This window comes from Lissotriton vulgaris, chromosome 8 (genome assembly GCF_964263255.1).
Source record: "Lissotriton vulgaris chromosome 8, aLisVul1.2, whole genome shotgun sequence".
Classification (NCBI taxonomy): domain Eukaryota; kingdom Metazoa; phylum Chordata; class Amphibia; order Caudata; family Salamandridae; genus Lissotriton; species Lissotriton vulgaris.
Window position 1 is genome coordinate 1,310,416,850 of NC_141696.1, and position 72,089 is coordinate 1,310,488,938.

The following is a 72,089-nucleotide window of genomic DNA, read 5'->3' on the forward strand; positions in this document are numbered from 1 at the left end:
ACTATTTAAACAAGCAGATTCATTCAACTGCCGATAAGCATACATGTAACAAATTGCACTTACCCAATGCATTTCCTTTAAGTATGTAGCTGACTACTTTTACAGATACACCATTGTCTGAATTGCTATTAAACATATAGCCAACGGGTAGTGCACAGTACCAAGTTCTAGAATAAGGGCATCCAAGACGGTTTACATTGCAATGCAGTCTTTATTCCGCAGTGCAGGAAGTGTGCACAAATAGAGAACGCCCCGGACATCTCTGGTGAGAGGGACCATAGAAAATGTCTTGACTTGGACTTCGACTGAGCCTCTGACCATTTAAATATGTTGAAAAGTGTATTAATTTGTTTGTTGTTCACCCAGTGGAGCTCTGTTGAGAGCAGCGATTTGGATGCGATGACTAGAACTCTTTTGTGTTCTTTGCCATCATGATTTCGCAATTAATTACTACAAGTCATTATTAGATTGAATCATATTCTTCCTCCTCCAATCTGTGATGTGATCCACCTCTTGTGATAGGTACCTTGCTGCTCTTGTTCATAGACATATCAAATTAAAAACATGAGTTCTGCCCCACACCTGGGGAAGTGCACAATAGGGCCTCAACACCACCTGCACAAAACAAGCCCAACAGAAGCAACTACCACCATAAATTATGATTAGTCAAAACCCACCAAGAAGAGTGATAAAATCTCAAAGAATGAGACAAGAAAGAGTGGGGCTCAGTGTAAGGAAAATAGCGGTAAGTAGTCAAATCATTTCAATTTGCCTCTCTTCGTTGCTCTTCCTCTTACAGCATGAGGATGTAGAAAACAGTGGTCAAATTTACTCTGAACCACAGTAACACAGAAGACATGCTAATCCTATAGAGTGAATGAAAATGTAAATGTGGTATACTTGTAAAGCGCACAGCTGCCCATCACCGGGGCGTCCCGGCGCTGTATACCACTGGGGAACCCGTCCTGGCTTTCCCTGTGAGATGGTCCCTCCTGGGCACCCCCAAGGTGAGACCAGGCATCCCCGGCGTTGAAGGGGGCATTGTGAAGATTAAGCAAGCTATTGCCCAGAGTTGCAGAGTGGAGCCCAAAGTTAGAGTAGGCGCCGAGGCGAGAATTATCGAGTCCGCGGACATTGACCCAAGACCCTGCCGCGTTGGGAATTGAACCCTGGTGCCGGGCCGATCTCGGCTTCCGGGTCTACCGCCTCTAACCACTGAGCCACACTTCTCCACTTGATACGTTTCAATACAGATAAGCACAGCCTAATAAGAGGGTCCCCAACCTAGCACATCCAATTCAAGTGAGGCAGTCCACAGCGATAAGGTAATTCCTGATAAAGTTGTCAGCGTAGACTCTTGTGGCAGCCCTACACATTTGAGCCTTGGGAAGGCCTCAAATATCAGCCAATAAAGCAGTCACCCCAGCTTAAAACAACCCAGCAAACCAATGGAGTCTCTGTCAGATCTATTGGTTGAGAATAGCTGAGGAAGGTTTATGTCCTTTACCCACTAGCCCAAACTTAACAAAGAGTTGCTGTGAAGTCCAAAAACTAAAGATACAGTCCAGTTCAATCAAAACAGCTCTAGCAGCATCCAGTGAAACATCGGCGGAATAATCAACACATTCAGGAAATGTAGGAAACAAAGAAAGACCAATGTAGTGGTGCAAATGAACAATGAATCTGACAAGACTGTTGACAAAGTGAAGACTAAATCACCAGCCCTTTAGTGAGCTAATAAATGTATAGCTATAGTAGTGCTCCAACCTCCACAATGTGTCTGATGGATATGACCTCAACCAGGAAGAGAAGCTAGTTGGACAAAAACATCAGGACATTAGAGTATATGTGCTGAAATGGCAAACTTCTCAAAATTGTGGAAAAAACAAAGTCCTAAATGATAAGTGCCGAAATGGCAGCTAATTGGACGCATCTGAAAGAGACACAAAGATTCAGAAAAAATCTCTTGAAGGAAGCTGAGGACCCTCAGGAGAGTAGTAAGCAGCCATGCCACCATGCTTTGAATGAGAACCTATGGTGGACACAGACCATCTTAAGGTTTGTATGGAATAATCCATAGTATCATAGAACCCCCGTTTGCGAATTCCTATTCTGTCAACAGCCAAGGTGCCAGCTGTATCCTGATTAGGGTCAAACATATTTTCCTGCATTTTCAGGTTGTAGTAGACGGAAGTTAAATTCCTTTTCCTGATAGCCTAAAGTTAACTAAAGTTACCTAAAGGTCTGAATACTGGAGGTACACGTCAGATAAAGCTAAACAATCTTATCTTATCTTATCTTAATGTTTTGTTGAAGCGCTACAGCTGCCTCGGCAATGAGGCGTCCCGGCGCTGAAACCTAGATCCGATCCTGAGCAAGAAGGCCTAGGGGCAGAGGCGAGTTTAGAGACAAGGGAAAAGATAAGTTTTCACTGCCTTTCGGAAGGCAGAGAGGTTGTCCAGCGCGCGAATGTGATGTGGGAGTTCGTTCCACATCTTGGCTCCCAGGAACCTAAAGGAGCGTCCGCCCATGCGGGAGAGTTTTATGCGTGGGACGCAGAGGAGGTTTTGGTTGGAAGATCTTAGGTTCCGTGACGGCGCATAGGGAGTGAGAAGGGGTTGAAGCAGAGGGGGAGTGTCAAGTTTGAGAATTTTGAAGGTCATGATGAGGGTCTTAAACTTGATTCTGGAGTCAACCGGGAGCCAGTGCAATTTTCTGATGGTTGCTCTGGCTGAACATCTGCGGGGCAGGCCGATCAGAGTTCTAGCGGCCGAGTTCTGCACGCGTTGGAGTCGTGCTAGCTCACATTTGTTGGCGCCAAGAAGGAGTACATTGGCGTAGTCTAGACGCGAGAGTATGGTGGCTTGGATGATGAGCTGTCGGGTCTTTGCGTCAAAGAAGCCTAGTATATGGCTGAGGCTTCTCAGTAAGCCAATGCAGGTGCCGGCAACTTTCTTGGTGTGAGCTCGAAAGTTGAGTGAGTCGTCCATCCATACACCCAGGTTCTTCACAAGGGTTTTGGGGGGAGGGATGGACAATCTTACTCACATCAACGAAAAAGATACGCTTGAGAATCTAGTTGTTAAATGGAAGTGAGGCAAGGAGTAAGAACAATGTCGGAGTTCAATTGAAAATCGGACAAGGCCTTTAAAAAAGAAGAAAGGAAGGCCAAGGCACCATACTTTCTACAAGGGACTGAAACCATGGCTCATCGCAGATAATAAACCAGGCACCATAAGGGGTCTGGCAGAAATGATCATCAGCAGGAAGACAACCTAGTGGAACAGAAACCTCAAGGAAGGAAAGCCCAGGGACACAAATAGCTGCCTTTTAGAGTTATAAGAGTCAAATGGAAGTCCCATGGTGGGGCCATAGTGTGTTAGGCAATCACATGCTGTATAAAATCTAAAAATAAATGAATGGTTTACTACTGGAATATCATGGACGACACATTGTCATACAAAAATATTATGGTCTCACTATTGAGAAACAAAATACTGTGAAGTATGTATGGCTAAGTATAGCGTTACTATCCTTTTTTGAAAACTTTATTTTTCCATTTATTAGGACCAGTTAATCATATAAATCATAAATCGCCAGTTACAAGTGCTCCATGACACATCAGACGTTCCTGACATTAAGGGACAATAGAAGGTAGACAGTACAGCATAGCCCAAGTCTGCAAGCTTATTCAAACATATACTTAAAGGCGACATGACAAAACAGCCATTTAAAGCGAGTCTTGCATGGGAGACGGAATTGGGGAGGCTCCTCACAGATGTGGTTTGGGACAGTGCCAGTGAGCTGGTGCGGGCGGTCTCCTGTAACATCTCAACTACCTGCATCGCACGTATGTTTCACCTTTTCAACCGAAAAGGATTAATCCCACCGGGGAAGCAAAATGTGCGCGCTGTGGATAGGATAGGATAGCATTTGTAAAAAGCATATTTGTTTGGGCATCTATATTATTTCTGACACTATAATGCAAAAAACAAGTGAAATGAAATTTGATTGCTGGGCACAGAGGCAAATAGATTGCTGAAAATGGCTTCGGTGACAATTTGGTTGAGTCAGATGAGAAAGCAAAGAACTATTTGCCAGAAAAAAAATGACTTTCTGGAGCAAGAAATTAAAACAAGAAATAAAAAAGAGACAATAGAAGATTATAAGAAAGGACATCATATTTCCATGTCTGATTTTTGATAATTTAGGACTCTCTATCTTCTATGCCACTGCTAAATAGTGGTGAATCGTGTGTTGTTCTCCTAAAACGTACTGACATACTGAGCATTGGATTCTCCTAATTGGCTTATTGAGCCTTCCTGAAAGGCCCTTGTAAATGCTTCAAGCATTGCACCAAAGGTGTGAAAGTTAAATATCATATTTTGGCTGCTATGTCTATTCACAGTACTAAAAAGATGTTGTATCAGGAAGAACCATTGTTCTCAGACTGTGCTGCAGTTTAAAAACACTGCAGTGACACATGGCAAGAAAAAGTGCATTTCCCATGTAGAAAAAACTATTTTTATGTACCATATAAATCACCCTTTTGGGCCCTGTAAGTAGTATGCCATATAAAAATGTGCGTTAGAAGGTGGTTCTGACACTATGGGCCGGCCAGATTTTTCGCTTTTTGAACACCTAATTGTTGAGATTTTACTGTGGGGGAGCCTCATAAGTTGGGACTCACCCGCAGTGAACTCATAATGAAAGAGACTGCAGGGGTATTTTACAGGTGTCCCCCTGGCTTGACCAGGCCACTGCGCTTTAGCTGGAGCAAGGGACACCGGGCTAGTTACATGCAGACACATGTGTACATGCATGTGCACCTGTGTAAGGGCTGTGCTGCGGAGATTCCTAGCATGCGGAGTCCCGGAGCAGCTACTAAGTGAATGGTGTGGCAGGACTTATGCAGAATTGGGTGGTGACATGGAATAGGCTTTATACCCTGGGAAGGAACATGCCAGGGAAAGTCAGTGTGTTTTACTGCTTTTCACTTCAATATTTCCCTATGGGTGTGTGGATCCCATGGGCTAGAGTAACTTTCATAAGGCCTACAGATTCCAGACACACACTATAGTCCACTGTAATGGATGTGAGAAGGAGTATTCTGCAGAGTCCAAAGGCATATTTGTACTTCTTTTGGGTCATCCAGAAATGTCACATTTCTCTGAGTCAGTCATAACCAGGGCCTGGCTGAGGGCTGACCTCAGCAGGATGGCTTGATAACCTTTCTTACACAAGCTAAGGCCTCCTCTCCACGAAGAGAAGATGGGTGGGGCCACAGGCTCATCCATCAGCAGCTATCACTGGGTGCCGGGCACCAGGCTGCACCAAGGAAGGAAGGCAGAGAGGGGGCAAGGGACTTTTTCAGAGACCATGTGGCAAGAGACCCTGGATGACGCCATTTTAAACAAACCCAGAGGCTGGGCAGGAAGGAGTGAGCAGGGGCAGTGAAATGATGTGTCACTGTTCGATAGGACAGAGACTTCCTGCCAGCCTCCTACTCAACTTTTAAAAAGTGCTGGCACAGTAAGAGAAGCTCTCTCTGGGGTGTGATCTGGTGAGGCAGAAGGTGCTGGAGCCTGGCGCACTGGGCAGTTGGAAGGAGAAACCCCCTGACTGCCCCCAGAATCCTGAACAGCGCCAGGAGAAGAGTCCAGGACCAGTGCGCAGAAGCAGGGGCCTCTGCGCAGGAAAAAGAGAGGCCCAGGAGAAGAGCCAGGCGAAAGGCTGGTGCAGGGAGCCAGTTAAGACAGCTCCCTGATGAATCCCTCCACCACGTGACCAGGAGGGAGAAGGAGAGGGCTCCCAGTGGCTGAGGAGGGCCACCAGGAGCAAGAGGAGGCAAAAATGGCATAAATCAGCAGCCTTGGGGCCAAGATATGCCCCCAGAAGATAGGCAACCTTTGACCTCCAAGAAGACCGACGACGAAGCGCGTGGGGCTCCGCTGCTAGTCTTGAATGGGCCCCCGGGGTGGGTCAGGTCCTGGTGGCTGCCCCCACAAAGAGGCAAAGACGGGGAGTGTTATCGCGCTCCCTGTGAAGCTGGTAAAGTTGGGTGCCAGGAGCCCACCCTGGCCCGGAGAAGAATTGGAGTAGGGGAACGCCGTTGCATCCCCTGGGAAAAGTTCAGGGGTACGGGATTCCAACTCCAGGCCCGTGTGCAGTCCAAGGAGGGGTGGTGTGCCATTGCACTGCCCCCTGCGAAGAAAACCCTGGGGCCCGGGATCCCCACTCAAGGCCCAGTCGAAGCAAGGGAGTGCTGTTGTGCTCCCTGTGAAGAGAGGGAGGGGACCCGGGACCCCAAATCCGGGCCCAAGTGCAGGACGGAGGAGGGGCGTGTGTGTCGCACTCCCCCGTGGCCTCAAACGAGGCCGTCAGCAGTCTCCGTGTCCACCCACTGGAGGGGGCGGACCAGATGAGAAGTGCCGGCTCCCGCGGCAGCAAGCGAGGGTGCTGGCCGGGCAGGGAGCCGGCGGGGCAGCCGGGGTTGGGCTCCCCAGGCTGCCCTCCAACGTGGAGGTATGTGGGCGTCCCGGGTGGGGCCGGGACCCCGAGAACCGAGGAGGAGGTGCCAGGCGCCCGGGTGGGACCAGGCCCCGAGCACAGACAAGAGCAGCCAGGGGTGGGCTCCCCGAGCTGCAGGACTCCCCTGGGGGTCTGGGTTGGACGAGCCCCCCCAACGAAGCCTGAGGAGGTAGCGAATCCATGGCAGTGCGATCGCGGCTTTCCCCAACACAGCGGGGGAGCCGCTGCTACAAAATTCATGAAAACTGAGAAGCGCTCCATAATGCTCTGCAGGCCCGGACCGGCCTGCAGGGGAATTCAGCCTTTTTCTCGGTTTGTGGTGGCCACAGGAGAACGGGGTCACCAGCCAGTGAGTGCAGAGGTGGTGGGGAGCTGCAGGAACAACCCAGTCTCCCCCAGCATGAAGATGAAAAGTCCTACCCTCAGTCTCTGGGGGACTGAAAAGAATAACCCCTCAAGGGCTCATCCAGGCTATATCAGCATTTCCATGGCTGGAACTTTTGTTCTACAGCTGGGGGTGCCTCAAAGATTGCCTCACGGAGTGAAGGGCTGAGTTGGGTAAGCATGGGCAAAATTTGCGAATTCGTGTTCTGAGAAATCGCAAAAAGAATCCGCGAATTCCCAAATATCCCTGCGAAATCGCAGATTTTTTTGCGATTTGCCCTGGAGTACTTTCTACTGGCTAATCCAGTAAGTGCTCCCTCATTGGGTAAATGTATAGTGCTTTTACTACACTGCAGCTGCGTAAAGGGCCAGAAGATGTGTCTCCAGTGACCATGTGTGCCTGTAACACAGGCACAGGCACACGCACACATGGTCACTAGAGATACATCTTCTGGCCCTTTACGCAGCTACAGTGTAGTAAAAGCACTATGGGGCAGATTTGCAAGCAGCTTGCGCCTCTTTTGCGCCGCAGTTGCGTCACTTTTGTGAGGCAGTGGCAGCACAAAAGATGCGCCATGGTGCTGGGTATTAACAGCGTGACGCATCTGCTGTGAAGCCCTGCGCCATCAGGAGGCGTTCCGGCGCAGGGGAGGCTGTTCCTGCGCAGGAAAGCCTCCTAAAAGTGGCTGAGTGAAATCTACAAGATTTCACTCAGTCACTTTTAGGCCAATGCTGCGTCAAAAGCCTGCGCGTGCTTGAAGCAGACGCAAGGCTTGACGCAGCATTGGGGAGATAGGGCCTCCCAGAGCATTGCTGGAGCTGCGTCGCAAGTGCGACACAGCTCCAGCAATGCGCTGCTTTTATGGCACAGATGCGTGACTCATCTGTGCCGTTTTTGCCACATGGTGTGCCGCATTTTAAATGAAGCGGACCATGGGTGGCGGAACTGCAGTGCACAATAACTGGCGCATCCCTGGGGATGCGCCAGTTATTGTAAATCTGCCCCTATACATTTATTTACAACAAGGGGTGGTGAGGGACAGAGTCTCTGAATTAAGCAGAGAGCTCTCACCCAGTCAAGAGATCAGGGCTAGATCCAACACCGTTTTTTAGCTCACTGCACCATCCCAGTTTCAGAACCTGGCTGTATGCAAATTAGTCTGTTCCTGTCCCAGTGCATGATGGGAACAGGGCAAACCAAACTACAAAAGCCAATCCTTACACTGGGAAGGAAACAAGCTCCCGGGGACCGGTTTCTGGCATTACAGCCGTCTTCGGCCCGGTTTGCTTGAATCCTGATGGTGCAATGAGCAAGGGCCTCACATCTGAGAATACCCTTCCACGCTTAGGGTGGACAAAAATATTTACAACAAGGGGTGGTGAGGGACAGAGTCTCTGAATTAAGCAGAAAGCTCTCACCCAGTCAAGAGATCAGGGCTAGATCCAACACCGTTTTTTTAGCTCACTGCACCATCCCAGTTTCAGAACCTGGCTGTATGCAAATTAGTCTGTTCCTGTCCCAGTGCATGATGGGAACAGGGGAAACCAAACTACAAAAGCCAATTCTTACACTGGGAAGGAAACAAGCTCCCGGGGACCGGTTTCTGGCATTACAGCCGTCTTCGGCCCGGTTTGCTTGAATCCTGATGGTGCAATGAGCAAGGGTCTCACATCTGAGAATACCCTTCCACGCTTAGGGTGGACAAAAATATTTACAACAAGGGGTGCGCCTCTTTTGCGCCGCAGTTGCGTCACTTTTGTGAGGCAGTGGCAGCACAAAAGATGCGCCATGGTGCTGGGTATTAACAGCGTGACGCATCTGCTGTGAAGCCCTGCGCCATCAGGAGGCGTTCCGGCGCAGGGGAGGCTGTTCCTGCGCAGGAAAGCCTCCTAAAAGTGGCTGAGTGAAATCTACAAGATTTCACTCAGTCACTTTTAGGCCAATGCTGCGTCAAAAGCCTGCGCGTGCTTGAAGCAGACGCAAGGCTTGACGCAGCATTGGGGAGATAGGGCCTCCCAGAGCATTGCTGGAGCTGCGTCGCAAGCGCGACACAGCTCCAGCAATGCGCTGCTTTTATGGCACAGATGCGTGACTCATCTGTGCCGTTTTTGCCACATGGTGTGCCGCATTTTAAATGAAGCGGACCATGGGTGGCGGAACTGCAGTGCACAATAACTGGCGCATCCCTGGGGATGCGCCAGTTATTGTAAATCTGCCCCTATACATTTATTTACAACAAGGGGTGGTGAGGGACAGAGTCTCTGAATTAAGCAGAAAGCTCTCACCCAGTCAAGAGATCAGGGCTAGATCCAACACCGTTTTTTAGCTCACTGCACCATCCCAGTTTCAGAACCTGGCTGTATGCAAATTAGTCTGTTCCTGTCCCAATGCATGATGGGAACGGGGCAAACCAAACTACAAAAGCCAATTCTTACACTGGGAAGGAAACAAGCTCCCGGGGACCGGTTTCTGCCATTACAGCCGTCTTCGGCCCGGTTTGCTTGAATCCTGATGGTGCAATAAGCAAGGGTCTCACATCTGAGAATACCCTTCCACGCTTAGGGTGGACAAAAATATTTACAACAAGGGGTGGTGAGGGACAGAGTCTCTGAATTAAGCAGAAAGCTCTCACCCAGTCAAGAGATCAGGGCTAGATCCAACACCGTTTTTTAGCTCACTGCACCATCCCAGTTTCAGAACCTGGCTGTATGCAAATTAGTCTGTTCCTGTCCCAGTGCATGATGGGAACAGGGCAAACCAAACTACAAAAGCCAATCCTTACACTGGGAAGGAAACAAGCTCCCGGGGACCGGTTTCTGGCATTACAGCCGTCTTCGGCCCGGTTTGCTTGAATCCTGATGGTGCAATGAGCAAGGGTCTCACATCTGAGAATACCCTTCCACGCTTAGGGTGGACAAAAATATTTACAACAAGTGGTGGTGAGGGACAGAGTCTCTGAATTAAGCAGAAAGCTCTCACCCAGTCAAGAGATCAGGGCTAGATCCAACACAGTTTTTTAGCTCACTGCACCATCCCAGTTTCAGAACCTGGCTGTATGCAAATTAGTCTGTTCCTGTCCCAGTGCATGATGGGAACAGGGCAAACCAAACTACAAAAGCCAATTCTTACACTGGGAAGGAAATAAGCTCCCGGGGACCGGTTTCTGGCATTACAGCCGTCTTCGGCCCGGTTTGCTTGAATCCTGATGGTGCAATGAGCAAGGTTCTCACATCTGAGAATACCCTTCCACGCTTAGGGTGGACAAAAATATTTACAACAAGGGGTGGTGAGGGACAGAGTCTCTGAATTAAGCAGAAAGCTCTCACCCAGTCAAGAGATCAGGGCTAGATCCAACACCGTTTTTTTAGCTCACTGCACCATCCCAGTTTCAGAACCTGGCTGTATGCAAATTAGTCTGTTCCTGTCCCAGTGCATGATGGGAACAGGGCAAACCAAACTACAAAAGCCAATTCTTACACTGGGAAGGAAACAAGCTCCCGGGGACCGGTTTCTGGCATTACAGCCGTCTTCGGCCCGGTTTGCTTGAATCCTGATGGTGCAATGAGCAAGGGTCTCACATCTGAGAATACCCTTCCACGCTTAGGGTGGACAAAAATATTTACAACAAGGGGTGGTGAGGGACAGAGTCTCTGAATTAAGCAGAAAGCTCTCACCCAGTCAAGAGATCAGGGCTAGATCCAACACCGTTTTTTAGCTCACTGCACCATCCCAGTTTCAGAACCTGGCTGTATGCAAATTAGTCTGTTCCTGTCCCAGTGCATGATGGGAACAGGGCAAACCAAACTACAAAAGCCAATTCTTACACTGGGAAGGAAACAAGCTCCCGGGGACCGGTTTCTGGCATTACAGCCGTCTTCGGCCCGGTTTGCTTGAATCCTGATGGTGCAATGAGCAAGGGTCTCACATCTGAGAATACCCTTCCACGCTTAGGGTGGACAAAAATATTTACAACAAGGGGTGGTGAGGGACAGAGTCTCTGAATTAAGCAGAAAGCTCTCACCCAGTCAAGAGATCAGGGCTAGATCCAACACCGTTTTTTAGCTCACTGCACCATCCCAGTTTCAGAACCTGGCTGTATACAAATTAGTCTGTTCCTGTCCCAGTGCATGATGGGAACAGGGCAAACCAAACTACAAAAGCCAATTCTTACACTGGGAAGGAAACATGCTCCCGGGGACCGGTTTCTGGCATTACAGCCGTCTTCGGCCCGGTTTGCTTGAATCCTGATGGTGCAATGAGCAAGGGTCTCACATCTGAGAATACCCTTCCACGCTTAGGGTGGACAAAAATATTTACAACAAGGGGTGGTGAGGGACAGAGTCTCTGAATTAAGCAGAAAGCTCTCACCCAGTCAAGAGATCAGGGCTAGATCCAACACCGTTTTTTAGCTCACTGCACCATCCCAGTTTCAGAACCTGGCTGTATGCAAATTAGTCTGTTCCTGTCCCAGTGCATGATGGGAACAGGGCAAACCAAACTACAAAAGCCAATTCTTACACTGGGAAGGAAACAAGCTCCCGGGGACCGGTTTCTGGCATTACAGCCGTCTTCGGCCCGGTTTGCTTGAATCCTGATGGTGCAATGAGCAAGGGTCTCACATCTGAGTTTAGTCTGCCCTGTTCCCATGATGCACTGGGCCAGGGACAGACTGATTTGCATATAGCCAGGTTCTGAGCTGGGATGGGGCAGTGAGATAAATAACGGTGATGGATCTAGCCCTGATCTTTGGACTGGGTAAGAGTGGTCTGTTTAACTCAGACACTCTGTTCATCACCACCCCCTTTTTGTAAATCGTTTTTGGCCACTATAGGTGTGGCAGGGTATACTCAGACATGAGTCCCTTTCTCACTGCTCCATCAGGATTCAAGCAAGCTGGGCCGAAGAAGGCTGAAATGCCAGAAACCGGTCCCCGGTAGCTTGTCTCCTTTCTGGTGAAGAATTGGCTTGGTAGTTTAGTCTGCCCTGTTCCCGTGATGCACTGGGCCAGGGACAGACTGATTTGCATATAGCCAGGTTCTGAGCTGGGTTAGGGCAGTGAGATAAATAACGGTGATGGATCAAGCCCTGATCTTTGGACTGGGTAAGAGTGGTCTGTTTAACTCAGACACTCTGTTCATCACCACCCCCTTTTTGTAAATCGTTTTTGGCCACTATAGGTGTGGCAGGGTATACTCAGACATGAGTCCCTTTCTCACTGCTCCATCAGGATTCAAGCAAGCCGGGCCGAAGAAGGCTGAAATGCCAGAAACCGGTCCCCGGTAGCTTGTCTCCTTTCTGGTGAAGAATTGGCTTGGTAGTTTAGTCTGCCCTGTTCCCATGATGCACTGGGCCAGGGACAGACTGATTTGCATATAGCCAGGTTCTGAGCTGGGATGGGGCAGTGAGATAAATAACGGTGATGGATCAAGCCCTGATCTTTGGACTGGGTAAGAGTGGTCTGTTTAACTCAGACACTCTGTTCATCACCACCCCCTTTTTGTAAATCGTTTTTGGCCACTATAGGTGTGGCAGGGTATACTCAGACATGAGTCCCTTTCTCACTGCTCCATCAGGATTCAAGCAAGCCGGGCCGAAGAAGGCTGAAATGCCAGAAACCGGTCCCCGGTAGCTTGTCTCCTTTCTGGTGAAGAATTGGCTTGGTAGTTTAGTCTGCCCTGTTCCCATGATGCACTGGGCCAGGGACAGACTGATTTGCATATAGCCAGAATCTGAGCTGGGATGGGGCAGTGAGATAAATAACGGTGATGGATCAAGCCCTGATCTTTGGACTGGGTAAGAGTGGTCTGTTTAACTCAGAAACTCTGTTCATCACCACCCCCTTTTTGTAAATCGTTTTTGGCCACTATAGGTGTGGCATGGTATACTCAGACATGAGTCCCTTTCTCACTGCTCCATCAGGATTCAAGCAAGCCGGGCCGAAGAAGGCTGAAATGCCAGAAACCGGTCCCCGGTAGCTTGTCTCCTTTCTGGTGAAGAATTGGCTTGGTAGTTTAGTCTGCCCTGTTCCCATGATGCACTGGGCCAGGGACAGACTGATTTGCATATAGCCAGGTTCTGAGCTGGGATGGGGCAGTGAGATAAATAACGGTGATGGATCAAGCCCTGATCTTTGGACTGGGTAAGAGTGGTCTGTTTAACTCAGACACTCTGTTCATCACCACCCCCTTTTTGTAAATCGTTTTTGGCCACTATAGGTGTGGCAGGGTATACTCAGACATGAGTCCCTTTCTCACTGCTCCATCAGGATTCAAGCAAGCCGGGCCGAAGAAGGCTGAAATGCCAGAAACCGGTCCCCGGTAGCTTGTCTCCTTTCTGGTGAAGAATTGGCTTGGTAGTTTAGTCTGCCCTGTTCCCATGATGCACTGGGCCAGGGACAGACTGATTTGCATATAGCCAGGTTCTGAGCTGGGATGGGGCAGTGAGATAAATAACGGTGATGGATCAAGCCCTGATCTTTGGACTGGGTAAGAGTGGTCTGTTTAACTCAGACACTCTGTTCATCACCACCCCCTTTTTGTAAATCCTATACATTTAGCCAACGAGGGAGCACTTACTGATTAGACAGTAGAAAGTACGAGTAGTGGTATTGCACAAAACGGTGGCACCTCCGTGAACAAACACGCAGGGCGGGACTCATTCTGCCCTCTGTTAGACTCGTTTTTTGTGTCCTTCTGCCCTCTGTTAGACTCGTTTTTGTGCCTTTCTGCTCCCTGTTAGACTCGTTTTTTTGTGCCCTTCTGCCCTCTGTTAGACTCGTTTTTCCCTTGTTCTTCTGCCCTTCTGTCCTCTGTTAGACTGCTTTTTGTGCCTTTCTGCCCTCTGCATCACAACATCATCACTCAGCGCTACCCCAGCATCACTCAGCACCACCACATTATCACTCAGCACCACCACATTATCACTCAGCACCACCACAGCACCACTCAGCACCACCACAACATCATTCAGCACCACCACATTATCACTCAGCACCACCACAGCACCACTCAGCACCACCACAGCATCAGCATCACTCAGTACCACCACAGCATCACTCAGCACCGCCACAGCACCACTCAGCACCACCACAGCATCACTCAGCATCATCACAGCACCACTCAGTGCCACCACAGCATCACTCATCGCCACAACAGCATCACTCAGCGCCACCCCATTATCACTCAGCACCACCACAGCACCACTCAGCACCACCACAGCATCACTCAGCACCACCACAGCTTCACTCAGCACCATCACAGCACCACTCAGCGCCACCACAGCACCACTCAGACCCACCACAGCATCGCTCAGCACCACCACAGCATCACTCAGCACCACCACATAATCACTCAGCACCACCACAGCACCACTCAGCACCACCACAGCATCACTCAGCACCACCACAGCATCACTCAGCACCACCACAGCACCACTCAGCACCACCCCTGCATCACTCAGCACCATTCCAGTATCACTCAGTAAATCGTTTTTGGCCACTATAGGTGTGGCAGGGTACACTCAGACATGAGTCCCTTTCTCACTGCTCCATCAGGATTCAAGCAAGCCGGGCCGAAGAAGGCTGAAATGCCAGAAACCGGTCCCCGGTAGCTTGTCTCCTTTCTGGTGAAGAATTGGCTTGGTAGTTTAGTCTGCCCTGTTCCCATGATGCACTGGGCCAGGGACAGACTGATTTGCATATAGCCAGGTTCTGAGCTGGGATGGGGCAGTGAGATAAATAACGGTGATGGATCAAGCCCTGATCTTTGGACTGGGTAAGAGTGGTCTGTTTAACTCAGAAACTCTGTTCATCACCACCCCCTTTTTGTAAATCGTTTTTGGCCACTATAGGTGTGGCAGGGTATACTCAGACATGAGTCCCTTTCTCACTGCTCCATCAGGATTCAAGCAAGCCGGGCCGAAGAAGGCTGAAATGCCAGAAACCGGTCCCCGGTAGCTTGTCTCCTTTCTGGTGAAGAATTGGCTTGGTAGTTTAGTCTGCCCTGTTCCCATGATGCACTGGGCCAGGGACAGACTGATTTGCATATAGCCAGGTTCTGAGCTGGGATGGGGCAGTGAGATAAATAACGGTGATGGATCAAGCCCTGATCTTTGGACTGGGTAAGAGTGGTCTGTTTAACTCAGACACTCTGTTCATCACCACCCCCTTTTTGTAAATCGTTTTTGGCCACTATAGGTGTGGCAGGGTATACTCAGACATGAGTCCCTTTCTCACTGCTCCATCAGGATTCAAGCAAGCCGGGCCGAAGAAGGCTGAAATGCCAGAAACCGGTCCCCGGTAGCTTGTCTCCTTTCTGGTGAAGAATTGGCTTGGTAGTTTAGTCTGCCCTGTTCCCATGATGCACTGGGCCAGGGACAGACTGATTTGCATATAGCCAGGTTCTGAGCTGGGATGGGGCAGTGAGATAAATAACGGTGATGGATCAAGCCCTGATCTTTGGACTGGGTAAGAGTGGTCTGTTTAACTCAGACACTCTGTTCATCACCACCCCCTTTTTGTAAATCCTATACATTTAGCCAACGAGGGAGCACTTACTGATTAGACAGTAGAAAGTACGAGTAGTGGTATTGCACAAAACGGTGGCACCTCCGTGAACAAACACGCAGGGCGGGACTCATTCTGCCCTCTGTTAGACTCGTTTTTTGTGCCCTTCTGCCCTCTGTTAGACTCGTTTTTGTGCCTTTCTGCTCCCTGTTAGACTCGTTTTTTTGTGCCCTTCTGCCCTCTGTTAGACTCGTTTTTCCCTTGTTCTTCTGCCCTTCTGTCCTCTGTTAGACTGCTTTTTGTGCCTTTCTGCCCTCTGCATCACAACATCATCACTCAGCGCTACCCCAGCATCACTCAGCACCACCACATTATCACTCAGCACCACCACATTATCACTCAGCACCACCACAGCACCACTCAGCACCACCACAACATCATTCAGCACCACCACATTATCACTCAGCACCACCACAGCACCACTCAGCACCACCACAGCATCAGCATCACTCAGTACCACCACAGCATCACTCAGCACCGCCACAGCACCACTCAGCACCACCACAGCATCACTCAGCATCATCACAGCACCACTCAGTGCCACCACAGCATCACTCATCGCCACAACAGCATCACTCAGCGCCACCCCATTATCACTCAGCACCACCACAGCACCACTCAGCACCACCACAGCATCACTCAGCACCACCACAGCTTCACTCAGCACCATCACAGCATCACTCAGCACCACCACAGCATCACTCAGCACCACCACAGCACCACTCAGCACCACCCCTGCATCACTCAGCACCATTCCAGTATCACTCAGCACCACCACAGCACCACCACAGCACCACTCTGCATCACCACAGCACCACTCAGCACCACCACAGCACCACTCAGCACCACCCCAGCATCATTCAGCACCAGCCCAGTATCACTCAGCACCACCACAGCACCACTCAGCATCACCACAACAACTGGTTCAAATATGTTCTCTCAATGTTTCAAGCTTTATTACAAATGTCACAAAAAGATGTTAATATTTCACTTCTGTTCTTGGATTTTCGTCACAATAAAATACACTGAACATAATCTTCACAAAAGTTATTTACAAACGTTTAAGCTATTGCCATTATAAATTAAAATCACTTGTATTTAAGTATTAATTATTTAAAAAAATTAAAAGCCATTGTAATTTGTAATATCAATACATCTAAGTCACATAAATAAGAACATGTTGCATTGGAAATACTATAGGTGTCACATTTGCGAAAGTTATAACTATTGGCATTTTAAATGACAAAGCTATTAATTTAGCTATTTTCAAAACCAACACATAAATTAAAAAAATTGTCATTTACAAGACCAATAGCTCAAACTTTCCTAATGCGAGACCTATTGCATTGCAAATGCTTGTTTTTATATCTGTCAGTGCTTCCTGTTGAGGTTTAATTTTCGTAACAGGCGCTTCATTGCCTACTTGTAACTATTCTCTGACTCTGCTTCAAGGGTCAGAGCAGGGTCAGAGAATAGTTGCAAGTAGGCAACGAGGCGCCAGGAAGCCCTTACAGGCTTACAGCAGTAGGTGCCCAAGTTTAAGTTAATTTCTTTGTAACCCTTTTGTAAAAGGTTACAAAAAATTTGCTTCAACTTTTGCACCTGCTGCTGTAACCCTGTAAGTGCTTGGCTGAAAATTTGTCCCGCTGATTCGCGGATTTTACCGCAATTTCGTGAGATTCGCGGATCGCGGAAAATCCTCAAATTCCGCGAGCGGAACGAATTTTCAGCCCATGCTTAGGGTTGGGGATGTCTGGAGAAGGGCATCCCCTGGAGGTGAAGAAGTGTAATTGCACCCTTAGTGCATTTACTAATGTTATTGACGGAAGGTCACAGGTGTAATGTGAAGTACCTGTGAAGTACCTGTGAAAAGTGATGTCATACGCAAAGTGGGGCTATGTTGCCAGACATTCCTGCTAGGGTGTCTGGCTGTATATGCGTAATCCTGTGATTTCATCTGTGATGCCTTTACGGGCTTTAACTGCAATAAATTCTAATGATTCACAAATATGATGGGTACTATCATTCTAAAGTGATGCTTTAGCATTTATTCTTGCTGCTGCGCTTAGGTGAAGAATCCAGACTGCCAGCCCTTAAGATATAGAGGTGAATACTTCATGGTCAGTAGGAAATGCCCAGTCAGGGTATGTGTCACCAAGGCAGGGTTACCTATTTTAAATGCTTGTTGAGATAATGAGGTGAGTCGCCACTGGGCTGGTGCCAGTGCGCAGGGCCGCGCTCCAGGTGATGTTATCTAACTGCATTGGGGCAAGATGATGTGCATACAAGTGAGTGGTGGTACTAGACCCCACCACCCTGCGGGAGGGGGTGGAGATGTTATGCAATGTCACAAAGTAATTCCAACAGCTTATGCATATTTGTAAATTGGTGCATAGTATTGAGTAGTGTGTGTGTTTAATAAATGTACTCTTACTTTTATAAAGTAAAGTACAGACTGGACAATCAATTATTGAGTGTTATTTCTGCACACCTGCAAATGGCGATTACTAGCCCACACCACCTCCCTTGAGTACGCCTTAGACTACTCTGCAAAGCTACCCTCTGAGAGTCAGGCGCTACAATTGGGTGTTTGGTTCCCAGTGAAGGACAAGTGTAGTCATGTTATTTGTGCAGGCCTCACAGATGCTGCCTCGTTTTCCAACAGTGCCATACTACATATTAGGAATAAAATGCCCTTACAGTGAACATTTATCCAAAAGCTGTTTTCACTGTGAAAATTACAAAAACAACAGCTGATGGGCATTGTTTTTTGCTCGCCATGCTATTCCAGTTCCAACCCAGCCATATGCAAATCAGTCTTAACCCTGTGCACCATGGGAACAGTCCTGCCCGAACTGCCAAGTCAGGTCCTCCCTGGACTGGAAACAAGCATCCTAGGACCGGTTGCGGGCTTTCAGCCCTCATCAGCCAGGATAGCTTGACTCCAATGGCATGAAGAGTACGGGACTCATGTCTGAGCATAGCTGTCCCACTCGGGATGACAAATGCAAAAACAGCAGTTGATGGACATGCAGAACAATGTCATGTTCACCCCAGTACAGAGATCTGGGCTAAATCCTTCATTTTTTTGCTCACCATGCCATTCCAGTTTGAACCCAGCCTTATGCAAATCAGTCTTGACCCTGTGCACCATGGGAACAGTCCAGCCCGAACTGCCAAGTCAGGTCCTCCCTGGACTGGAAATAAGCCTCCTAGGACTGGTTTTGGGCTTTCAGCCCTCATCAGCCAGGATAGCTTGATTCCAGTGGCTTGGAGAGCACACGTCTGAGGATACCCGTCCCACACCCCATTCCCATGAGGCACAGGGTCAAGACTGATTTGCATATGGCCAAGTCTAAACTGGGGTGGTATGGTGAGCAAAAAAATGGTGGAATTAACCCAGATCTTTTGACTGGGGGTGAATGTTTTGATTTGTTCTGCATTCCGCCCATCAATTGTATGTCTTTTGCTTTCTCGCCCTAAGTGCGCCGGTATGCCCAGACGTGGGTCTTGGGCTCACTGTGCCACTAGAATCAAGCTACCCTGGCTGAAGAGGGGTGAAACCCCGAAACCGGTCCTAGGATGCTTGTTTCCGGTCCAGGAAGGACCTGGGTTGGCAGTTCGGGCGGGACTGTTCCCATGAGGCACAGGGTCAAGATGGCATATGGCCAGTTCTAAACTGGGGTGGCATGGTGAGCAAAAGAATGGTGGATTTAACCCAGATCTTTTGACTGGGGTTGAATGTTTTAATTTGTCTGCATTCCGACCATCAATTGAATGTCTTTTGCGTTTTCACTGTGTAGGCACAGTTGCATTTTCCATAATCAGTACTCGCTTAAAGTAAAATCTTTATTTTACATCCCCACCTGGGAAATAGTAAAATAATGCCTAAAGATACTTTTCACTTAGCTTCAAAAACCTAAATCAATGGTGAAAGTGTGCATTTTGCTGTCTGAGAGTAAGCCAGTTTAGAATTGGTTTGCCGTTTAGCCCTAATTCAGAGGCCCAATGGACATACTTGGATGGTTGTTAATAATTCTCCGTCCCCAGTGCATTGTCTTGGCTTTGGCCTCAGAAGGCAGGGGTACTGTCAACAAGATTTCAGTTAGAAAGAGCAGTTGACAGAACTAAGTACGTCCTTAACCCATTCCGTGCTTGCATCAGCCAATGCCTGACGCGAGCACTACCTCCCTGGTACTGTGCACAACCGTTGGCCGACGCAGCCCCGCCCACCTAATGGAACGTCCGCACCGCGGCGGATTTCGCGCCGCGGTAAACGGGTTAACGGTTCTTCCATTCACTTTGAAATGGGTGTCAGGAGGCAGGGGCTCACTGATAAACGTGAGATGAGCATGAGGTCCGACATACTTTAGACTGCTATGCTAAGTGTTTTTTTTAGGAGGGGGGAGTTTAACCTCATAGATGCTAGTAAACATCCCTCCCCAGTGCTGCGCTGTCCATTAGAACCAGTGCTGAATGGACGTCCAATGGTCGTGCGCAGCACTGGGGAGGTAGTGCTGCCGTCGGCCAACGCACCGACGCAGCACTTAAGGGGTTATTATAGCGCAAACTCAACCCGAGGGTATTAGAGTGCTTTACGTGAGTACTAGTTGCGTCACAGACAGACACATTTTTTTTTGTTAGGCATGGGGCGATTGAGTGATTTTCCCAGAATCACAGGATGTTGAGCGTATGGCTTCTCGCTGATGGAGCAACTGGCGGTATGCAGCGAATATATACACAGCCTAAAAAAAGCCAAGCCTCCATCCTCCACTCGATGCTGCCCAAAAACAGACTACAGGGGCTGAGCCCCCAAGCTCTCCCGAGGGTTAGAAATAGTTAGTCATCTTGTATAATTGACTATAATTTCCTTATTGTTAAACAGAATCCTTGCTAAGCAATCAAATATTGATGCTCCTGCAGACAGGACCCATGCTTCATGGATTGTGATTCAAGCATTTGGTTGAGATATTTCCACTTTAGAAATCGCTGGCACACAGTTGGAAGTTCAGAATAGTAGTCTGGCTATTAAGCCAAATGGAAAATTACATTTGAACAGTTATTTTAACTTACATGTAGTGGTCATAGATCTTGGAATAGTGTGTATTTTATTTTACATTTTAATCCTTTTGTAAAGTGACAGAAGAAGTCTATCATCAACCATTTATGATGATGATATGTGCATGTGATGCATATTGATGATGTAAGTGGTATTAGGAAAGTGACATACTTGTTTTGAGATTAGGAATTGCAGTGAATTAATAAATGTAAATTATCTTTCATTTGTGTTGCAGACAAATCAGAATTTGAGGCACAATCATATCAGGAAGCACACATATATGAAATTGAATGTAGCTATCCTACTCATAGGGAGGAAAGTTAATATATGCCCAAGTGATTACTTGTGCTGTATAACACTTTAGTTTTAGAAGACCCAGCTTCATATAAAGTCCACAGAGAGTACTTCAAGGAATACCACTGCGAGAGTTAAATGCTAAACATTCATGAAAAAACACAATGGATCTCATAATTACTTTTAGAAATAGATTTCCACCTGCTGACATTAGTGCCCAGCAGAGTAATGATGCAGGGAAGTGATGATCCGGTCTCTCTGTTATCTCTCTTACCTCATTCCCTTTCCTGCTTCTGCTGTTTGTCTCACAACTCATTCTGTGTGTAGTCAGTAGTGGTTGCAGTGAGAGGTTGAAAAAGTGCATTGCTCCTGATGGATTAGGAGTATGGCTGGGCGTAGTTTGCGAAGTAGCGCTTCGCGAAACTACGCGAAGTGCTCTTCGAACTACGCGAAATACGCGTAGCACTACGCGAACTGCGTAGAAGCATGTTCGCACTGTGCAAGATGCCATTTTCAATGATTGCACAGTGCGGACAAGGATCCGGCACTGTGCAATCATTGAAAACGGCATCTTTCACAGTGCGAGCTGTAGTTTTCTCCTCGAGCGGCAGCTTTCTCAACACAGACTGGTAGTTTCTCATCGCGAGCAGTCGCGAGCATACGCGACCACTCGGAATGAGAAAACAGACCTCCACGCGTTGAGAATCTCGCAGGGAGGTTTATTTTTCACGTTCGCAATCGGCAACTTGATGTTGCTGATTGCGAACGAGGAAAAAGTCTTGCCAAGATGTCATTTTGCTTGCTCGCGGTCGCCAACTTGTTATTGAGGACCGCGAGCAAGAAAAAAATGACTGCTGCACTACTCTACACTACGCGTGTTCGCACTGTGCTAAGTGCAGCTCGAGTGGTGCGAGGTTGCGCAAACTTCGCAAACTACGCGAGCGTAGCGTAGTGCTTCGCCCAGGCCTAATTCGGAGCACAGTTTTTTGTTGTTGAGTTTTATATAGCGCGAACTAGACCGCAGTGGCGGCTGGTGACATTTGAAAGTGGTGAGGCGTAAAATTTGTGTGGGAGTGCACCACAGCGGGCGAAGTGAGCGAGCCTGAATGACCTAAGGGGGATTCCGGGGGTTTCTCCCCCGAGAATGTACTTTTAAAAAGAGTGGGCAAACTGGGACATCTTAAGGGTTTTGGGGGCCCTGGGCCAAACATATTTAGGGGGCCCCTATTAGGAACAGCTTTGAATACATGGTCCAGTTTCAGCTGTTTCATCCCCTCTTTGACCAGGTCACTGACAGTGCACAGCCATTCCTCCAAAATTCGAAATGTGTTTACATCTGTAATATTCATGGATAGTGATGGCATGTGTTTTCAATATTGGAATGGATGTCAGTGTCATTACTGGGACCGGAGTCATCCCCATCACTGCCAGCAGAATCGCTGTCACTACTCTTGCTGCCAAAAGCGTCACTAGCAATACCATTGCCCTTACGATCTGTCTCAGAAGTGCTACTGCAACCAGCATGCAAGCATCGCTACTACTATTATCGCTGCCAACAGTGTCACTGCCAGTACCACTGTCCATATGATCTCTTAGCAGTACTACAGCCAGCATGCAAGCATCGCTGCTACTGCTATCTGTACAAACTCTCACAGAAGTATTATCAGTACCACTGCTACTGCTTCCAGCATGCAAGCCTCACTGGCAGTACTTCTGCGATTGACATCTCTCTGGGCAGTGAGACTGCCACTAGCACCGACATGCACACATCCGTGCTATGACTATCGCTGCGAAATACACCACTGCCCTTATGCTCTCTCTCAGAAGTACCACTGCCTGCTTCCCTTCTACTACTGCTGCTGCCAACACCGTCACTGCCAGTAACTCCCCAGTGGTTATCTCTCTCAGCAGCATTATCGGTACCGCTATTATCAGCTCCAGCATGCTAGCTTACAAGCCAGGCAGGACCACTGCCTATGTCATCTCTCGCAGGAGTACTTGGTCAGGCTCATTCAGTGCAGCTGGCTGACAGGTGGATAAGGCATAGGTAACAGAAGTGGGCAGACCTCCAGGATGCCAAATTGAATGAAAGTGAATGACGCTTGGCTGCGTTGAGATTACTGGATTGTTCATAAATGAGGTACATACTCAGCTGCATGGCTGCCCGGTATGCCTGACTGGATGTATTGGTGGATACTCTGGTCACCTGGTACAAACGAAAAGCTTTGGCAGTGAATGTTCACCAGTGGAGAAAATATAAAGCTATCACTCTGAATGGAGAGCCCAAGTCAGATCTTGTGAAACTAAGTGAAAGCAGCCTTTAAACCTATGGGTTTTATCTTCATACATGTAAACATGGTCTCAATGAGTGAGACGCGGGTCGGTGGTAGCACCCCTAAGATCTAGTATTATACAATCTGGTTAAGAGTGAAATTCGGGGTCTTTTATAGCTGGTGATTCCGTAGTCTGCTGCAACTGAGCCACCACGCCACATCTCCTCTCATTTCTCCAGTTCTCACCCTTTCTCGGTTCCTCCTTTGAACCAACCCTCATCTCTGTAACTGCTGGCAGTTTTAGAAACACAGGCATCCTAGTCTGGGGGAACGTTGGAGGGGTGGAAGGTAAGAAGAAAGGGTGATGTTAAAAGAGAAAATCAGCATTATAGTCGAGGTCTCTTAAATTCAGTCTGCCACTGAGTCACTAAACCACATTACCTGCTACTATTACTCTCAGTCTCGGCACCCCCAATATCCCCCGATTCTCTTTCTCTTTGTTTATTCCACCTCCTACTTTCGAGCTCCCACACACATCCACTGTCTCTTTTGCCTTGCAGCTCCCCTCTCTTTTGTCTTATTCTATCCCACCAACACCCCTTTTCACAATCCGCTCAGCTCAGCTGTACAACCACCTCTAGTTTCTATACTTCACCCTGCATGGAAATCATTGCAGTGTCGGGCCATCCGCTGCTCTCAAAGTGACATGAATAGCTGCATGTAGCCCACACAATTCTGCATAGGAGGATCTTCTGACAATCAGAATACTTGTCACTGCTTGTTTTCTTCCTCACTCCATACTACAAGCATACTTAAATGTGAGCTCGGCCGCAATGCAGCAAGAAATAAATAAATAAACCTATTAAAACACCTTCAACAGTCAATCAACCAGTCACCCTTTGTAGCGGATTTTTTTCAAAATGACAACATTTCCTACCTCCCTCGATACTTATTGCTGTATTCAAGCTGAGAAGGCAGCTCTTACAACAGGGGCGGCTCTAGGCTCATGGCTGCCCTGGGCAGGGAGTGTAGGTAGGGGACCCCGGAAGAGGGGGTCCGGGCGGGGAGGAGCGCGGAGGCAAGTGAAGAGGGGGGTCAGGGTGTTTGGAAGTGGAACAGATCCGGAGGCCGCCAAATCCCTGCCAGGGGCCACCACACAAATATGTATCCATCCTCAGAGGATTATTATATTAAGGATATATATTGGCGTGGTGGCCCCTGGGATTTGGTGGCCCTGTGCAGGTGCACAGCTTGCACATGCATAAGGCCGCCCCTGCTCACTATTGAAATATGAGCAGCTTGTGGTCACAAGTTCAAACACTGACAGGAAGGACCAACCCGCCTTTCCTCCTGCCAAGGTCGATGCAATGAGTACTGCGGATTTAGAAGTAGTTAGCAATGTGACAGTCTGGTCGGCACTGACAAGCGCGGCCCGGTCTATCAAAAGGCTGCATAGGTCCCGGACCCTCACTGTGCCTCGTGTGGTGACAGTGACAGAAATGCTACAGAAGCCCGAGATTGAATCGGGCCCCAAAAGACACCAGTTTGGTTGACGGATGAGCAGCATTGAGAGAGATCACGCTACAATGAGCCTGTGCTCACCCTCAAACGTTGGAGCGAGTTGTTCCGACATTTGAGGGTGAGCAGTTAGCCAAAGGTCACATGGTAGAAACGAAAGGCCGCGCATACAACATACACACACACACACTCCTTTTAACGAACTCGAAATTACCTTCACCTCCGCTTCGTCATTACTCTTGACGGCTTTTATTCATCATCGTTATATCGTATTATAACTAACTCACCAATGGAACATTCTGGCGCCCGGGCTCCTCGTGTCTGGAAACAGTGAGGCAATGTTGGAAGCTGGAACTGGAAAATGCTGGATTTGGACTCCTCCCCCAGACCCCAGACCACCAATCATTTAAAAAAAAAGCAACTGGAAGGAAGAGACAGAAGTGACTGACACTCCCCCACGTCTACATTGTTTTAACCAGACTGCCCTGCCCCGGCCATTGAAATAAAAGGGGGGCTTCTGACTCCTCCCTGAGCCGAATGAATAACGCCCAAAATCAAACCCTATTCTGGCAGTGAAAAATAGACAGCGCACACCTGTGTGTCGTCACTGCCATGCTTTCTCGCTGAAGGTCGAAGAAATCCATGCCCAGCCAGAAAAGCATGCGCAGCAGAGACAAGGGCCATCCTACCCCAACCCCTCAAAGAAAAAACCCAGATTTACGCATGTTTATTCACCGAGCAGCTAGCACAATGTATTGTTAGCTGCTCGGTGTTCCATCTTGAATTTTTTTTATCCCCCAGGGTGGCAGGGCGATGCCCATATCGCCCCTGAGCACCAGCCACCTATCAGAGTGCTTTACATGAGCACCAGGTGTGTTACAGACGAACACATTCTTTTTTTTGTTAGGCACATGGAGATTAAGTTAACTGCCCAGAATCACAGGATGGTGAGTGTCCCTGCAGAGACTCGAACCCGGTTCCCCAGTTTCAAGGCAACCCATAGCCGTTAGGCCACATCTTCTCCCCTAATTAGTGCTTTTAGACAATGTATTTGGCTGAAACTGCTGGCATTCATTCCAGGTGCACTTCATATTTTCTAGCTGCAAACGCAGTAGGGGGCAGTACCTTTCCTGACCTTGACAGAGGCGACAACATCCTATTTAAATTAGGCAAAGGGAGGTGGGAAATGTGTGAGACAATAGTCAACACTAGATGGAAAGAATTTTTCGATCACTGGCTAGTTCACAGGATAAGACTGTCACCTCACCGCCACCATCTCAGAACATTCCTAGGTGAGGGAAGAAAACATATCTAAAGAAGAAGAGGCTGTCTGAGTGCTGGAGGAGAAGACATAAGGATATCTGACTACTGCTGGCACCAAGGGACTGCTGTGGTCTCCCATGGTGAAGTGGATTACCGTAGCTTTCTATACTCCAGGGCCACAAAAGACAGAAGGAATACTGAGGACTGAATCCTGCAAGAGCTGTGACTGGAGAGAAGCCTATTGTAGTGTTGGCTTTCTAGTTGTTTTACCTATGTCATCAAATGGAATGTTACCACAAAGGATGTCTGATTGGAATGTTATGTTCTGATGCTAGAGTCAGTTGGGAGCTGAGGATTGAGCTGACTGGTTACAGCTCCTGGTGGGGATTTACCTTGGAATTACTCTTACTATCTTGAACTACCACCTCATGTCAACTTAATTAATAAATACATCTTTCTACAAGAACCTACGTGACCTGATCTTCATTTAACATCACTACACCTACCCTGAGGACATGAGGGCTGTAGGAATGACGAAGAGGAACTTTGTCAACAGTTAGAGAAAAGTGCCACTTAGTATTGTTTTCTATATTTGGGGGAGAGAGATAAGGTACAGAGACTTCCCTAGGGAGGGTTTACCTTCAACAGGCATGAAAACCAGGTTTGTCCCGCACTGAGCTTTTTGCTGCAATGGAAACTGGTTTAGTGGGACCCCGTTGTAAAGGTATCCAGCCTTGTGGAGCCATGCACAGCTAGATATTCCAGCCTTTCCAACTAGTGACTTATGAGAACCAAAACACGGACTAAGTTCAAAGGTAAAACCAGACTGCATGGAGGTGGCAAATTTGTCTCACACTTGTGGAACCTTGTCATCTATGAAATCTACTGTTGTCCTGTTCTATGCATTGGGCACCAAAGGCAATGGTTTTAGCAACAGCTCAATGACAAAGTATCTGATTGAGAAACCCTTGCCAGCTTAAGCTTTAGACCTTACCCTGCTGGAAGACTTTAAGCTTCCACAAAATAGACCCAGAATTACCCCTTATTTGGACCAGTGCAGTGTCAAAAAAGTGATGATTTGAGACTGACTTTCCAGTGCAAACTTTTTTGTGCTCTAAAGTAGCCCTAAATTAACACAAAGTAGCACTTTTCTCCAATGGCCCTTCCCATTGGTGCTACATAGGTGTTCCCTTTGTGACTTCTAAGTAAATTTGCCTATTTGACTGGTATTGTTTGCTTGGCTTCCTGACCCTTGCTCCATTGTAATCAATGAGAAATGACTTCTACGTGCCAACTGGAAAATTGACAGCGGTGCTTCACTTTTCTAGGCACTTTTTTGTCTTAAAACGTTAAAAAACCATAATTTTTCAATACTTTTCTAGTTTTGGAGATTTGCTTGTGTTATTATCTTTACTGTAAAAGCCTTCCTATTGTTTGAACTTAAAATGTATTGCTCTCGGAAATTGCGTGCTGCATGGGCCACGGCACCCAGGCATTACGTAGAGTTTCACTAAGGCCTGTTTGAGTCTAAACCAAGGTCTGTTTATTAAGTTAGTAAGGGTGCCCTCATCCCAAATTAACAACCCGCTTTCTAACAAACACATACTCAATAGCATCATTGACAAAATAGCAAGAGTGATAGAGTCAACACACAGGAAAAATATAACCAAAACTGGTGAAGCAAATAGAAGCCATGCCAGGCATCCGGGGTGACCCTGAATTGTGACAGAGAAGGAACAGCATTCGAATTCTTGGATTACAAGAAATGATGTATGCTGCCCACCTGAAATTGATATTCCTGAAAGACAAGATAAAGCCAAACAACTTCAGATCAAAGGCTCCTCTGAAATGGACAAATCACATACACCAAGACGAAACCAAGTCATCTTTCTGTTGTTCACAATGAAGAAGAGAACTAATGTTTCAGCTGACAAGATAATCAATTAAATTAGCAATAAAGTCAAGGAAACAAGGTGTACGAAGTTCAGGCCTTCAGAAAATGGGCAAAATAAGAAGCTTTGCACAAGTCAAGGGAAATGGCAAGAAAGAAATGTCAGTCAATAAATTTCAGAATGAGTGTCCTGCCCAAGGAGATGGGTTTTATTAGGAGAAACCCCAGTAGAGGTGGCGAGAATTACAGCATTGGAGCACCCCGCAGTGAAGTGGAGCTGAGAAGATAGCATTGGTAGGGGCCATTAATGGGCCAATTTCAGACTTTTTAGGGGAAAAGAGCAGGATGAGGGTCAACTTGAGCTCCTTCTGTGATCAGAGAGATCTTCTTCTAGGTAAGTTTTAGGATTCAAGAACAGGTTTCAACCATGATCCCCATATAATGTATCGCCCGAGAGGGTGTACAAAAGGATTTCCCATAAATTATGAGAAAGTCTAAGTGGTGAAGAAGAAAAAATTATGAAGTCCAATTAGTGTGTCAAGGAAAGAGCAGAAGAACGTCATCCAGATAATGGTTAGACATATACCAACAGACAGCTGGTGAACCAACATCAGTCATAAAAGTTTAGCGAAGCACCAAGGGGCAAAGCACAAGCCGCTGAAACTTTATAAAGATTTCAAGGTCTCTGAAAACAAGAATGGAAAACTACATGGCCTTTATGTCCAACTTAACAATCCTGTTGCTTAGGAAAATAATGCCCCTTAATACATGTATGCCATTCATCTTGAAGTGACGATAGAAACCACAGTGACCCTTTTCTTTTTTTCTTACCAAATAACTGGATCGTACAAAAAACTCTATTGTAGGAAGCTTAAATCTAACACCATATTGACGTATCTCAGTGGACTGCACTGTAGGGAAAATTTGCAAAGAAGTGAAGCAATGCAGTACAGCAATCACATTTTCTGCGCTTTGTTGGCGAAAGAGAGAGAGCAGAGCAGAGGTATATCTACTCTCCCGCTGTGCTGGCACACTTTGGCTGGCTGGTGCAATGCACACAAATTCTTGCACTCTAGTGCAAGGATGAATGTGTGATGTCTAGCATAGGTTTTGTATTAGAAGGGAACCATTCTAGTAGAAGATACTTTTCTTAGACATAGTTTAATTTATATGTGTACTGTACAATACAGGACACAGGCAAAGATACACAAGTTTGGAGAAAGAAAACTTTTCTCTAACGTTGAGCCTGCCACTAGGTGGTGCAATTATTTTACGTAAATCCCAGCATACTAAAATTAGTAAATAGGAATTTGCACCAAAACTCATGGGTGGTACATGGGGACACCCATCGTATGCTCCCTTGATGAAAAGTAGCGCAATGTAAAGAAGAGCACTACTTTACATTTCTTTAGAGTTACTTTCCAGCGCAAAACAAGTTTTGCACTGAAAATTAAATCCCAGTTCTATACCTTGTGCCAAATTGTTTAACTTTTCGAGATACCAACCCTGCGCAGTGTTAGAAAATCTGGGCCATAGTGTTACCCACCTAGACACATGAAGCAAGTGCATCTTCATCACAGACGTATTAGAGAAGATGTGGAATAAAGGGTCATGCATTCATACGTTGATGAGCTGAAATGTAAAGAATATTTGGTTCATAACAATGCTGCATATGAAGATGAGCTGAAAGGTTCGATTGTCTCTTCCGCACTTTCAAGCACAGATTAAAAAGAAAACAGCAAAGCAGAGACTGCCAGCTTTGTTATAAAGAATGATCGTTAGGATGCAGATGTAAACATGTTTAAAAAGTGGAAGCAATTATAGACATGAAAACTTTGTAACAGACAAAAAACATCCTTCAATTTTGAGTCATTTACCCACCCAAAGCCAGAGGAATGTGTTTCAAAGGTTTGGGACCTGATGTATCAATGTTCCTTTTTGCGATTTCTTATTTGCGATCTTTTGCGTTTCGCAAATACGGAATCGCAAAAGGCGATGCATGTACTTTTTTGTGATTATTCTGCGATTCCTTAAAAATCGCAGAATATATTGGGATTATTTTGCGATTTCTTATTTAGCTAATTTTGCAAATTAAGAAATAGCAAAAAAACGTGAATCTGCTAATAATGGAAACAAGTTATGAAATCACAGTGAGGAACTCTTGCTGATTAGCTGCACGTGCTTGCCTGAGCCAAACCCAGTGATAGTTGGACGCTTGTTTGGCAGCTGTGAAGACCTGTTTTGCTGCAGCATGGAGGCAGAACATTCTCAAGAAAAAAGGAAAAGAAAGCAGACATTTTCAGACAAAGAACAGGAAACCCTTATTGAATTGATGGCTAGCAACCATGAGTTGCTTTTTGGAAACGCAGCCCTTAAAGTTCCTGAGGCTAGGAAAAGAAAAATCTGGTTGGAAATCCAGGAGAAAGTGAATTCTGTGGGAGTTGTGCCCCGTACCATTGATGAATTAAAGAAAAGGTGGTATGATATGCGCCTCCGGTCAAAAGAAAGGCTTGCTGCCAGGCTAAAGGACTCAAATAAGACAGGCAGGGGAATATCCAAAGTGGAGCAGCCCACTCCTCATGAGGAACTTGTGGAGGCAACTATCTTGCCAGAGAGTGTCAGTGGTGTGGCGCAGATCGACAGCTCTGAGTTTGGACAAGAAGCAGAAGGTAAGATGAATTAATTTGTATTAGTGTAGCTGTGGGTCATACATGTTGTAAGTTGGAGTGCTTGTGCACAGTGTAATTCCAAACTAGAGAGGAACCCTGACTCTCAGTCTTTGGGGGTAAATTTCAGCAGTATTTTTGTCACTTAAGTTTGGTTTACATGCCTACTTTAACTGGTAAAAAAGTTAACAATTAATAGTATTGACTTGAGAGGCACACACGAGACAGTTTTCATTTCTTGAAAAATGTAAACTTTATTGAAATGAAAAAGTACCACACACCACTGTAAAGTAGAGAAAGAGGCTGTTGTATCTCATAAGGTTTATTTGAGATAAATGATAAAACAGGTGGAGCCAGGAAGCACAACTGACAGCAGCAGAGGAAGGCTTCAACTGACCCTTCATAGAACAAGAATGCAAGAACAGTAATTGACATTCTACATGGTGGCACGCTCTAACGCGAGCCTTAAAGCAATATGCAAATAATAAAAGAAAGCACAACATAACACATCCCCCTCCGTCACAATAATGGGCAAAAGGGACAGCGGAGGAAAGACAAGGGAACAAGGGAAGGAAGGAAGGGACAAGGAGGGAATAATAAATTACTTCACATAATCCTTAAGCCAACAAGGCAACACTCGTGTCCTATTAGAAACCTTAACTGTAGGTGGTGTGGGTGCTGAAACAGCATCATTATTAACAGCAGGAGAAGTTACAATTGGAAGGGAAGGTACGTTGTCATGTACATGACCAGTATCAACTGAGTTGGGTTCCTGTTCAATACTGTCAGGTTTACGTGAGGATTTATTGGTCTGACAATCATGAGAAACAGGAGAATCGGTTACCCCATCCCCCTCCCTTAATTGAGGCAGAGATCCATTAGGCGCAAGTTGAGACTGCAAACTGATGCCTTGGAAGTAATCCTCAACCCAATCAAAATCAGTTAGTTTGTCTCTTACAATCTCATCTGCACCATGGTTTTGACAAATATCCAAAGCCACATCCTTCAGGTTCCAAACCTTCCCGTCACTTAACTTGACTGAGTTTCTAAGAACTTCCAGAACCTGTTTAGGCGAATCAAATTTGTTCTCCCCCTTCGAAACCCTGTACGGTTTCTTAATCCTGACCCAATCACCACTTTTTATAAGGATATTTTTCACGCCATGGCGCTGATCATAGTAGGCTTTACTCTTGTCATGCACCAATTCCAAACTTTTCTTGACCTCAATAGGTGACCACTGCTGGACGTTATCTTTGAATACCCAACCAGGGTTGAATTTACACCTAGGTAATCTACCACGCATCATCACAAAAGGGGAAACTCCTGTGCAGTTATTTAAAGTCACCTTGTAAGACCATACAGCTTTTTGTATTTCCAGTTTCCAATCTAAACCTTTGTAATTTGCAGCTTGCAAAATCCCCTTAATAACTCTATTGAAACGCTCAACAGTTCCATTCCCACTGGGATTGTACAAAGAGGTTGTTTTGTGTGTGATACCACATTTTGCAAAATAGTTTTGGGCAACTTTGGACAAGAACTGTACACCATTGTCCGTTAGGATGTTAACAGGTAGACCTTCCACAATAAAGATTTTATCCAAAAACTTTAACACGGTCTGAGTATCCACACTGTCCACAAACTTAACTACGGGCCACTTGGTAAACAGATCAATGGCAACAAGCCCGTATTCCTTTGGGTCACCTACAGGGCCAAAAATATCTACTGCGATGGTTTCCCAAGGCATGTTAGGAATGAGTCCCTCACTCATAGCTGGTCTAAGAGTCCTCAAAGACTTGTCTGCAGAATTGCAAACAGAGCAACCTCTGACAAAGGTTTCCACTTCACTGTCAACTTTGGGCCACCAAAACAAATTTTTAACAGCTAGCTTAGTCCTTACAATACCGAAATGTCCCTCGTGACATAACTCTAAGACTTTTTTCCTCAGCCCAGAGGGTGGAACAATCCTGTCCCCCCTCATTAGAACCTCTTTTTCAAATGATAATTCAGAACGTACCTCCCAAAATGGCTTCACAGTGCCCGACAAAAATCTCTCTTTCGGCCAGCCGTGACAAATAAACTTTGAAACTTCCACTAAATCCTTGTCAGCATTGTGTTCTCTTAACCAATCCTCCCTGCTAATGGCTGGAAAACCCGAATCATGAATGAATGCTATACTAATGTTTCCCCAAGGATCATCAACGCATTCTTCCAGAGGAGAAGGGAGTCTAGACAAACAATCAGCGACAACATTGTCTTTACCAGGTACATATGTGATCACGTAAATGTATTCCTTCATCCGCATAGAGATCCTTGCCAACCTGGCCGAAGCAGTAGCTGTGCCATCAGTGGATAAAATGTGGACCAACGGTTTGTGATCAGTCCTAATGTGAACCATTTTCCCCCAAACAAATGCACGAAAATGTTCTAAGGCCCAAGCGCAAGCCAAGGCTTCCCTTTCTATAATCGGGTATCTGCTTTCAGCAGGTGACAGAGCCCTGGATGCAAAAAAATTATTCTGTCTTTACCCTTCTCATCAACCTGTGATAAGACTGCGCCTAAACCCTTGTCACTTGCGTCCGTTGTCAGATAACAATCTAGATTAGGGTCAAAGCTAGACAAGGCGCTCACCTTTTGCAAATCCCGCTTGATTTCCACAAACTCATTCTCACACTCTTTAGACCATTCAAATTTTACATTTTTCTTCAATAGGGATCTGATGTTGTATACCTTTGAAGCAAAGCCTTTGATGAACTTAGCACAATACTCAGCCATACCCAAAAAGGATTTGATTCCTTCTTTGGAATCAGGTGCAGGTGAGTTGACAATACATTCTATTAGTGAAGTTTTTGGTCTGACACCCTCCTCACTAATTATATGACCCAGATATGAGACATTTCTTTCTCCAAATTTGCACTTAGACAGTTCAACAGTCAAACCAGCAGAACTAAGTGTGGTAAAAACTTCCCACAACTTGGTGTCATGATCCTCTTTATCGTTGCCAGCAATTAGAACATCATCCTGAAAGAAACTAATGCCATCCATGTTACCAAACAATCTGTGCATTAGGCGTTGGAAAACAGCCGCGGCTGATGCAAGGCCGAATGGCATCCTTATAAATTAGAAACAGCCAAATGGTGTGATGAAGGCTGTTAGATGCCGAGACTCAGGATCTAAAACTACCTGGTGGTATGCAGCGGAAAGGTCCACTGTGGAAAACCAAGTCGCTCCCCTTAAGGAAGAAACCATTTCGTTAATTTTGGGCAAGGGAAAACGTTCAATTACAATATTTTGATTAAGATGGCGTAAATCAATACACAAACGGATTTTTCCGTTGGGTTTCCTCGCTACGACTATTGGACTAATCCACTCCGAAGAGTCTACCTCCTCGATGACACCTTTGGCTAAAAGACCCTGAATTTCCTTCTTGACTTCATCTCTTATCAAAAGGGGAATAGGCCTAACCTTATGCACTTTAGGCTGTGCATTGCGTTTGAGCATAATTCTATGCTCAAAGCCCCTAAGCTTGCCTAGCTGACCACTTACTACGTTGGTGAATTTATGCTTTAAAATATCTTCCAATTTGCTGCCCTCATCTACGACTAGTACCTTCTCTTTGCTATTCGGATCTAAGATGATATGGAGACTTTTCTGGTCATACCACCCCAGAACAGAAGGTCCTTTTCTTGCAATGTATAATTTGCCTCTGGCCATTCTGCCTTTAAATATAAAGGTAAGCCATCTGAACCCTAAAAGTTCAATTTTACCACCAGTATAACTTACTGGACTAACATCTGAGGCATTTAATTTATCCCCTATTTTCTGTGTAAAATTCTTTTTCCATATCTCCTCGTTGACAATCGTATATGGAGACCCCGAGTCTGCATATACCTTAACTTTAACACCGCCAAACGAGACTTCACAGATAGGTTTTCCCACCATTGCTTCATCAGTAAGGTTTAACATATAATTGCCTTCCTCAGTAATGTTCAACATGTAATTCCCTCTTATATTCTTTACACAACCACTTTCCTCATCACTACTTCCATCAACACACTCATCCTCATTCCAAATACATTTGACATTAGTACGCCTACGGCACATTTTGCTGAAATGGCCAATGAGACCACAAATACCACACTTTTTTCGTAAAGCAGGGCATGACTTGTAGTAAGCCATATGCTCTTTGCTACCACAGCGGTAACACTTTTTGTCTTCCAACTTGTTATCCATTCCTTGGTTCTTGTAAGGTTGACTAAACCCTTTGTTATAAGATTGTTTGTTCTGATATTTTGGTGTCCCTTGGATTTTGAAGACAGCCGATGACGCCTTGTCAGAATCTTTAACAGTATCTTTAATCACAGTAGCACATCTTCCCGACATCTCTGATTTCCTCATTATTGCGAGTACATCGTCGAGAGGTGCATCGCCATTAACCCAAAGGCGATCTTGAATAGGAGAATTATCATTGTGCATCACAAGCTGATCTCGAATAAGTTCGTCGTGTAAATCACCAAATTTGCAATCAATAGCCAGTTTTTTAAGGTCATCAACCCATTCGTCTACTAATTCATCCTTTTTTTGTTTTCTTTGGAAGAATTTGTGTCTCACAACACCTATACACACTTTAGGTGCGAAATATCTATCCATATCAGCAATGGCATTATCAAATTCACTTGAATCAGCGTCAGCTAATTTTTGCATACGTGAATATGTTTTTAATCCTTTAGGACCCAGTGAATGTAGAAGTATTCTTTTCTTTTGCTCTGGTTTCATTTTAGCATTTTCATCAATAGCACAGATGTAATTATTAAAATACTCCTTCCACTCCACCCACTTCATGTCTGGTTGTGATCCAGTAGCCCAAAAGGGTTGTGGGGGGCTAATGACAAAGCTTTGTTGAGCCATTACTGTTTCAGAAATATCTTCACTGTGGAGTTGATCCCCAGAATTCATATATATGTATATAAACAATGCAAGGATTTTGTGCAGTAATCCCGTTTAAAACACAACACTTGGTTGATTAACAATTAGCAAGTGCCCCGACAGTCTCACCTGTTTATCTTTATCCTCCTTGGTAGACAGAAACATTATTCAATGGTGTGAGCCAAATGATGGATTAGCGCTGGTTCAATAAAGTTCGTTTTTTTTTTTTAAACTGCCTCGGTGACTGAGCCTCGGTAATTGAATCTTCCGAGATTCCATCGACCAACCCAAAATGGCCGCTACGCAGGGTCACGCAACGTGACCTAGCGCGATTATGTCATCACGCGATTAACCCAGGCGCGCGTGATTGACGTAAGGCATTCCGTGGTCGCGCGTCGTCAGATGGTGTTTGGAACCCGGCTCCCGATTGAAAGATGCCGGCATGCGCGACCAACCGGAGCCTGCAAGTCAGTAAGTCTCCTTATAGTAAAGAAAAATATACGAACCAGCTTTTGAATCCGTTGAATGTAAATGGCTCAGGTGATAGTAGATATAAAAATAAATTTCTTTGCAAAGCGATTCTCTTTTTTCCTTGTAGACGATGAAAAAGAGAAAAAAAAATAATCCGAGGTTTTAGGTTGCAGGGTGTCGATCCCGATCGTCGCCAATTGTAAAGTAGAGAAAGAGGCTGTTGTATCTCATAAGGTTTATTTGAGACAAATGATAAAACAGGTGGAGCCAGGAAGCACAACTGACAGCAGCAGAGGAAGGCTTCAACTGACCCTTCATAGAACAAGAATGCAAGAACAGTAATTGACATTCTACATGGTGGCACGCTCTAACGCGAGCCTTAAAGCAATATGCAAATAATAAAAGAAAGCACAACATAACAACCACCAACTCATATGTCTCAATCTACATCTACAGCACATGCAGATCAATCCCAGGAGGATAATGAAGTTAATGAGGCAGAGATCCCAATTGTTTCACCAGCAGAAGACAGTGTATCTAAGGAAGTTGAATCCATTGTCAGGGGAAGAAGGTGACGTGTGGCCCCTCTGCCTCCATTTGAGGAAGATGATGTTGAGCCTGAAGGTTCTAGAGATAGTACACAGAAGGAACACGTTAGACCATCACATACTGGGCAAACAGAGGCACAGAGAAGAAGAGCATACAGATTGGAAAATTCTAGGGGCAGCAGGGATGGAGCTGTTGAAAATCCAACTGTGTTTTCTGGGTTAGAGCAAGACATGTTAAGCGTGCAGCGCCAGCAGCAAAGGGCCCTACGGTCCATCAACAACCAGCTACTGAAAATGAATAAAAACAATGCAGGAATGGGTGTAGGAATGAGGGTAATAGCTGCATCTGTTGATAGACTTGCTTTGGCCATAGAGCGCTCTGAGGATGCACGAAACAGGGCTGGACGTCGTATGCGTGCAAGGATGCTTGTCTACCCTAAGGCCATTAACAGGCAGTGTGCTGTCACTACAAATTTCACAAGGAGAAGTGTAACAATGCAGCGCATGATCTCTGACTGCACATGAAATGTTGCAAAAGGACTGGACAAAGTTGCAATTGCAGTTGAATTACAGCAAACTGCAAATGCAGGAGCAAGGCCTCTTTTGGAAACTGCTACAGATACTGATGATTTAACAAGTAGGAGTAGCAATAATCCAACTCCTACTTCAGACAGTAGTCAACGCAGAAGTGAAAGACATGCAGCCCAAACTAATGCTAGCACGAGCAGGGAATCTGCTCAGCACTCTAACCGCAGGCAGAGCAGAAAGTAATGCTTTGTGTCATATATGAATGAAAAAGTATACTTCACTGTTGCTTACTTTATGTTGAATGAGTGAAAAGACCGGTGCAGTAAAAGGTCTGAAATCACATTTGCAGTTTGACTTTGGTTACAATGATTAAAGGAATAATGCTTCAAACAGCATTTAACTTTTTGTTTTTCAACTCATACCTAAAAGTAATTCCATGTGATGTCATTACGTCTTTGCCTTCTTGCTGCTGCTCCAACTCCAGTAGCAACTCTTTCTGGGGGGTGGGGGGGGGGTATTTCTTCTTCATCTGATGTATCTGAATCACTCATTTCCAAAATAGTTCCTATTCTCATTGCCATGTTATGTAACATGGCACAGCAGGTCACAATTTTATAGCACATTGCAGGATTATATTGTAATGCACCTCCACTCTGGTGAATCCTACGAAACCGGCTTTTTAAAATTCCAAAAGTCCTTTCTATTACCCCACGTGTTGAACGGTGTGCTTTATTGTATCTTCTTTCATGTACATTTGCTGGATTAAGGTATGGGGTCATGATGAAATCACGAACAGCATAGGCACTATCACCTGCATGATGAGAATTAATAAAGGCCTGCTTAGGACATGGGAGTAGTGAATTGATAGCAAAAAAACATTGTATTTGAAACATATTTACCTAGTAGGAAACCGTCACCAAACTCGCCAGCACTCAACCATCTGTGAAATCCAATGTGCCTAAAAATATATGAGTCGTGAGCTCCCTGGGTACTGAGCCACTATGTCAGTGATTGTATACTTAGCATTGCACACCATTTGTATGTTGATGGAATGGTAGCGTTTTCTATTTCTTTACACATATTCTGTGGCAGCAGGTGGAATGATGGAAACATGGGTACCATCTATGCATCCAATAACATGTGGAAAATGTGCAATTTGATTGAACTCCAATTTTGTATCTTGAATGTCTTGCTGATTGCTTGAGAGGTAGATATGATGTTGCAACCTACTCATCATTGCATCCCAAAAAAACTTTTAAAAGTGTGAAAGGGCACTCTGAGAGACACCTCCAACCTCAGCAATGACCCTTTGAAAAGAACCAGAGGCCAAAAGGTGCAGGGAGCACAATATCTGCACATGTGTTGAAATTGATTGTGTCCTGGCTGTTGCATGTTCCAAATATGTCTTCAATTCATCAATTAGGTCCAAAATGGTGTGTGGATGCAGTCTGTATTTCTCATAAATTTCCTCTTCAGTTTTCTGAAACAGTGTAATACGCAGTATTAAGATTCTCTCCTGCCTCTGTCTCCTCTGTGCAAGGGCTTGAATGCGGAGCCTCCTGCCGATCAGGTACAGTCCAGCCATTGTGACAGTTGAAACAGCATTGTGGAGTTCTTTATATACTTTGAACTTGGTTACCACCTGACTGTTGTTAGTGTTAATTGCGATTTCTTAAATTGCGATTTTCGTGTTTTCGCAATTAGCAAATTTTTTATACATCTAATTACGATTTCTTATTTTGCGATTTCTAGATTTGCGATTATCACAAAATAAGAAGCACGCAAAACTAGGAATCGCAAAAATGTTTGCAGAAACACAAAAATCGCAAATAAGTAATCACAGAAATAGCGATTACTTATTTTGCGATGCGAAAAATTACATACATCACAAATTTCTATTTTTTTGTCACAAACGCTGCATTTTTGCGATTCGCAGCGGTTGCGACAAAAAAATAGCTTGATACATCTGCCCCTTGGACTCATTTTGTTATGCTAGTTTTGGCACACCATGTCAACTATTCTTTGTAAGCCTCCATAAATGATTTCTTAATTGTTAAGGGGCCGTATTATGAATATGGAGCACTTTACTTTAGGTGCGCCGGGTGCAAACAGGGACACTGTGCTGTATTACAAAGAATGCACTGCCCCCAGGGCAGCCACAAACTCCCACACCCCCAGGGCAACACCTTCGAGTAAAATATTGAGCACCTGTTTAAAGTTGCTCCTTGTTATAAGAGGGGATAGAGATACCCTTGCAGGAAGGTGCAGTGAGGTATTTTACCCACCTGCAGGAAGATATCTGTGGGGATCCCTTTTCTCTCCTCCAAAGGTCTGCCTTTAGGAGGCGCACTGAAAGGCTTCTTTCCCACTGTGATGAAGTTACAGCACAGAATGCACGGAGGTCTCTTACTTTTGGCAGGATGGATGGCAACATTCTTAGGTTTTGAGACCAATTAATGGGCATTGTTTCAGGCCAGGCTTCTCCTAAAAATCTCGTCCTATTCTCTGTTCGTACATATGAACTCCCTTTCATCCCGTGACACATGGTCAATTCATTAGATGATGTTGTGTTAGCCCTTTAGTCTGTCTACCACTCAATAGTAGATATTGGTATAATCAGCATACATGTAGACATCTACCTCTTAGGGACTCCTTACCATGGAAGAATCACTGGCCCCTTCGGAATCATGAGATCCATAGTAAATTCGTAGATCTTGTATCTTTCAGGCAGAGACCCCAACTGCGTTTAGTTAAAAGCAGTAGGGGTCTCTTGGTGAAACACTGGGGAAAATGAGGAATTATCAGAGGGATAGGAACCAGAATGACCAGTTCCCTAGAGATTGCTCATTTACAAGGGGGCCCTCAGTGTTCACCTCATAATCCACAGTAACTCAAACACGCCTGCAGCTCATGCCCCACTATTAATAACTCAGAGGTGAGAATTTGCATGGGAATTCCTACAGGGCTCGCGTACTAAGACCACTTGTGGCCGGGATGGATGAGATAGATGGCGCACTGCATGAAACTGTCCTAGATGAGAACTCTGTTCACCTAATACAAATTTCCTGGCTACAGGTAGAAAGAAAAATGTGTAATTACTATAGGATGAGTTTGCACACACCGCCGCATTATATCAGCGGTGGTAACATTTATTATATATGGCCGAAAGTTTAATGAGAATTAGTGGTATTTTTTTTGTTTGCCTAGGGAGAGGAGGAACTCTTCTATTTGAAAGAGCACATCTAGCGCAGCTCCAAGACCCAAACTGTCGTTGCTTCAGTTCCACTTTTACTCAAACTTGTCTTACTAGACACCTATCCATGATACGACTGGGGTAGGGTGAATTGGAGATTGTGAGTTCATCACAGGCTCTGATTGGAGCAATGATAACAATTTTAAGGGAGCCAATGACGACTCTTTTAAAAAGGTGGACATTTATTGTTGTAGTGATGTTCACCAAGTTAAGGAATTGTGTCATATGGGAGGCCGTAAAAGGATCTACAGGGAAGATAGGCAGTTTTATTTTGACGGCCAGTCTCCTCACCTCCTCTTTAATTAAGGGCTTGAATGTTATAAAGGCAGATTGTAGTGGGTGGGTTATAGTAAAGCTTCTGAGTTGTGGGAGATAGCTTCACAGATTTAAGTTATTTTTTACTCCAAGACCTCAAGTAGGTCTCTGCAGTATTATTGTCATGCACAGAAGATGTGCTTTATGGAGTTTGTGTTAGATAGTTTCTGCTATACGGTGAAGAGCTCCATTGTTTGGTTGAGGGAATTGCTGTTGCATTTCACAAGGTAGGCTTTTTTGTCTCTCTTGACGCTGTAGTTGTAGACTTGTTTCCTGCAGCAGATCTTGTCATCTTTGACCAACAACATACATTGTTCACGTTCCAGGAAGAGAATGGTATGTTTTGGTTCAATTGACTCCTCTCTGTAGTATTTTGTGTGGATCTCATGCTAATATTTAGACTGCTTGCTCTGGTGGGACCAAAATATCAGTAAAGGTTATATAATATACTAAATACTTTCAAGCACATTTACAACATTCAGAGGGTTTAATGTGACTGCTCTCTTGAAGGTATCAGTTGAAACAGGTGTGGATCTCTCGTGCCACAAGAAATATGCTGATGCATTATGTCCCGATTGGCCTATATACTTGCTTTTGAATGTGCCCTGGTGCCAGACTGGACGCAGAAATGTTGCCATAGCATTCCTGCCAAGGTAGATGTTGTTAGCTGCCTCTCAACATCAGATGTAGTACAGATGCAACATCACTGGAGCTATATAGAGTCAACCTGGCACCTCTACATCAGTTCCCTTGTTTCCATATCCTTCAACGCAGATCCGGGGTTACTTTCCGTGAAATATTTTTTAGAAGAAATTCTTTTATTCAGTTTTTTTATGATTGTTCCACTCTTCCTGTCCTGTATGAACAGATTTTTATTTTTAACATACACAAGGTTTCTTTTGCTGCCTGGGGCATAAGCATGACTCCACGATGTGTGACAAGTGTGGCCTTATGCACACTAGGTCAAGCCTGCTGCTGACGAGTGCAGGCCCTCATCAGCAGCAGGCTGGACTACAGAAACGCCTTCTACGCAGGAGCCTCAGCCAAACTTCTGAAACGCCTCTGCACGCCTGATCCTCGACATCCCTCACCACAGCCACATCACACCCCACCTGAGAGTCCTGCAATGGCTTCCCATCAATTAGAGGATCACCTTCAAGCTCCTCACCCACGCACACAAGGCTCTTCACACCACCGGACGAGCATACCTCAACAGACGACTCACCTTCTACACCCCGAACCGCCAGCTCCGCTGCGCCAACCTCGCCCTCACCACCGTCCCCTGCATCCAAAGAGTAACCACTGGCGACAGATCGTTCTCCCACCTCGCCAACAAGATCTGGAACACCCTCCCCATCCTCCTTTGGCAGACCCAGGACCTACTAACCTTCAGGAGGCTACTCAAGACCTGGCTATTCGAGCAGTAGCAGCACCCCTCCCCCCCTCGAGCACCGTTAGACCCTCTCAGGTGAGTAGTATGCTCTACAAATGCTCTGAATGATTGATTGATTGATAAAGGAGCGGGAGGCTAAACTGTTCATTGGTGCACACATGATGACCACAGGGTTTGATAGTGATCTTGTTTAGCACCTAGACCGAAGTCACAAATTTCCCCATCCTCAAAGTTATCCAAGGAGAAAAAACAGGAAGCGTTAGAAGAGGTGCGATCGGATAACTCCTCATCCAGATATCATTCTCTCTCAAGAAGTAGGTCTCCCCGACACTATGAGTGGAGTCCTCCTTCGAGCCGTGGCTGATGGACAACACTCCAGTCTCTAGCCCCATGCCCAGCACCATGCTCAGCACCATTCCTGGTACAGGCACTGACACCAGTCCCCGTCTGAATGACAGCACCCCCTGCGATATACCTTACATTTCTGGTGCCGATCCTGTGCAGTTTCTGCAGGTCATGATAGCACTGTGTAGGAATTCAGCAATTCCTTCTGGTACCTCTGCAGGTCCCATAGCTCCATTTGGGCCTTGGATTGGGATACTGCTGGTGGTCCATGCTTGTCGACCCTAGAATCCCACCACAGGGTTCACCATTGGTGCCAGCTGGTGGTGCACCGATGTCCAGGACCTTTCATCAGTGCTAATACTGGCATCTTTACCGACTCTGGTCTCTCCTCAAGGGACATAGGCCATTTTAATGCAATCCTGAAGGGGGGCGCAACTGCAGGTCGATGTGGGCTTTTACATCAATCTGCCCAAGTTGTACCTGGAGCTATATCAATGTCTCCTGTTCATATGGGCAGTACTGGCATTGTGGGCTTTCTCTCCTCCCGAGATGGTACAGGGCATTCAGGATATGATTGCAATGTTTCAAGAGGGAGCTTGAGTTCCAGTCTTGATCATTCTTTGCCTGCTAGGTTTGCTGATGTCTTCCTGGTCACTAATGCAAGCTAGGATGCAAGGGCTCTTCAGTGGTGTGTCTGTCCGAATTGTTTCCAGCATGAGGGCTATCTAAAAATAATTTCCCTGGACACCATGTTGGATCTTTTCTGGTGGTTCTGGTGGTCAGTATGGGAAAACATGGCACAAGTCACTTTGCCCACCCCTAACAGTGGCCAAACTAGCAATGGATGCCTCCACCGTTGGTTGGGGTGCACATCTGGAGAAACTTAAGATCAGCGGCCTCTGGTATATGGTCAATGTTAGGCCAGGCAGTCTTGATGTGGGTTTCCCTGCATTTTTTGCTTTTGCCTCCTGGTGTTTTACCGTGTGATGGATTTCATTTTGCTAGTCTACATGCTTTGGGCACTTTGCCACTGCTGTTCAGTGCCAAAGTGCAAGTGCTCCCTTTGCCAATTGTTGTTATTGATTGGTCTTTCAATGATTGGTTTAGTTGGTTTACTGTTAAGTCCTTAGTACAGTGGACTCTGTGTGCCCAGGGCCTGTAAAACAAATGCTGCTAGAACGCTTGCAGCACTGATTGTGCCAACTACACAAGCAGCCTTGCAATAAGGTCTCAGGCCTGCCATTGCGGTGCCTGTGTGCAGTCTAGTACTGTTATGTTGACCTGGCAAGTGCACCCACTTGCCATGCCCTAACCTTCCCTTTTCTTACATGTAAGTCAACCCTAAGGTAGGCCCAAGGTACCCCTGTGGGCAGGGTGCAGTTTATGTAAAAGTTAGGACATGCCCTGATGTGTGTGGCATGTCCAATTTCGTTTTTCTCTATTGTAAGGCTATCTGTCTAATAGGATAGAATGGGGAATTTGCTTATAACAACTTATGAGTATTACTGCGCATAGGAACAAGATAGGAAAACAAAGTTTGACATGCCTGAACTCAGAATGTTAAGATACATCTTTTAGTGGGCGTGATTTTTACATTCTGGGTCTGAAAATACCACTATTAGAAAGTAGGTATTTTCTTGCACAACCATCAATTGTGCCTCTGCTAGGTTGTGTATTGACTGTCTAGCTTTGGAGTACCAGGGGCTGGTTTTGGCTGGGCAAAGACCTTCTCTGCCACAGAGAACAAAGGATTTTGTATTATAAAAAGGGGGGCCCAGACCCCAGATTTTTAGATCACTTCTGGGAATCAAGAGGAATCAAGAGGAACCTTTGCTAAGGAGAAGAGCTGGAGAAACTGAGGAGGAACACTGCCACATTGCTGTTTGCTGTCTGGGGTTGGCCTGCAGTGGCTACTTTCTGCAAAGGAAAGGAGAAGGACTTTGCAGTGTACTGTGTCCCATGCTTGAGGAAATAGAGCTTGCCTCCTGTTCTGAAGTCCCAGGGACACAAAGACTTCCGCCCCATTCCCCCTGAACTCCTTTGCTGGGAGTTCTGACCTGCTGAGAGGTGCCTGCCAGTGTCCTGGACATCTGAAGATTGTTTTAGGACTGGAAACTGTGAGAACTGTGAAAATTGACGCACCGCCTGAATTCTGATGCATTGCAGCGGTGTGAGAAGAACTTTCCAACGCATCGCTGTCACCTAAGAATCGATGCAGCGCCTTCTCATGGCTGAAGTGTCTGCCGTGTGACAAATCCTGTGCACCGATCTCCGACGTCCGAGATCACCGTACCAATTCTGACGCAGGCCCAGTTGGAGAACAACCAACGCATTGAGGGGACGCGGCTGAAATCATCGCAGTGGATCCCTGGTCTTCAGGCATCATACCGGATCATCACGAATTGAAGCGTCAAGCCTGTCGCATCTTTGGGGTATGCAGTAAGAAACCAATGCATCACCTCACCATGCAGTAAGAAACCAAGTCACCCCTCCTCTTCAGTAAGGAACCGACGCATCACCTTGTCCTCATGTACCTTGTGTCTTCATGTTTCGCAACTGCTGCTATGTAAAGTGCTCTGATACCCGACACCGGGTCAAGCTTGCACTATATAAAACTCTGTAAAATAAAATTAATAAAAATCACCTCCCCTGTGTAGCAGTAAGCAACCGATGCATCATCTTCCCCGGAGCAAAGAGGTTATGCATCACCTTCCCTGAGTGTAAGGAACCGACGCATCACCTTCCCTGCGACCCTTTTTGCTTGCATTTTTTCGATGCATCCAAGGTACTTTGTGTAAAAGTGTTGCATCCAATCATATTTTCAGTACTGTATTGTAGATTTTTGTAGTTTTGGTCTTGTTTTGGTTTTGGTTTATATAAAGATGACTTATTTATCTAAACTGGTGCAGTGTCTATTTGTAGTGTTTTCACTGTATTACTGGGATCTATGTTGATACAACGCATGTTATTACAACGCATGCTTTTACAACGCATTTTTTACAACGCAAAAACTTTTACAACGCATGTATTTACAACAAATGTTTTTACAACGCAGGTACCTTTACAACGCATACCATTACAACGTAAGTATTGGTAAGTATATATTAATTTTATAATCGTAAATTAATTAAAAAATATATAATTTAATGTAATTTAATTTAAATTTAATTTTAATTTATTTTTACCCTGTACCCCTGTACCCCCAAAAACTAAAAACTGACCCTGAACCCCAAAAATACCCCTTTACCCAAAAACTAAAAACTGACCCTGAACCCCCAAAATACCCCTTTACCCAAAAACTAAAAACTGACGCTGAACCCCAAAAATACCCCTTTACCCAAAAACTAAAAACTGACCCTGAACCCCAAAAATACCCCATTACCCAAAAACTAAAAACTGACCCTGAACCCCAAAAATACCCCTTTACCCAAAAACTAAAAACTGACCCTGAACCCCAAAAATACCCCTTTACCCAAAAACTAAAAACTGACCCTGAACCCCAAAAATACCCCTTTACCCAAAAACTAAAAACTGACCCTGAATCCTAAAAATACCCCTTTACCCAAAAACTAAAAACTGACCCTGAACCCCAAAAATACCCCTTTACCCAAAAACCCCAAACTGACCCTGAACCCTAAAAATATCCCTTTACCCCAAACATATAACATTTAAAATATAATTATATACTTACCAATACTTACGTTGTAATGGTATGCGTTGTAAAGGTACCTGTGTTGTAAAAACATTTGTTGTAAATACATGCGTTGTAAAAGTTTTTGCGTTGTAAAAGTTGCGTTGTAATGGCATGTTGTTGTAAAAGTTGCATTGTAAGTGATGTTTCCCGTATTACTGTATGTGTTTACAAATGCTTTACTATCAGCTCATGCCAAGCTACCAAGAGGGTGAACAGGGGTATTTTAGAATTGCATCCCCCTTACTACTAGGAAGAAGAGTCCTTACTTGAACAAAGATGCAAACCCTTGCCAACTAGAGACTCCGATTTCTAACAGTCAAGTAAAAATACATTAAACATCAATTTGCTTGAGCTGAGGGCAGTTCGCCTGGCCTTTCAGGATTTCCTGCCCTCTTGTGCAGCCGATGGGTTTGGGTCATGATAGGCAACATGACGGCGATGTATTATGTGAAAAAGCAGGGTGGCTGGGGTCCCACCTTCTCTGCCTGGGAAGCTCTGAAACTGTGGGCCTCAGTGCAAGTGTATGAAATCATTGACAAGGCTCAATTAACAGGAGTGCCGGCCAACAGCCTTAGTCAGCGTCTTCTCACCAATCACAAGTGGCTTCTCTATCCGGAGGTGGTTCGGGATATCTTCGCCCTCTTGCCCTGTAGGGCACTTCCCAGGCGGAACTTTCACCACTCAAAAAAATGCACATTACACTCCAGTTTCCATTGCAGAGAGCCTTGGGGCATGGATTGTGGTTCACATTGAGTTTTTTGATTCACTCCTAATTTCCCCCCATATCTTGTTACTTTGTTTTGGTTGCCATCATTTCTGCTTGGCACATTAGTGAGCTCCAAGCGATGCGTATCCGTTTACCCTTTATCTGTTTCACTGAGACAAACTGGTTCTCAGGACAAAAGCGACTTTCCTACCAAAGGTGGTTACCCTGTTTTATATGATGCAATGTATTATACTTCCCACATTTTATACCCCTCCTAAGGCGAAGAAAAGGTTACATCTGCTGAACCCTTGTAGGGCTGTCAGTTTTGAATAGGACCATGAAGTTCAGGTCATTGCTGGATATGTCAGTAACAAAAAGGGCAAGTCAGTTTAAAAGAAGACTTTGTCATGGTAGATCGTCTTCTGCACTAGGATATGTTATGTTGTTTCTAAAAAGGAATCACCAGAAGGAAACCAGGCTTGTTCCACAAGAACAAAGGCATCTACCTCAGTGCTGGCCAGGGGAATGTCCATAGCAGAGATCAGTTGCATGGCAACATGGGCTTCCCTTCACACATTTGCAAATCATTATTACTTGGATTCAGGGGTGTAAAATGGATGAACATTTCACCCGTTATATACTGCACAACATTGTGGTATGAGAACTCCTTCAGACTCACCACCTGGGAGGAAGTTCTGTTGGGGTATCTATTCAAATGTATGCAGGTAGAAGTGCCCATTAGAAGAAAAACATACTTACCTTCGGGATGATCTTTCTAGTGGATACTCCATCTACCTGCAGATTCCTCACAGATCCCACTCACACACCCTCCATTCTAAAGCACGGTCATAGTCATCTGATGAGTATTACGTCAAAAGATTGAGTAAAAAATATTGCGAGGCACAAATATTTTGATGTCAAGAATATCGTGGGATAGATTATAAAAGACAAGTACATTATGTTTTTATGTATTGGTATTGTTTTGTTAAAGATTACAGGAATCGTTGTTAGCATGAGCTGAAATCCATTTTGCTCTTGGCAGCCATTTTAGTTAGTCATGCGCTTGCCATGTGCTTTCTCCATCTTCCAGAGCCTTGCACATGCTCAGTACTCCTCAAACTGTCTGCTACAGTGTCCTGAGGCTACTGTATTACGCAGTCTTAATATATGCATTGTTTTTATATTACAGCTTCCGTGCCAATTTCTTCTTTGTTGGTTTAAAGGACCAGGTGTATCAGTGAACCCCTTAGAAGGTTTTCATTTCTTCAAATGGCGCCCAAAGGTGGACCTCATCAGGGAAGCGGCTATCCAAGGGAGTGGTCTTGACAGGAGACAGGACTCTACTGAGGGGGACAGGACAGGAATCTACTGAGGAGGTACCCTGCCCACGGAGATTGTTTGTCTTTCCAGACCATTATATTTCTGGTCCCCCTGATCTGATCCTCCAAGTGTTGCCGCTCCCGACTGAGAACTTCTTTGGTGTAAGTATTCTAAAACGACTGTTAGGTCATTCAGAACTTGGCAGTGGTAGGCTGGAGATTTGTGCTTGGCAAGGTCGTCGACATGTGCTTGACTTGTATTGGCCAATAATGTGATTACCGTGATTTGAGTGATTATATGTAAATTGCAATTTATGTAGGCAGGTAATGAGGAGATTTTTCTCTAAATTATGAAAACTTGAACGGCACACATTAAGTTCAGTGCCACTTGGTGAATAATATTGTATATGCTGCAATATTCTTTGCATGCCTGTTTTAAGCGCATATCGAAGAATGCGCTGCTTTCTTGGCGGTACCAATTTGAATCTTGAATGAACTCAGCCGGGTCCCCTAGAGGGTATACCTAAGTAGGTTTAGGTATAAAAAGGTATTTCTTCCTTGGTGACTAAGTACCCCATGGAACTAAATATGTACATAAAAAAGGATCCTGATTTGCGCACTTAGTAATATTCATAAGTGGTGATATGCAGAGCGCTTTTTGAGTGTTCTGCCAGCTAAAACTGGCAAATTTGGTGTATTTTGGCTTCTTGAACATGGAACAGTCTTTGGGCTGTTTTTGTGCAGTCTTTTGTACTACATTTGAGAGCTTTTCTTGTAAATATGACTTACAATTAGTATTTACAAGGTTTGGTTTAAGTACAGTCTGTGGGCTGTCTTTTGTTTCTGTCCTAATGTTGATTCGTGGGTTAATTGTGTGTTTGAATGTCTATGTGGTTTGACACAGGTGATACTTGTTTGAGTAAGTAGTGATTGCGCTCTTTGTGTAATAATGGCTAGCCTTAAGCGTGCTGTATTGTGTGTTCTGAGTGTATGACCTCCTTCTAAAAATGTCTGGAATGAGCTCAATGTGTTTTTGTCATCATTCTGTTATGCAAAATGTCATTGAAAGAATTACATATAAAAAACCCCAAAAAGGAATTATGTAACCTATGCTAAATAGCTATACGCTACCATTAAAATTGACAAAGTAAGAAACTGTAGACATGTGCAAATTGCCACAATGCTAAATATAAATTAGAATTCACATTCAATAGGAATAATATAGGCCTCATAGAAAGGAAGACAAAAAAAGTGTGTGCTTCACAATAACTAGGACTAAAATACAAAATGTTACAGCATTTATCCTTATATATTAATGTTAAAAAGGCATTCACATCATCTAGGTGAATTGGTTGTTGTTGAAATAAACACGACATTATCAAACAATAGATTTTGATGGGCTTGAAATGCCTGACTTTTAAATAGACTGTGACCGTGCTTACTTTCAACACTAGAAAAAAAAGCTTTCAAACAGCTGTGTTTAAGCTGACTCACTGAGAAGAAGCTGTCTGACATAACAAACGGAGATTACACTCTTTCAGGACATTACACTACAGAAAAAAAGGGTTTTTTTTCTCCTGAGAGAGGTGTGGAAATTGACACCTGCTGGTCAAGAGCACAGCTGAGTCAATAATACATGACAATTCTTGGTCCAAAGGCACAAAAAAACTGCTGGGTCAACTAGATTTTAAGTTGAGTGCAAACACGGTATAAAGGCTTACATTAAAGACTGCTGATTTTAAAAGTTACAAAAGACAGTTTCATTATTTTGGATAACAGGTAAGAGAATATTGGAAGGGATTTTCTTTCTTATTGCCTTTTTGATAAGCACATCCGTGGTTCTGATGTAAAATAATAACTGTCCTTTTTACGTTTCAGTAAGGTTTTTGTGCTTAGTGTTATTAATAAATGCATTTAAAGGTGATTGTAAGAGAATGAGACTTGCTTTTCATATGTAGAACCATATAAAGGGTTGGTGATCGTTATTAAAAAAAATGTTGACAATATGGGAAAAATGTTCATTAAAAAAATAAGTGCACTAAAATCGTTTTTTGATCTCTAAAATGCCTAATAATCATACTTTGAACTCCTAGCATTAAAAATGAATTTAAGCAGCGTTTTACAAGGGTATACCTTATACATTTCTGATTCCCCATTCCTGGGATATCAAAAACTGACATCAGGACTTCCCTCTCTTGTCCGTCTGGTTTATCCAACAATCAGAGGTCTATGTGCAGACAGTCTATGGTAACTTTCCCCTAAATACAATCAATCATGGTCATTGTAAGCTCTGTTGCTAAGAGCCAAGTGGAAATAGTAAATCAGACCCCTCTAAAGTCTAACACTTTACCTACTTTTGCTTTCGTTGGAGTGGGAATAGTAAATTTGACCCCTCCAAAGTCCATTACTTTACCTAATTTTGCTTATGCTGGAGTGGGAATAGTAAATCTGATCCTTACAAAGATTAGCACTCTCCATACTGTTACTTAAATTGGAGTGGAAATAGTAAATCTGTCCCCTCAAATGTCTAACATTTTCACTACTTTTACTTCAGTTGAAATGAGAATAGTAAATCTGACCCTTCCAAAATCCTGCATGTTTTATACTGTTGCTTAGATTGAAGTAGGAATAGCAAATCAGACCCCGCCAGTGTCTAACACTTCCACAGCTTTTGCTTAGGTTGGAGTGGGAATAACACATTTGACCCCTCTAAAGTCCAATACTTACCCTGCTGTTGGCCAGATTGAAGTGGGAGCAGTGAATCTGAATATTTCTTTTTTATCAGATTTTTTAACTGTTTACTTATATATTTTTTATAATTTATTTTTAGTTTAATGTTATTTTATATATTTTTTATATTTTACTATCTAGGGTTTGTAATTGAACTAAAATTATTCACTTTTATTCTATGTTTGTAAGTTGTACATTTTTCAAATATTTTAATGATATATGTATATTTTATAAAAAAAATTATATTTTAAGTTAAATATATTTTAAAGTGAAAATAGTCTACAATAGTTACATTTCAATATACTTACCTATTTTCTGACAAATATTTTGCTCTTCTATATTTTTGTTGTTGATATTTTTGACTTTATATGCAAGATATGTAAAGTCGATAGGTTTGTTCTCAATATTTTTTTGGCGATATTGTTTATGCCAATGTTCTTTTCCCCATTATTCTATCATACAACCACCTGATGAATAATAAGGTTCAAATTGAGCACTGTCACACACATATTACCCATTGATTTAAACTGACCCAGTCCCTGCCTTGGATGGCTCAGAAAAAATTGTTGGGGTGGCACTATATGCTCCCATTAAAGTCACATATATGCTGCATTCGAGGACAAAAGGGAGGTGACGGCACCAATCGGTGCAGGAGAGCGGTAGAAAAATTCCAAGTCAGTCTGGTGCCTGAGGATTTTCAAAACTTGAGGAATCTATAGAGAGATAGTGTCTCCACCGAAAGATTGCTACGAAAGATAAGTAACTTTTTCTTTTTGTAGATGGATGGAGATAAAGTCAAGTTCCAACCAGACCTATAGTGCCAGAATCATGTTAGAGGAGAAGTGGATACTTTTTCCCAGCTTGAACAAATGCTACAGATAATGAGGCCCTAGGTAAACCCAGAGTCTTTAACATTGTTTTCAATAGACTTGTGCTCAGTTTGTTGAAAATGGAGCATAAACCCCTCACCTACACTGGTTGGCATGCTTCATCGCATGGACTCTCTTTCACCTCCAAACAATGGTCCTCATTATGATGCCGGCGGGACTGACAAGGATGTTCTGTCGGTCCCACTGGCATCTATGTCCGCAGTCCACCCGCTGCATTACGATGCTACAGGCAGAGGCATTGGGTGGATGGACTGTCTGCGGTGCTTCGGACGGCTTCAAGGAGCCTTTCGGAAAAAAACATAATGCCATATGGAGGGCAGAGCCAGTCTCAGCTCTGCCATGGGGATTTTGATGGCACATTCCAAAGGCCTTTTCATGTCGGCCTTTCCGACATGGAAAGGCTGCCAGAAAGTGTATTTGGGGGAGCCTGGCAGGTCTCTTTCCCCCTTGGCCCTCCGCTATGGGAAACATCCCTGCACTGTGTGCAGGCACTATGAGGTGCCTGACACACAGTGCAGGGATGTTTCCAAACATCCATTTTGCAATTGAAACTTGTGCTGCTGGTCTTTTTTCACCCGCCTCACAAACTTCCATGTAGAATGGATGTTTTCGACTGTCCTATGGGCAGTCCCATCCTAATTGTGCGGTTGGAACCACCGACCTATGGTCGAGCAGTTACAGAGCGCTAGGGTGTCGGTCGGAGCTCGTAATGAGGCCCAATGTTGCTAGTGGGCTCGCTACAAGTGTTGTTTTTTTAATTTTATCTGTGTGAGTGATGGCTGTGGTAAGAGATCTGAAAAGTTAATTTTAAGTTGTACATTGGGTCAAACTGAATTCTTATTAATGTCTCGCAAGTACAAAATTACAAGAAAGAAGTAGGTTAGGAGCCTGTACATCAGAGTCACAAGGCCAAAATGTGTCATTTGGGACTTAAGGTTGTGGCATTCGTCAGGACCAAACTTGTGACCTATCCTTTCCCAAAGACATCTACTCACCTGTCACTATTATTGACTTTAACTGGTGTTTGTGTAAACTGGGGAAAGTAACAAAAATAACAGGCTATATTACCTGTTCAGAATAGTTTCCCGAACTGAGATAAAATCAGACATTCAAAGAAATGAGTACAGTGAAGTATGGAAGGAAAGGGCACATAGGGACCCCAACCCAATGCTGCCAATTTCAAGCCATAGTGTCCCGTTCAAGAATAATCCACGCAGCATAAGTAATGAATATTCGTTAAATAGTAATGAAGTTTGATAACTCCATACAGGTCCTTCTCAATCAAAAGGATACAGGAATGCATCCATCAATCTGATTTATTTCTGTTGTTTTTCGTGAAAGGAGAGGGAGCACAAGGGTTAGATAAATGTGTGAATATTCAATGTATTCACTTGAATGATGCAAACCTGTGCAAAATGATTTATTTTTCCTTACTTTCTAGCGCAAAACTTATTTTGCACTGGGAATTTGCCTCAACGTACAACAAAACAAGGCAAAGCTGCTTTGCATTATTCTGCACCAAAGAGGGCGTTCCATATGTGGTACATGGGTGTTCCCATGCTTCTACCCTTCGTTTGTGACGCAAAACCCTATCCATAAGCAATAGTTGACAGAGTTTAATGCCCCTTTCAAGCAGTGGTAAAAAGGAGAAATGCTTTTAATTCTCATAACTTTACCCACTTTGCATGTGTGCTACACTGTAAAGCACACACCTGAAGTAGGAAAAGTTTTAAAGTTAGTATAAGCATAGTATTTGTACTATTGCACTAATGTGTGTGCATGGCTTAGTAGTTATGACGCTTCCTGCTGTCTTCCTCTCACGCAACACAGCACAGCCTCTTTGCTGCTGCGCTTAGTTGTGTGACACCTTTTTGTAAATCTAGGCCTTAGTTTAAAAGGCTCTGCGCCATTTTCTCCCATGTCGCTACCGTACCTTAACATTAAACTTGTGCTTTTTGTCCAGGTCACTGCATTGTAGGTGACAACGTGGTGTCCTCAAAAGAGCACTCACTAAGTCCATACCCTTCATTCATCACCATCTCTACCCAGAGTGACGTACATTTGCCTGTTAGAATTTGCATGATCAGGTTGGTGGATGCAAGAGTGAACCGGTATTAATGCAAAGTGTAAATTATTTTCAAGTTATTCATTGTGCCAGCAAAATATTTTGGTATGTCTGGCCCATTCTTCTCAGATATAGAAAATAACAGAAAAACATGTTCTATTTTGGGATGCCTGGAAGATGTGAACCCCTACCCCTGTGCTTCTGCTTGCAGTCTATGTGGACTCCTGTGATTTAACCAGACTAATCATCGTTTAAAATGAAAAATTCCTTTTGCAGTTAATGTTTTTTTTCTGGTAGCTAGTTGTTCGTGCATGTTATTTAGCACTGTTCATTGACAAACAGCAGGGGTGCAGCCTCCAGGGCCTTGTGGTGTGGCTGACAAACGAAAAGCGGGTTGCTTTTTGCCAACCAAGATTAAATGTGCAGCCGTGCATATTGCTGTGTGATGCAAAGCTTCAATAATGACTTCAATAAACGAAATGCCAAATGGATTCACCCTGAAGAAGGATGCATACATTATTTAGGGCATGTCAAAAAGTTTCCCGACACATCCAGTGAGTGTCAGATGTAGGAACCACAGATCATTATTTTTGTTTCAACTCTGTTTATTGAAAACATAACACAAAAGTGAAGCCTATGTAGCCCCACCAAAAGGACATAAGAACAAAACATCGACACTCCAATAGAAAGTCAAAGCATTTCAAAGAACACAGAAATAAAAGAGTCAGTACCTTCACATCCTAGCCCATATTGCCAAAGAAAGGAAGGAAGTAAATCGGGAAGCAAAACAATATGCTACGGATCCTGTTACGATTACATGCCTTCTCTCACAGTTCGAGAATACACAGGGGAGGAATCAGACATCGCTGGGGTCTTATGGAGGTTGCCCCAGCCTTCGACACCAGGTGATTTATATAAAGCAACTTGTGGAATAGTCTGCTCTCTGCCTTGTACACTAGACAACCCAATATATCAAACTGAGCGACACCAGGGGCACACAGCTCACAGTAAACAATAGCAAAGAAGAAAGAAGAGGAAAAGGGAAACAGAAGAAGAAGGAATCAATCCGCTCGACTAAGCGAAGGAGCTATGGAAGCTGCATTAGGTATAACCTGTGGGTGGAGGGGGCAGAGGTCCTGGCGTGGAGGGAGAGATGAGGCCTCTTCGACGAAGGAATCTGTTCAGGGGAGTCTTGCCTACGCCCCCTCTCACAAGGTTCGAGGGAGTCATCAAACAACTGCAGGACTCTTAGCCTAGGTGGAACCAATCTAGAATTCTCCATACTAGAGAGATGACGTATTAGGGGCTGCCAAACCCAGTCAATTGGGGGAGGGTGGGGTTTCTTCCAACATAAAGCTATGGATTGCCTGGCATCACCCAGCATCTGTAGAATCAATTGCCAGTCTGCATATTTCATGGCCGTCATTGTTGGGTGTCTAAGGCCTAGTATGGTGACCATCGGGGAGGAGGGAATAGGGAAACCCACCACATCCTTTATATGACAGAGGGTCTCTTTCCAGAATAATTCAAGTCTCGAGCAGGACCACCAAATATGTAGAAAGTCTCCTCTGTCAGCCTGGCATCTCCAGCAGGTCGGGGTAAATTATGTAGCATCTGGTGAAGTCGAACCAGAGTAAGGTACCAAAGCGACATAAGCTTGTATGCTTATCGCACTTGGGTATGCTATGATACATTTTCAGGATATCCTGCCATTACCGGGCCTAACATTCTGGATCTATGTCTTCCCCTGAATCAGTGTTCCATTGCTTTTGGTAAGTGTGAGGTAGGGGCTGATGTGAGTGTTTCAAGACAGTGTAAGTGCGAGAGATCAATCCCCTCGACCCAGTGAACTGACGCACTAGATTTTCAAAGTCTGTGAGTTTTCTAGTGGTTCCTTGGGTATAGGTCTGGGTGAGCAGCCAGTGCTATAACTGATAGTATTGCATCCGAGCACCATCCGTAAGGTGGAAGAATCGTTTGCATTGATCAAAAGAGAGACATTTATCACCTTGAAACAAGTCTTGGATGACCCGGCATTTACCATTAGACCACGCACTAAACGTCTGGGGTTGTAATGCGGGCGGGAACATGGGATTGCTCATAATGGGGGTGCTGGGACGCTCCCGGGCAGCCATGCGCTTTATAAATCTAATTTCATTTCATTCATTCATTTCATTCATTAGGGGAAGGGGAAGTAGACAGACCCTGAGAGACCGCCAATGTGTCCCAAATCTCCAGAACAGTTTTTATTGGGGGTAGCAATGTAGGCACTCCGGGGTCAGGCTCCACGAGAAAGCCAAGCCATGTCTCACAAGGGCCTACAGGAAATCGCCTGATCCATATGAAACCAATGTTTCTCACTCTCACAGACCACCCACTCTGAAGTATACCGAAGGTGACAGGCCAAATAGTATTAAAAAAGATTAGTACACGTAAGCCCCACTTAGTCCCGGGGCAACATCAGGATCTTGGTAGAAAACCGCTGGTGCGACCGCCACCATATGAACGAGGTGAAGTCGCAATGAAGCAAGAGAATGTCAGCCTGAGGTATCGGGGTGGGTAGGGATGAAATAAATACAAAATCTTTGGAAGAAGCAACATTTTTATAGTGTTAATATGCCACAGCCATGCCAGAGGGAGACCTTTCCATCTACCTAATTCCTCACGTAGCACCCCCCCTAAATCTATGCCAATTAGCTGATGTCCAAGAGGAAAGCGAGGGAGTCAAATCTAATCCTAAGTATCTGATAGACTTGTCTGTCCACTGGAGAGGGAGTAACCTTCTAGGTCCCAAACTTCCAAAGCCGATAGAGTGAGATTGAGAGCGTGAGATTTAGCAAGGTTAATTCGGAATCCCGACGCTATCTCGAAAGATCATAAAAGTGTAGCTAATGCTGGAAGAGAGGAGGACGGGGAGGAAAGAGAAAGCAGAAGGTCACCTATGAATAGGGACACCTTGTGATCATATCCCCCAAAAGGAATACCCCGGATTTTAGGGTTGCGTTTAATGGCAATAGCAAGGGGTTCCACCACAAGGGCAACTAACAAAGGAGACAAAGGACATCCCTGTCTGGTACCGCGACATATCGAGATGGAAGCAATGAGGTATCCATTAAACCGGATGCGGGTGGTAGGATGCGTGTAGGAGGCCATCAATCTAGAGATAATTATCGGACCCAGACACACTCTCCACAGTACTTCTCGAAGAAAGTGCCAGTTTACCCGATTGAAGGCCTTCTCTGCATCGAGGGACACCAGACAAGCTGGTATATCCCTGATGTGCGCCTTTTCCACTATATGGGCGATTCAGCGAATGTTGTCCACTCCCAGCCACTGCTGAATAAACCCTATCTTGTCAGGGTCTATCAGACCCGGAAGATGGAGTTCAAGCCGGTTCGCCAGGGTTTTAGTGTAGATCTTAGCGTCTGTGTTTAAGAGGGCAATAGGGTGATACGAGAGAGTGATCCTTTCCAGGTTTTGGCACAAGAACAATCTCAGCTTCCACCGTGGTCGGAGTAAGGCCTGAAGTCTCTGTAAAGCTGTTAAAAGGTGTAATAAATGTTCTTACAGTTGCGGGTAGAAGATTTGAGAAAAAGCTACCGGTAAGCCATCAGGTCCCGGAGTTTTCCCCACTGGGAGCTGTTTCAAAGCTTTTGTCATTTCCTCCTGTGAAATGGGCTCCTTCATTAGACCCCTATGATAGCACTAATAGTGTCCCAAGGGCATGAGTCTAAGAATTCCCTGACTGCCTCCTGAGGGCCAGAAGTGTCTGCTTATAGTGCCTCATAAAAATCTGAGAGAACCGTGGACTTATCGGATTCTGTGATGGCCCATGCACCATCCGGGCACTTGAGTTTGGCCATGTGCACCTTCGTGTCCTGAGCCTGGAGACGCTGAGCAAGACTTGTCCCCACTTTGTCTCCACCCACATAAAAATTCTAGTTAAGTGCAAGAAGAAGTCTCTCCGCCTCAGGGTGGTGTAAATGTAGTTGAGCCCGTGCCTCAACAAGTAAACGTTTAATGCAACGTTTTAATGTCTGCGGCGAGTGCATGCACAACCAGACTGATTTGTGGGTTCTCGCAATAGATATAGTAGAGATAACCCCCCCCCATTTTAGCTTTAAAAGCATCCCACCTAATGGCTTCGGAAGTGTCTGTGAGGACATTTACCCTAAAAAAGGGCTCTATCTCCTTACGAGTGTCAGCTATGTCAACAGGGTCTCATAGAACATGTGGCGGGAGTCCCCAACTAGGAATGGTCTCCGCATGGGGTCTAAGGGACAGTAGAGATATCAATAAATGCGCATGGTCTGACAGCGAGATATCAAATATCTCAGCAGCGGCAAGCGCATTTAGTAATGGTAAGGAGAGAAAGTAATAGTCGATACGGGAGTATGAACGATGTACATGGGAGTAAAAGGAGTAGTCTTTAGAGTCTGAGTGTAAGTATCCATGGATCTATTAGTCCCAGGTCTGTAATTGCATTTTTTTAAACTGCTCCAGTACTGTGGAGGCCTGGCACCGTACGGTCCCATTCCGGTTTCCAGACCAAATTAAAATCCCCTCCAAGAATAATCGGAGTAGTGACTGAGTGGAGGAGGTCATGTAAGTATGTGTCCTGGTTGTGATTGGGGGCATACATGCTCACAAGGGTCAGGGATTCCCTACCCCAGGGTATTTGGATCTTTAAAAACCTCCTGCTCTCGTCTTTTGTGGCCCTAGCACATTGGACACCCCATACAGCTTTACGGAGAATAGCTCCCCACCTTTTTTAGTAGAGGTACAAGCCCAGAATTGTCGGGTTACATGGGGTGAGTCATGAGGCGAGTGGCAGAGGAGAGGAGGTAGGTCTCCTGTAGAAATATGATGTTGTGGTCCTGCTGAAGTAGATACCGCCAAGTAGGGCGGATTCTAAATGGTCTATTCTTCTATAGCAACGTCTAAGCCCACATGATAGATTCAGCAGCCTCCACATACTTATTCCGTGGCACAGCCATAGAGTCCAGACTCGCCCCAACACATCTCTATTTGCCAGGTATCTCTCAGAATTTCCTAAAGGATTAAGAGTGCCGTAAGCCAGTTCACCTCCCTCCACTAACACACTTTAGGGAAAGAAGAGAGATAGAATAGAGCGAGACGGAAAACAAAGAACACGAAATTACATCGCCAACTGAACCAAACATTTTCAGAGTCCCTGAGGAATAACCCAAAGTCCGAAGGACAGACCATTCGGCAAATGTCACTTTCCAAGAGAACCCTGTAAGAGAAGGGGGGGGAGAGAGGGGGGTTAGCGCAGGATCTCTTGTGGGTCTCCGCAACCAATCACCTGTAGTCATGGAAAATCAGCTTTAAAATGTTCCCATCGCCAGGGTGCTGCTAATGCCACCAGCGATGGCTCAAGAGGTGCCCAGGGGGGGCTGCCAGTAACGAGTGCGTTCCTGGTGATGGATTGGTCTCACCCTCATATGATGACCTTCGACCAGACATCAGCTGTACAGAGTTAGTCAGGGGGAAAATCCAATCGGAATGTCCAAAGTCTTGATACCACAGACGGCAGCGAGACATCGAAAGAAGAATCAAGATGTGGTCACTTTATTTCGTATGGGCCAGTGAGTGTGGTAGCGATGAGGAGTCGCTCAAAGCCTTGATGTGGCTCATAACTTCCTGCTTAACCTGAGAAGAGTCTCGCTCCTGTAGGCTTCTTCTGTGTTTAAGTGGTCCAACCATGGACCAGTCTGAGTGTAAGGGCCCCCCAGGATGTTCTCTGGAAGTTGGGAGGTCTGCATCCTCTAGTTCGATCAGAAGGTGTAAGAACTTCTTTGCTTCTGTCAGCGATCGGAGGGCTCACTTGATATTAAGATACTGGAGCCTGTCTGTGACTACTTTAAATTCCTTAGCTGGAGCTATGTCCTGAAAGATCTGGATCGACAGACCATTGTAAGAAATGTCCTTAGCCCCCGAAGTCTTTCTCAGGATGGCCCCCTTGTCCACGAAGAAGTGTACTCTTGTGAGGATGTCGGGGATGATATCAGGTCTATTGCGGGGCCCTGGACCCGATGGCCTCTGTCCAGCACAGGGGGCGACACCTCTTCTCCCTCCCGGATTGCATGTAGGAGGTCAGCCATATATGCCATGATGTCTTTGCCCTCCGTCCCCAACTGGACTTTTCTAATACGTAGGTTATTTCGCCTACTGCGATTTTCCAAGTCCTCTTGCTTCAACGGCAGGCTGATGTTTTGGTCCTCAAGTTTGTTCGATCTTTTCCACAATCTCTTGAGGTCCTCGGATCTAGCATCCATCATGCGTTCAAGGTCGTCTACCCTTCCGCCTAACTCGGTGACCTCCCTCTGGATGTCTTGAAGACCCGCTTTGAAATTCTGTCTGAGGGAGCTGATTTCATCCTTGATCTCCTGAAGGAAGGACGCCATGAAGGCCTTTGTAATTGGGACTTCCTATCCTGTTTGGTCTGGAGCAGCCGCCGAAGGTGCGGGGGCGTCTTGCGAATGCGTGATAGTTTTAGATCATAGAGAGGTGACCAGATTATCTCTGGAAGAGGCCTAATCAGAGTCCATATTGGCTTTGGCCTTGGCTAGGCGTGGCTGAGGTATAGGGTAAAAATGTAGTAATTGCGTAAACATTTACTCTCCACAGAAGACGAGACTAACGTGACAGATCGCCCCCACCAGGGATGAAGAGTCAGCAGCGGGAATACGGGGGGCTTCAAAACCCGTCTCTCTCACTCAAGCTCTTCCCAAGGGAGAGCCCCCTTTATTCAGTACCAACAGACAATGCAAATTGTGGTGGAGTCGCTGGATAAAGTAGGGAAGTGTCCACAAAGCACAGCTATAGTCGCAGGCTTTCCAAACTGCCCCTGTCAATCAATCAGGGAATTGTAAGCGCACTACTCATCCGCAAGGGTCTCAAGGCGCAATGAGCTGGTGCTAGGTGCAAAAGACAAAAGCAGGAATCCAGAGGGGCACCAGCAAACCCCTTCCGCCCCCAGCAAAATTCCTGGACCAAGATGTCTAGAGGGATAAGCACACATTGTACAGGAAAGTCAGTAGTATCCATAAGGCTTGAGGCTGCGTTGACTCCAAAAGTGCATCAATACTCCAATTACTCCCCTGAGGTTCTAGTAATAATAGGGAGCTTTAGTTGCTGGCGAAACATACTAAAATTGTCCTCTGATCATCACAGGATGCAGGCCATGGCAAAATGTGAAAACGGAGCCCATATAGTGGTAGGAGGAAAGTTTGCTGATTCCCAGCCTGGGTCCCAAGAGCAAACTCCCAGGAGACAAAGGGGTAAACCCACCAGGAGTCTGTTATTTTCACTGGTAGACTTCATCTGCCATTGCAGTGTGTCCCCTCCCTTCCCAGTCTCCACTCTGCAGGGTGATACAGAATCCGGGGCCTCCAGACCTTCCCCCAGGGCTTATCTGCCAGCACAGACAGGGTAGTTCACAGTTGCCCTTAGTATTATATTCGCAGCAAGGCAAAGGCGGTGCTCAGATGCCTCCAGTCAAGGGCCTCATAGATATGCCATCCAAAGCTGAAGAAATGCTACGTAATGCTATACCCATAGATGGTGCCGGAAGTACCGGAATGATATCAGGACCCAAACCCGGCAACTATTTCATTCCAGGAGGTCCCTGCGCCCTCCTCAGCAGAATCTCTCCATACGGGTTCACTCGGGGACCCAGCTCACCTCACTCGTGGCGTTGGATCCAATCCGTGAAAGATAGCCAAAGCAAGGCGCTACCTCTGCGAGAGCCCGCCAGTCCACAGAGCTCAACTGGTCGCCCGCTCCACTGGATTTCTCTTGCGACCAGGACTCCTCAAACGGGGTCTGCCCCGCCGCCGCTTCAGCCGCTGCGGTCACTAGATCGGGAAGGGCTGCCCAGCAGGATCTGCACTGTGTGGAGGCTCCCACAAGATGGCAGCCATCATTCGTAGGTAGAAAGTCAGCTTGGAGGGCCGGATCCCCAGACCAGGCAATAGCCCCCACCAGCAACTCGGGATCTTCTAGCTGCAGGATGGGGCCCAAGACACCAGGCATGAGCCTCGGCGACCGATGTAAGTGGCTTTAGTCGAGCGCCAGTGGAGACCCAGGTAAGCATGTCTCACTCCATGCCCGATTTAGCCATGCCCCCCAACAGATCATTTTGTGTTGTCTATCCAAGGCTAAGGAGTGAGTATGGATGGAAGAAAGCTGCAGTTCTTACTCTCGTAAAAGAAACAATTGATGGACGGAATGCTGGACAATGCAAACATTCACCCCCAGTCACAAGGATTTGGGTTAAATCCATCTTTCTTTTGCTCACCACACCCAGTTTGGACCCAACCATATGCAAATCAGTCTTGACCCTGTTCCTTGTGGGAACAGTCCAGCCCGAACTGCCACCCCAGGTCTTCCCTGGACCGGAAACAAGCATCCTGAGACCGGTTTCAGGGCATCACCCTTCTTCAGCCAGAATAGCTTGAATCCAGTGGTGTAGTGAGCACGGGACCCACGTCTGGGCATACCCTTCCCACTTAGGGTGCCATATGTAAAAGAAACAATTGATGGGCGGAATGCTGGACAATGCAAACATTCATCCTCAGTTACAAGGATCTGGGTTAAATCCATCATTCTTTTAGTCACCACACCACCCCAGCTCACCTCTCTTGTGGCATTGGATCCAGTCCGCAGAAGATAGCCAATGCAAGGAGCTACCTCCTCGAGAACCCGCCATTCCACAGAGCTCGACTCAGCGACCCGATCCACTGGATTTCTCTTGCAACCAGGACTTCTCGAACGGGGTCTACCCCGCCACCGCTTCAGTCGCTGTGGTCACTGGATCGGGAGGGGCTGCCAAGCAGGATCTGCACTGTGTGAAGGCTCTCACAAGATGGCGGCCATCGATCGTAGGTAGAAAGACGGCTCAGAGAGCCAGATTCCCAGGCCAGGCAATAGCCCCCACCAGTAACCGGGAGCAGCCCTGATCTTCTAGCTGCAGGATGGGGCCCAAGACACCAGCCAGGAGCCCCGGAGACCAATGTAGGCGGCTTTAGTCGAGCGCTATGGAGCGGAGACCCAGATAAACACGTCTCACTCCATGCATGATTTAGCCACGCCCCCTGTAGATCATTTTGTGTTGTCTATCCAATGCTAAGAAGTGAGTGTGGATGGAAGAAAGCTGCAGTTCTTACTCTCAGCATTTTAGCCAGACCTCCCCTGCTCGGTTAGTTATAAGCATAAGTGTGGAGGTGACAACAACTCATGGCTTGGAATGCTATATCACTCCATTCACTTTGGACTTTTCTTTTTTTAAGATTCTTTTTATTTTTAAAAATAGAATTCATACATCATATGATGAAAAGAGGGTTAACCAGTTAATACATACAATATTAGCCATGATATATCATAGGACTGGTCTGTATTTCCCAATCTTGCAAGAGTGGTGCTTTTACGGCCCAATCAATTACAGCATGCACATACCACCACCTCAACTCCTCCCATATCGAAGTTCCTCCCTCAGCCTCTAAACGCCCTTGTCCTCCATATTCATTCCATGTCCCCCAAACTTTCTCTTATTTTTTGGGGCAGCCTCTCACCTTACAAATCACTAGTTCTGCCCTTTACCACCAATGCAGGTCTGCTTCCCACTCGACTTCTCTTGGTGGGACCGTAGCCCCCCATGGGCATGATATTCATCTTGGACTTTTGTATCCATTTTCTATTCTACAATGTTAACGAGGTTGTGTATAAATGGTTTGTGCTTTGTGAGTGATAATAAATGGAGTTACTATCTTGAGATCCATACTCAGCGAATTGGGTGGAGGAGTGTGGTGTATTCTACAGGACTGGTTGGTTGTTGATGTCTGTCACTAATATGATGGTAATGTGTTAATGTGACTGGAACAACGTACACTTTTTTTTACATAGAATATGATTGTTGTTGTAGTGATTGAAAGGTACGCCTTCTTTTTCCCCCGCTTACGGTGTGGTACCATTTAATTTATTACATTATTTAATCCAGAGCATGTTCATTGTTTTACCCCCTGGCATTTCACAAGACCAAAAATAGACAGTGACCAGGGAAATTGGGTGCTGTAATCCTGATGCTGTACAAAAGAGGGTGGTGACGGAGCATCTGAACCAATCAAACACTCACACCCAGTCATCAGATCTGGGTTTAATCCATCATCGTTCTTTACCCCACTCTGCCACCCCAGTTCATACATGGCCATATGCAAATCAGTCAGACCCTGTGCCTCATGGGAACAGTCCAGCCCAAACTGCCAAGCCATGCCTTCCCTGGACCAGATTCAAGCTTCCTAGGACCAGTTTCTGGCATTACAGCCGTCTTCAGCCAGGCTTGCTTGAATCCAGTGGCAAAGTGAGCAAGGGACTCACGTCTGAGCATACCCTGCCAACTTATGGCGAACAAAGCGGTACAAAAGGGGGTGGTGATGGACGGAGCATCTGAACCAACCAAACACTCACACCCAGTCAACAGATCTGGGTTTAATCCATCATCGTTCTTTAGCCCACTCTGCCACCCCAGTTCAGACATGGCCATATGCAAATCAGTCTGACCGTGTGCCTCATGGGAACAGTCCAGCCCAAACTGCCAAGCCATGCCTTCCCTGGACCAGATTCAAGCTACCTAGGACCGGTTTCTGGCATTACAGCCGTCTTCAGCCAGGCTTGTTTGAATCCAGTGGCAAAGTGAGCAAGGGACTCACGTCTTAGCATACCCTGCCAACTTATGGCGAACAAAGCGGTACAAAAGGGGGTGGTGATGGACGGAGCCTCTGAACCAATCAAACACTCACACCCAGTCAACAGATCTGGGTTTAATCCATCATCATTCTTTAGCCCACTCTGCCACCCCAGTTCAGACATGGCCATATGCAAATCAGTCTGACCCTGTGCCTCATGGGAACAGTCCAGCCCAAACCTGCAAGCCATGCCTTCCCTGTACCAGATTCAAGCTTCCTAGGACTGGTTTCTGGCATTACAGCCGTCTTCAGCCAGGCTTGCTTGAATTCAGTGGCAAAGTGAGCAAGGGTCTCACGTCTGAGCATACCCTGCCAACTTATGGCTATAACGATGTATTTAATGCGCTGACCCACTAGCGTCATCAGATACCTTGAACTCCTGAGGCGGAAAGCCGGGAGCGGATAATTTTGTCACGATATTTTAACATTTGAGTGTCACTTTACCTGCTGTATTGTTTTTAATCTGCACTCTACTTTACTGGCTCTGATACTCCTCCCCGACACCCGCACAGCGGAGTTTAACGCTGACGCGGGAAGAGAAAGTCCTTTGCCGACATTACTGGCGAAACCACTGGCCTCGCCCCCTTCCTGAGGCCACACCCCCTCCGGCCCCTTCACCTCGAGATAATATGTGCATCTTTAGGAAGCGCAGCGGACGAGCGCAGCGGGAGCGCCGTTTGCGCGCCGAAGGCGCGCCTAAGGCAAGCCCGTCTGTGCCCGTCCGCGCCTGGCCAGGCCCAGGGCCCTCAAATGCTGGTGGGTTGATCTCTTACACGCCCGACCTCTTACGCTCCCTACGTCCTCCTGTTAAACAAACCTGCGAAACTTTAACCAACTACAGAGATCATAACATCGTCTGTCGTGCGTGTAATTTCTATCTTGATTCCCCGCAACTATGTGGCCAGCGACCCAGACCCAAAAATCACAAGACAACTCGCCCCTGGCAATTCGGCAGTCTTAACTGCAGGTCGCTCTGCAAACACAAAAGAGAACTCTTCGATCTATTATCCGACAGTTCCCTCGAAGCACTCTTTCCCACGAGACATGGCTTCATGCTAGTTCTGGCCCAGATATCGCCGAAGCCCTACCGTCTAACTATGCTATTGTTCGACAAGATCGACCCTCCGGTACCGGAGGCGGAATTGCAGTCATCTTTAAGAAAACGCTGCAATGCCTTTTGGAGCCTATTCATCTTCTTGCAAGTGAGGCGGCTCTTTTTAAGCTTCAACTTCTACCGACATTCACCTTTACTGGCCTTCTGATCTACCGCCCACCGGGCCCCAGTCTACCTTGGGCCATTCAACTAGTAGACTGGATTGCATCGGTAAGGGTGAACTATAACCATCTATCCGTTATCGGTGATCTAAATATTCATCTGGACGATCCTACCAACAAACCAGGCGCTAATTTAATTCATGATCTCGCCGCCATGAATCTCGTATTATTGAACTCTGGTCCCACTCACAATAAAGGTCACCTTCTGGACCCCATTTTTTCTAGTTTCCCCCAGCTGCAATGCCAACAAGCTTTGCCCTTAGATTGGTCAGACCATTTCTTAATAAAATTTCATCTGGGTAACCACCACTTAGCCCTTAACCCTACCGTTAAATCATCGAAAAGAAATTGGAAAAATCTGGACATTGAACGCCTTATGTCCACTCTAAGCCTGACTACTCCAGAGGAAGCCTTCAACACTGGAGACATCGAATTGGCAGCCACCAACGTCAATAAATGGCTTACAGACGCTTTAGACACCTGCCTGCCTCTAACCCACAAAAAAATCCCTTACCACAAACCTCCTGCCCCGTGGTACAGTGAGCAGCTGAAAGCCCTTAAATCAAAATGCAAACGATTGGAACGCCAGTGGAGGAAGGACTATTCCACGGCTGCCAATCTACTTTACAAAGGTGAGCTCAAGCTCTACCATAAAGCCTGTAAGCATGCAAGGTCCACCTACATTACTAAATCCATAACCGAAGCCTCTAACAAATCCAAAACTCTTTTCAATCTTGTAAAAGAGCTTGCAGGCGCAAATACCACCTCCAAACCTCCTCCCCTTGACAGTGTGCAATGTGAGGAACTGGCGAATTACTTCACTTCCAAGATAAAGACCATTCATCAAGACATAGCTATACAACAGCAAGCCCAATCCACTAATATGCATAACCCCACATCTGATGTAGAGGTCATCCCGACCCAAACTCATTTGTCCCACATCCCCCTCAACTCATGGCCTGAGATAAACGTCCAAGGGCTACGGGACACCTTAGAAAAGTTCAATCTGGATCTCCTGTCGACCCCCTTCCAATCTCCATTCTTAGACTCCTGGACACTCCTCTCCTTGCCGTGCTATGTCAAACTTTAAACTTATCCCTTACCACAGCTACGGTCCCCTCATCTTGGAAACACGCCATGGTTTCTCCCCTTCCTAAGAAACCAGGGGCTGATCCCAAGATTTTGGCTAATTTTCGCCCAATCTCCCTTTTGCCTGCACTCTCCAAGATACTGGAAAGGCATGTCCATGAACATCTCTCCAAATTTGCTGAGGCCAACAACATCTTGCACCCCTCCCAATCTGGTTTCCGTGCGGGATTCTCGACGGAAACCACCCTACTCGGAGTGGTGGAAAACCTTCGACAGCTGGTCGACTCGGGTAACACGGCCGCGCTGATCCTTTTGGACCTCAGCGCGGCGTTTGACACCATCTCACATCAAACATTACTTACTTCTCTCTCCATGATAGGCATAAGAGGAAAAGCATTAGAATGGATTGCATCCTTCTTGAAGCTCAGGACATTCCAAATCTCGTCCAGCAATGCAACATCCAAGGTCCATTTCTCCCCACACGGGGTCCCACAGGGTTCGATATTGAGCCCTCTGTTTTTCAACCTTTATGTAGCCCCGTTGGCCCAGATCGCAGAAACTGCTGGCCTTACTATGTACACATATGCTGACGATTCCCAAATAGTTTTTTCTCTGTCTAACGACAATCCTGAAACTACTTCCCGTCTTCAGGCAGGCCTTAGGGACATTTCATCGTGGATGAATAAAAACCTGCTTAAACTTAACGGCAGTAAAACCGAGGTCCTGATAGTAGGCCCCGACCAGAACCTCTGGAACTCCAGACATTGGCCACCTGAAATGGGCCCTCTGCCAACACCATCTCACCAGGTTCGCAACCTGGGCTTCATTATTGACAGAGAACTAACTATGGAACCTCAAGTGAACGCCCTCTCAGCCATCTGTTTCACAATCTTAAGATGGCTCAGAAAGATCATATGGATGCTCCCTGACGACACTCAAAAGACGGTGAAAAATGCATTAATTACCTCCCGCTTGGACTACGGGAATGTCCTTTATTTAGGGGCATCTCATGCAACTATAAAGCGCCTCCAACTAGTCCAGAATGCGGCAGCCAGGCTGCTCTGCAAATGCAACAGGAGAGACCGTATGTCCAGCCACCTTAAGACACTCCTCTGGCTTAAAATTGAAAACAGGGTCAAATTCAAGACTCTCAGCTTTATGCACAGGATAAAGTGGGGCAAGGCAACTAAATACCTCCAGACCCTTGTGCACACATACATGCCTGCCCGCTGCCTAAGATCTGCCACCCAAGGTCTCTTCTGTGTTCCCAAGATACGTCGGGCAAGGATGGGAGGTAGATCTTTCTCCCTCCTTGGCCCAAAACTCTGGAATTCCCTTCCCCAACCACTGCGCCTTGAAAGTAGGTATGTGTACTTCCGTAAAGCCATTAAGACCTGGCTTTTTAATCAGTGACTCGCCTGTCCTTCCACTTACATCCCTTTCCTACTCTGCTAGTTCATGACTCTGCTTAGCGCCGGGAAACCCTTTTTGGGTATCTGTCGCGCTCTATAAGCCAAATAAATAAATAAATAAATAAATAAACTATGTATGACATTGTTCTGCATTCTGTCCATCAACTGTTGTTTTTGCAGCAATCCTGATGCCAGAAGTAATTCTCTATTCCTCGTGGCACCCTGGGGAGGCAACTTGGAATACTGTAGTATTCCCTCCTGCATCCCAAAATTAATTTTTCTACTTGTAATGGTGCCCTTTGTCTGGCTACTCTTGGGGAATCCACAGATGGTCCGGGGACTGCAGTTGCACGAAAAACCTACATTTGTCAGCATATGAAGAAAAACCCAGAGAATGTTTAATATGTTTATAAATTGCATTGTCAAGATAGTTCTTGATTTCGAGTTGTATAATGAAGGAAAATACACGTTTTCTGGATGAAATCGTAATCCAAGTGAGACTCTCTTCTAAATAAATAAATAAAATGTGCTCTGATGGTGGAGTCTACTTTGTGTTTAACATTTGTTAAAGATCACCCCTTGACCCCTGCCCTCTCAGTCTCCTTAAGCAATGTAAGGATACTCTTTTGCCCCCTCTTCTCCAGATCATGAATAGGGCTATGAGGGATGGCATTTTTCCATCCCAATGGAAGAAGGCGTGGTGAAACCCCTTTTAAAAAAGTCCACCCTGGACCCGGAGGTGCTTAAAAACTTTCGCCCCATTTCGTTGCTCCCAGCTCCTGCATCTTTCATCCTTTCTGGAAACCTCTGGTCTTTTGGATCATTCGCAGCACGGATTTTGTAAGGGTCATAGCACGGAATCGGCCCTGACGGTGGTGCTTGATAACATCCACACCACTGTTGATAAGGGTGTGAGTACCCTGCTGATCCTGCTAGATCTCTTGGCTGCGTTTGATACCCTTTCTCCCTCCGCCTTAACATCTCGACTGAGGGAGATAGGGGTGGAGGGACCTGCTTTAAGTTTGTTGGCCTCCTTCCTGGACCAGAGGGAACAAAGAGTGAAGCTGGATGTGTTTCTATCTCCATCCCTGAAGTGTGGGGTCCCACAGGGGTCGGCGTTAAGTCCAACCCTGTTTAACATTTATGTGACCCCCCTCGCCAGGCTCATTAGATCTTTTGGGATGGAGGTAGTTCCCTACGCTGATGACACGCAGATCTTGCTGTCTCTCGCCCAGCCGGTTAGCTCTTCTGCCTCCAAATTTAGACAATGTATGGAGGCAGTCGCACAATGGATGATTGACAATTCATTGAGGCTAAACGGCGAGAAGACGGAGATCCTTGTGTTTGGCAAGAAGGAAGACATCTGGTCTCAGGAATGGTGGCCCGTATCTCTGGGGACCTGCCCGGTTCCAACCCGGATAGCACGAAATTTGGTGGTCATGATTGACCTGGCCCTTGACATAGAGCAGCAAGTAAATAGGACCATTTCCACCTGCTGGGGCATTCTTAGAATCTTTCGTAAAATCAAGCACTATCTGTGTGTTCAAGCCCGGAAACAGACTGTGGTAGCACTGATAGCCTCTCGGCTTGATTATTGCAATGCCCTTTACGCTGGAGTAAATAAGGGTTTGTTGCAAAGACTTCAAACTGTGCAAAATGCTGCGGCGAAGTTTGTACTTGACCTACCCAGGAGGTCATCTGCAACTCTTGCCAGGAAATCCTTGCACTGGCTTCCAATTGATGCCAGGTTTTTCTTTAAAGTCCTTTGTCTGGTGTATGCAGCCTTAAACAGTAAAGAGACCGGAGGAGTAAAAGGTCTTTTGATTCCCTATGTTCCTTCTAGAAACCTCCGCTCCTCAAATAAGTTTCTCCTATCAGCCCCCTGAGTTCAAAGAGCTAAGTGGGGGGGGGGGGGGTAGAGCTTTTTCCAGTCTTGCTCCCAGATGGTGGAACATTGTTCCCCATGAAATTAGGACCTTGCCCTCAATGCTAACCTTCAGAAAGGCCCCGAAGACATGGCTCTTTGTCAAAGCGTACCCCTAGTTCTTTGGTTTTGCCTTGTATTATTTTTGTGTAGGCGCCTTGATGCCTTTGGGCAAAGTCTGCGCGTTATAAGTTTTATTTCATTTCATTTCATTTCATATTGGAGCATTTGCATTACCACCCAACACCATTAGGCGTTGTGAGTGAAAGCCCTTTTTGCAGGATCACTTCCACTTTTTGCCCATACTTTCTGCTAGGTTTAGCTTTGGTTTACTGACTCTGAAACACTGGGGCGCCGACATCCAGTGCCCAGGATATGTGCTTTGACCCCTAAAGTACATGTTCAATTTGCTAATCACTGATTGGCATATTAAAATTATCTATTTGTCTCTATTATGTGGTACCCCATGTACACAGGGCCTGTAAACTAAATGTCACTAGTGGATTGCAGCACTCATTGTGCCACCACTAAAGTGACAGTTTATAGTATGTGTTCAGGCCTGCCCCTGCAGTCTAAGTATGCAGTATTAAAACTGCAAGTTGGACCCGGCAAAGTAAACTTGGTGCCTAAGCCTGCCTTTTTAATACATGCAAGTCACCGCTAAGGTAGGCCCTACATTCCTTTAAGGCAGGGTCATGGTAGTTAAAAATTAGGACTTGTGTATTTAAGTTTTACATGTCCTGACAGTGACAAATCTTTTAAGTAGTTTTTTCACCGTTGTACGAAAACTAATGGGTTACATTATAACAGTTAATGATGTTTAACTTCAGTTAAACATGGTGGAGAAGTGTGGCTCAATGATTAGAGCAGCAGACCCTGATGCAGAGGTCTAGCCTGGGACCAGGGTTCAATTCCCCTCTTCGGCGGGTCTTGGGCTCAAAAATTCCACGGACCTGATAATTCTCGCCTTGGTGCCTATTCCAATCATGGAGTCCCACTCTGCAACTCTGGGCAATAGCTTGCTTAATCTCCACAACGGCACCCACAACGCTAGTGATGCCTGGCCTCCACCTTGGGGTGCCCAGGAGTAGACGCCTCACAGGGAAAGCCAGGATGGGTTCCACAGCGGTATTCGTACAAGCGCCTTGAGACACTTGCGGGTGAGTAGTGTGCTATACAAGTATCAATTTACATTTACAGTTTGCTTCATGCATTCCACAAGCTGCAAAACTTACTGTCTCAAAATATGTTTACCAGGTTCATTGGGCGACGTTTGTGTGGAGGATTTGGTCATTAAACTTATTTTGCCCCCTGATTGGTGGAATTATCAAGCAGCTGAGAAAGAATGCCTTAGTGTTAAGCATGGTCCTACGAGTCAAGGTCACAGACAACACCGGAGCTTGCATTTTGTGAATTCTGCATCCATCTTGGGACATGGCAGCCCCACTCGAACATCAACGTTGTTTTTTATACCTCATTTATTGAAGTGATGACATTTAAAGACCCAGTAACAGTGATCAGTTTGTCATTGCTCCTCCTGCGAGACTGGCAGCTGGGAGTCTGACTTTGTCCTCCTGACACTGTTTACAGAGAGATGCGCATTTGGCTGTCAATACCCCTATATTTTCCGGAAGGTGCTGTTCACATTAGGCGGCAGCATTTTGCTGACTTGGTGTTTTTAAGCTACATATTTTTCCCTGTGGGGGGAAAAAGGTTTGAAACACTAGTATACCAAGTGAGATCTTTACTTTCTGACAGCATCAGCGCTCTATATTATTATAAAAACTGTCAAAAGAACGACGTCAAACTCTGTCTTGAAGTAAGTATATATAAATGTCTCCATCTTGATGACCTTTTGTGGCATGCTTAGACTACACAACGCATTGTGTTGGAAATGACATTCTCCCACAGAAAGTTTGTAAAAATATTACATTGCGCTAATGGGAGTGGACCATCTTCCTGTTGACAGGTAGTGTAGACGAGCCTGCCAGCAGACCGCC